The sequence below is a fragment of the Apteryx rowi genome, unplaced genomic scaffold (assembly GCF_003343035.1).
Source record: "Apteryx rowi isolate R43461 unplaced genomic scaffold, aptRow1 scaffold_1005, whole genome shotgun sequence".
NCBI lineage: Eukaryota > Metazoa > Chordata > Aves > Apterygiformes > Apterygidae > Apteryx > Apteryx rowi.
The window spans coordinates 141,469-209,558 of NW_020447204.1; the positions used below are offsets into that span (position 1 = coordinate 141,469).

A 68,090-nucleotide genomic window follows, 5' to 3' on the forward strand; every position below is an offset into this window, starting at 1 on the left:
TGTTCATAAAAATGTTTATTCTTATCTGGTACCTATGTTCTTTTCATATTTCATTTCATGTTGTTAAGATTAAAAATATCTTGAGATAAAATTTCATATGGTTTTTCTGATATGTAGTCTGTACATTCAAGAGTTTGTTCAGTTCAATAGACAGTAATTAATGCTGATTCCTCCGAGAAAAGCCACAACTCAGATGAGCTAGCTAAACCAAGAGGAGGAAAAATATTATAATCCTGTGTACTTCTTACTCTGGTATTCAGAGTAATCTTCAGGCAGTTCTATTTTCAGGAATTTAATGGGATTTTTACTTTTTATTATGTTTGTATTAGGCCTAAATGATCCAACACGTTTCAAAAGGCTTTACTCCTTCTAGGAACATTTTTTATCTAATATTTATTGTTTCAGGAAGAAGTGCTTACTTCTGTACAATAACAGAAAAAATTCCTTGCTGCTGAAAGCTTATAATTCAAAAATTGGACATGTAGAAGATAAAAGCTGATGAAAAGACTAGATGTGTTGATAATTTAATTGCATGAAGTTTTCTGTTTTCATTTTTTGTACATATGCAAGTTTTTAAGAGATCTGAATGAACAGAGAAGAGCATTCTATGTACAAGATAGAGATAGGGATGAAACCAGTTAGAAACAAAGACATTAAGTTGATACCAAAGGTAGAGAAATTGCTGGGGGAGAGATTGCATAAATGAAGGGATCAGTGAATGTTATTGTACCTTGTACTAACAATGTGCTTTAAAAACCCAGCTCCAGTGTCTTTCAAGCACAGACACTACTGCCTGTGTCCCTGCAGCTGCAAAAGAAATTCCAAAACAAAGTGCAGCAGGATAAAATAAACTTAGCCAAAATAGTGGTTATGTTGGTAGGAAAGGAATATATTACATAAAATTAGCCCAGATTAACTTTTGTCATGTCCATGTGTCTACTGTCAAAGTGGTCGCCACTCTTTCTCAGATAGCAACAAGAGCCAGAAACACCACCCTGGCTGTTCAACAGATTTCATCTCTTCCTATTGAAGACACAACTGTCCACAACAGTGCATGCATTTGCCGCTCCACAGAACCTTATTGCAATGTGTTATCCTGAGAATGAAAGAGGGCTTGAGTAAGCTCTGGCTAGTTCAACAGACGGTGATGAAAGCTTACTGTTCCAATGGTTCCTACATTGACTCTCCCACATCTAATTTTAATAGCACAGAAATGAAAGACATCATAAATACATTTTCACTTCCAAAACTGTCATGGACTAAGGCATACCAATCCAAAGAGCAGTGGCATAAATGAACCTGTTTCAATTCACATTGAAACAGGCTTAGCATACATGTGGTCAGTTACTAAGTCCCAAGAGAAGAAATGAGAGCAAAATACATAAGGTAATTTCTTAAACCACTGTGCCATTTCAGAACCAAACTACACTAACTGCAACTATACTATCAATAACAAAGGTCACCAGCATGTATAAAGGAACTAAGAATACTTCTTGCTTCTTACTTTGATATTTGAGGGKTTTTTTTTTAAGAATTTCTTTTCATACACACATGATGGCAAAYACGCATACCTAAATAAAATATTAATCCAACAGAAATAAAAGCAAACACTACAAAATCAAATTGATTTAGCAGTATAGGTGAAATGTTTAACCCATTTTATGACTACAATTGTTATTCATATTACTGCACTCTCTAGGGACCCTAGTGAACAATCAAGACCCCACTGTGACAAGTGTGGTAGAAACACACAAAAAAAGGAAACTCCTGGATCATATACTTTATAATTTAAACATGGAATGAAAAGAATGAGTAAAGACACTCAGGAGTACAAGAAAACAAGATAATATGAATCAGCATAGTAAAGAGTAGTCATAACACATCAGCAGCATAAGAGAAATATGTTTTCAGCAGGTAGAGACAACCTAGTTTGTTTGGTTTTTTTTACATTTAGAAAACATTCTTTCTGTCTTATATAAACAAAATAAAAATTCAAGCAAAAGAATTCATGACTCCTAAATCTATTATGTCAAGGTTCATTAGTGCTAGCCTCTGTATAATCTCTACTGACATACAGATTTTAAAAAAATGGTCAACACAGCATAACAAGATTTGTCTAGTTTTACATAATAATTGAAATTTAGTCATAAGCAAAAATCATTTTAAAAAAGGTTTGCACACAATGAAACCCATTCATGGCAAGAAGAGTCACTGCTTGTCAGTTTAATCCCAGAAATCTTAATTTATTCATTTCATATAAAAGCTTTATTCTCAAATGAAATCAAACAAAATTTTATAGATGCTATGAAGTGACCACAGAGGTTTAATATTAGGAAATCATCAGTTCATTCTCCAGCAATACGCTGAAGTAATGAGGCAAACTGTACTCCCATTAAGTAGTCAGCTTGTTTCCAGCATCTTGGTTGGACATAACGGATGCCAGGTTCCTTCTCATTCATGAGCAAGGAAGGAGATTGTCCTGCTTTTTGGTCTCCATCCATTCATTCCTCCAGCTTGGTTGCCACTGTTTGGAAAGATATCAGCAATCATACTCAGTTTCTTGAAGAGACAAATCTTTTGCAGACAGCTGAATAGGACAGCAATCTGTATATTCAGCTGATTCCAACAGCTAGATGTGTAATATTGTTGTGGCTCTACTTGTAGGAGAGTAAGTGAGAATTACACAGCTCTGTTATATCAAAAAACTTCCAAGGAAAGAGAGCAGGAAGTCTGAAGCCAAGTTTCGGCCAAGACAAATAACAGATTCTAAAAATGACAAGACTGAAGAAAAGAAAATGAGCTGTTGCTTACTCTCTTATAGTCCCTAAAAATGACTCTACACTGTGGCGGGCGGACTGTGTCTCTATCATCTGTATATTAAGCTGCTAATATTTAGCTAAGAATGGACAGGGAATGCTGTGAGAGTATATCTTTTATCTAGCCAGGAAACTTGTCACAGGGTGAATAGCGAGTCTTATTAAAAAAGGAACATCTATACCTTGTAAGCCTTCTAAACACTTACTAGGCACATTTGGTAATGGTGTTTTCTCCTTGAAACCTAGACTATACCAGTCAGGGAAAATAGGAAAAAGGAACTTGTAAAAAAAAATTGCAAGAAATACAAATTCATGTGTTGTTACAAAAAATCAAATATGGACACCTGTCCCTTGCTCTTCCCCTAGTCACAGAATCACAGAATCACTGAGGTTGGAAGGGACCTCTGGAGATCATCTAGTCCAACCCCCCTGCTCAAGCAGGGTCACCTAGAGCACATTGCACAGGATTGCATCCAGGCGCGTTTTGAATATCTCCAGAGAAGGAGACTCCACCACCTCTCTGGGCAACCTGTTCCAGTGCTCTGTCACCCTCACAGTGAAAAAGTTTTTCCTCATGTTCAGATGGAAGTGTCTGTGTTTCAGTTTGTGCCCGTTGCCTCACGTCCTGTCACTGGGCACCACTGAAGAGTCTGGCCCCATCCTCTCGACACCCTCCCTTCAGATACTTGTACAAGTTGATAAGATCTCCTCTCAGCCTTCTCTTCTCCAAGCTAAACAGGCCAAGCTCTCTCAGCCTTTCCTCATAAGAGAGATGCCCCAGTCCCCTAATCATCTTTGTAGCCCTTCGCTGGACTTGCTCCAGTAGTGCCACATCCCTCTTGTACTGGGGAGCCCAGAACTGGATGCAGTACTCCAGATGTGAAGTCAAGTAATGACTGTTAGCATTAGCAAGAGAATTGAAATCTACTAAGCAGAAAGATTTGAAGAAGGTTCGTATAACCATGGTAGATCAGGTTTACATGCCAGTAGGCAGCAGGGCTAATGGAAGAGCATAAAAATGTCATAATCTTCAGGAAATATCCATCTATTCCATTACAATGCTGCAACTAGTGAATGCCTTTAGGACAATTAGAGAGATGGGGTAGGGTCCTATATGCTTCTTGAAGAAAATGTAGGGTAGTTAGGACTTTTTTCTTGCCATGATCAAGAAAACCCCTCATAAAGATACTAAAATAAAAAAATAAAATCTCTTAGTCTGTAAAAACTGGAAAAAACACCATTACACCCAACTGAAAATAAAACCAGTACACATGTGTCAGCAATTATATAACACGGTCGGATGGTCCAGTGGAGACAGCTCCTTCCCTCAGCAGCATCTCTTAAGAGTCTGGAGTTAATACTGAGCAATGCTAAAGACACTTTGGTGCAAACAATTGGCATGTCTTTGTATTAATCCAGACTTAACTGAAGTAGTAATAGGAATCTGTTGACAAGTAAGTTGAGTCAAAGAAAGTAAACATACAAACTAAAAGAAGATTCCACTGAACAGCAACCACCACCACTTCTATATGGCACCAAAAGGGGTGAAGACCAGCACTTTTTATTGTAAACACATCTATGGAAGGGATTCTCAGATTCCTGTAGTAGTGCTGGAAGACATCTGCCTTAAATCCTTTGATTCTGAAATAATCTTGAATACACTGAATGCAACCAGGATGAGTAAGACTTTATCAAAACAGAGTAAACCTGATGCAGGCAAACAGACAAGCAAATTATTTGCAGGCTTGTAAATTTTATACTTCCCTCTTAGTTGTATCATGCCATGTGGTCACATTTCATGCCTTCTGGAAATAAGCAGGATACTATGAAGACTAACCCAATCTGTTTGTGGTTCATACACTTACATGTAACTTTCTTCTCTTTGGTCATACTCCCTATAAAGCTGCAGGTACATACAGGGGACCTCCACACAAGTCTGCATTCTGCAAAAAGCATTCTAGTGGTTTTGAGGGAAATAGAATTATTGTGAGTTTTTAAATGTAACTTTAATTCAACCCAATAGGCAAACTGAGCAAAGCTTATGCCCTTTGAGAGCCTGCCCCAAGCCTCCATGACCCAAACAGGGAATGAACCTGTAATAGAGTAACAGAGAATGGCTGATATGACCAGCATGACTTACAAATATGACTGGGACTGGTACTAGGCAAAAATCAAAAGAAGGGTTTCAAATTTTAAGTACTTCTGGCATGGAGTAGAAAGATTTTGATGGCAGAGGTCCTTAAGTCCTTTTTTTTTTTTTTKTTGTTTCAAACCCAGCACTGAGCATGAAAAATTTATTTGTATCCTTTGGCTTTATAAACTGATATAGTAACTTAAATTAAAAATATGTCTTTTCGTTACTCTCTCCTTCCCACCTCCCAAACTGAGCAAATGATTTTTTTCTAGACTCTTCAAACACTTGAGAGATCACATTGCAGAGAGTCTTATGACCTGGAGAAACAAGAGTTCAATTCATTGTTTTGAAAAATGGTTGAAGCTGGAGGAAACTGTGAAGATATTCATGGAAAATATAGAAAAAGTTTCAAGCAGTAGGTGTTATTCCACTTGCATGAAGGAAAATCTCCCTCTTTTTCTCAAGGAAAATTTGAAATGAAAATTTTCTATTTTGTCTTCTAGTATATTCCTAAGCTCATAAGCTGAGACCTACCTTTTATAATTGCAAACAAAAGAAACATGAAATGTATCCCTGGAACATAAAATATGTTTCAGTTTTGAAGAAAAATTTCAGGTTGTGAATATCTTTTCGTAAGAAAAATATCACCAGTTTTCTTTTCTGAAAAATTAGTAAAGGAGAGAGGTTTTTTCTGGTACTTGCAGGTTTCCTTGAAACTGGGTCACAGGACGGAGAGACAAACCCTTCTCTGAAGATAATATTTAAAAATGCTGAAATAAAACATCATCTTTTATGAACAAATCCATAATACTCTGCAGTTCATCAGGATATAAGTTAGGATGTTGGCAGGGGAGGCTTGGGAATCCCATGCAACTGACTGTCAGCTGGACTGAAAACGGAGAACAGAACTCAGGTTGGTGTAATTGCAGCAGCAGTAAACTGATGATGACCCCAGGCTCCAGGTGTGCCAGTGTCACAGAAGACTAGTTAACTTGGAATACATTTCTTAGCCCAGCTGGTGAGAAGTAAGTAGAATACTCAGTTCAGAGAGACTACATCTACCTGGAAAATAAGTTATTACAGCAAATGCAACAATAATATGTGAAAAAGCAGAAAAAGAAACAGTACCTTTTTTTTTTTTTTTTTTAAACACAACATGCACACATACACACACACACACACGCACAAACGCTTCTTAAAGAGGAAAAATTTAATTAAGCATTAGCTTATTTAAGAAAATATTAGGGTGGTCTTTTTGTTTTATGGACATGTCAGACTTGCTTTGATATTAGGAAAAATGATACTTGATTGTTGAAGAGCTACAAAGTAAATGGAACAAACAAGATGCATAATTGCTCTCTTGTAAGCATTTCAGCTAGTATCTTAATGAGTTAACAACTTTCAAACAATCAACTTTCAGATATCTGACAGACAGTATTTTTATTTCTTGTTATTTCTCATTTCTATAAGTTACAATAAAAACTCAGAGGTTTCATTTTCAATTACCCATGTATCCTTCCATACCACCAGGACTTCATGGTAATTGAGAATCAAGTCTCTAATATTCATTTTGTTTAATATAAAACAAATTTCTTTTTTATGTTCCAAGGTCCCAGGATTCCAAGACCTAACTAACTGGGGTACTCTAAAAGGAAACAGATCTCTAGAGAAAGATGCATCTAACAAGCCTATTGCTAAGTTTCTTCTGAGAAATACCACATTATGAGCAGTAGAGGATCATATGACCCAGGGGAACAAGGTCAGGGCATCTACAGTAATACATTTCTTAATTGTTAATAATTTTATTATTTCATACTATTTAAACATCATTTTCTCAAACATAATGAACCAATTATTCATTAGGTACTTACAATATGTAAGGAGAGGCACATTTACTGTGCCAAATACTTTGTCAGCTTTCTATTTTGTTGTGCAATTGCTAAATTACATGGCTATTTCTTCTATAGCATCAGTGTTTTCAGTTCTTTGGTGGCTACATAAGAAGATCTGCTCTTGCCATTGCACTTGTCTTAGATGTTCTGTTATTTACCGTGTTCAGTAATATTTTCAGTCAACTTACCTGACAATTGGAGGAATTTTCATATGTTAACTTATGAAAGTTATTTCTGCATCACTCTCAAAAGAAATGAGCTGGAAATGATGAGGTCTGAAGCTGTAAGTTAAGAGCTTTGAAAATGTATACATCTACCAAATCTAAAAATATCAATATATATTGTAATATTTGTGGGGAAATAATTTTTTCCTTTTCTTTACAGTAGTTTTCACCTTTAATTTTGTTATTCATTTTCAACATACAAAAGAGTTTTTCAGATGAGGAACATATAACTGGAAGGAATCTGCTGGATCAGTCCTGCAAATGATGTCGCAGAGAATTACTTAGTTAATTCCTCTTTATAGAGAACAAGTTCCATCTTACCACCACTATTTCAATTAGAAGACTGCTGTGGAACTTCACACGCCCAGGGATTTCCTCCTACTTTTCAGCCTAAAACTTACTCATGGTCTACTGCATCCATTTGTTCTTAAGTTAACATTGTCCTTTATCTATTTATAAGTATATTTAAAATATTATTTTAGATTTTGTTTTGTTAAGGTCAACAAGCCATGCTTTTTTAAATCTCTTCTCATGTGGCATTTTCTCTGTTGCCTGAACATCCTAGTAAACATTTTCTGCACTTTCACTATTCCAGATCAGAATGCTCTAGAAACTTTGCAATGCTATTAATACTTTTTTCTCTATTTGGAAATAATCTCATAATACTTTGTACATATATCTATAAAGCCCAAAATCTACAAATTTGTACCTAAAATTAGTTTAAATTATCCTAAAATTAGGTTTCCAAATTGCCGCCTTTCTTAATAGAGAGCAATAGAGATCTGTTAATAGTAACAGATTTCAAAACACAAAGAATTACTAACAATTTTATGTCATGCCTAAAAATTCACCCTTGTTCATATTTTATTGGAACATACTGTTTTCTGGGTAAATTGTTAGATTCTTTGAGTACTAAGGCAGTGAAAACAGCATCTACTCACTCTTCTGAAATCACATCTTGATTTGACAAGTTTTTAAATAGGATAACCTGGAATATCTTACTTCAAAGCAACTACATTCAATGCCAAAATGATAATGGCTATCTATAGTGCCCTAAAAAAATTAGGCTTTCAGAAAAGAAACAGAGACGGTAAAATAGTGCTAAAGAGTAAATGTAAAAAATTGAGCCACTGAAGTCACCCTGCTGAAACCCCTTGTCTGCAGAACTGAAGCACACTGTGCCACTCAAGGGCAGCTGTTGCACTGCACAATGAGTATTTAAAAATTCAATGAAACTCCAGCTACTTTTTTTTTCCTTTTAATCAAAGGCAATGTCCAGAAACATTCAGTACTAAAGAATTTGTTTATGGCATTGTTTTACAAAAGTTCCTAACAGACAGTGACTGTTTTATTGTTGGATGTATGCTTTATTTTATTAATGATGATGTGTAGTAATCAATGGAATGCTAAAAACAAACTTGTAAAGAAAGAAATCTAGTCTAAAACTTGAATTTGTTGTTTGAAGCAAGTTCAGTGGTCACGGTAACACCAGTTAAAGATCGACTCTTGCCCATTAGTGAAACAGGCATGGCTCTCCTAAAAAGGTCACAAATCTTTCAAATATAGGCACCATGTTTTAAATTTTGCACATACAAAATATGTTCGTGTCACTCATATTACACAATGTGGCAGTGTTATAAGTCTGAGTATTATTGTCAATTAATGGCAGAGAAAAGAGCCCAAAGCTCATGTAAGACTAATGATTGGGACAAATCTTGAAAAGAGACAAATAGTATAAAACAACAGTTTTCCTGTTGTATGTGGTTTTGTGTGTGCATGTGTGAGAGTGCATATAACAAAAAAAATGTTTAAGAGCAAGTTCAAATAATAGCCCATCCATTTGTTCTCAGGTTCTTATCCAGCTGCAGTACTAAACGCTTTCATTTTAACTACATGTTAAAATGCGAATTCAAATCCCATATAAACCGTTAGTATGTTGAGTGGCTTGAACCAATTGGAATTGAGAGTTACTGCTGAGTCTCTTCTTTTTGTTCTACTTGTCAGCCTCTGGGTATGTCGGGTACTTGACTGTCTCAATTTTCTCCTTAACTTTATAGGACGGGTACAGGCCTGTTCTTCCTAATTTCCTATTGATGCCTTTTGAATAACCATCCCAGTGGTTTCCAGCTACTCCAATTATATCTCCAGGTTCCATAGGAATTTCATCAGCAGTTCGTGGATGATGAGCATAAATAGCAATCTGGTTGTGGGCATTCTGTCCCCCAAAATAGTAGATATCATCCAAAGAATGGAAATATGCTGAAGCATCCGGATGCAATGTCTGCATAATTTCATAGGCAACTCGACAGACCTTGGAAATAAAAACAGAAGAGAAGTCATAAATATTGTGTGTGCCTGTAATATGTCACAATACTCAACAATCAATGTGCAACAACTAAATTGCACAAAAGAAGGATCGAGTTTTGGAATGCCCAGTTTCTTAAAAAAGGTAGTAATAAAAAAAGTAATTGAAAATAATTGAAAATACTGTATATTTGCTAATTAGAAGCACACAGTTTTTATTAGGACTCCTGCAATCAGATTTGGCAAATAAATAAATGCCTGCATTTCAAGAAAAATTGAAAATACCCATATGGACACTAACAGTCTTGCCTTTTTAAAAAGACTAATTTGTAGCCAATCAAATGTAAAAGTAAATTTGGTTTCCTTTTCTACTAATAATAAAAAGTTGATTTTACTTCTTGTTTGTGAAAGTTTTCTCTGCCATAATGGGGCTTTTTTTTTTTTCTTTCTTTAAAGGAAGCTCCAATTTTCACACTCTAACAACTTAGGAGTGCAGGCCTTTAGAAGGCTATTACTATTAGACCAGTGATAAAATTATGACTGTTGGCAATGTGGAAGACAACTGAATGAAACTGAATTCCAACAAGAGAGTAATGATGTTAGTGAACAGAAAAATCCATTTAAGTGGCCCTGTTCACTTCCAGATCACATTCTATGAAGGGACTTTTCTTCAGACTGAAAAAAAAAGGTCTTCACTATCAGAATCCTGTTGTATATCTCAGAGTTTCCAGAAACACAAAAGGTTGAAGCTACATTAAAGGAAGTTTCTTTCAACAACAGTTGGCTAGAAAGCTCTTCTGAGTCAGGTGTCTGATTTGGTCACTGTGATCTTTCTAACTTCCAATCTGGATTACTATACCTCTCTCTAATTCTGCATAAGCAAACATGTAAAGCTCTTGAAAGAGCGCTAGCAAATAACAATACCGCAGGGTTCTTCAACAGCAACATCAAACACTAAAGCACATTTCTCAAGGATATCTCACTATCAGTTCTGGATTGTGTGTCAAGTTCAGCATCTTGGACATAATATTCAGAGCTTTCCACAAAAATAATTCAAAATTCCAATTGAACAGAGAATCTAACCACCCTTTGCAGCTACGTTCTTCAGGATCTATATACTTAATCTTGACAGCTTCTAATCCACAGAAATTAACCATGATGTCCATGGAAGTGGGAGATAGGGTTTTCTTAGCAATAGACCAAGGCTTTGGCACTCATTCAGAAGAGGTAAAGATCATCTCAAATAACTCAGGCAGAAGGAGCTACAATTTTATCTAAATAAAGACTGAAGAGACAGAAAAATCTCCTGTTTTAATGTATAATCTTAAATCTGCTGCAGAGATAAGATCTGTGTGTGCAACCACCACGTGGCTTTTCTATACATCTCAATTACTGCAATACTGCTGAAACACAATGCCAAGGTAGGTTTTTCTCCTTGAGTCCACACCACTTGATGGGCCTACTTATTTTATTAACAGTATTTTGAAGAAACCCCTATTCTTCAGCTACTATCAGTATTGATTTAGTTTTGATACCATAACCAAGAATCAGTATAGGAGACTTCCTATTCATGTGCACTATAATTTTCTCTTAACACCCCTGTAATGAAGATTTTAACTCCTTTTCCCAAGGAAAGGAATCTGGAAGAAAGTTAGTATACAACTGATTAACGTGGAAGTCCTAAATCTCATTGGGTATAGATTAGACTACATTTTCATTGTTACTTTTTCTTCATACAGGTTGGGCAAAGGGTGGTCATTAATAGCCTGAATTTTGCTTACCTTCAAGCAAAAGTAACTATCAAACTGTTTATTTCATTAATGATAATATAGGCAAGCACAGTGACAGTAGTTCAAATGTTAGAAGACCAGAGGATCAAGTTTAAAGACATAAAAGAGAAATCTTTCTTAACAGTGGAAATAAGGCTTACAACAGTTCTCAGAAAAGCCTTGTAAAAGAAAATACTGTAGAGCTCTGCATTGGGGCACAACCAGCAAAATTCTTGCTAAATGATTTTTGAGGAAGTTTGAATTATTTAAGCACAAGAAATTGGCCAGAAGAAATGAAGTAGATGGCTGGATCAAATTCACAGTCCCAGCTACTGGGAGTTACAGTCAATTCAATACAGGTTTTTCTAGACTTTAGAAGAATTCTCTGCAGTTCTGGAAAGCCAAACATGTCATTCAGTGAACATCTCTATTGTCAAAGGCAGGGTGATGCAGAATGAGAAAAAAGCTCAAGGATACTATGCATTCCAAGGTGACAGAGTTAAAAATCGACTGGGGAGTGGGGGAGGGAATGGGGAAGAGTGGACCTGAGGACAAAACTGAGCCTGAAGTTCTGGTGCTGAAAGAGCAGACTGTAGCAAAGAGTGCTTCAGTTAACACCAATCATCTTCAGCCCAACTGCTCTTCCAGCTTTTTCTCTAGCAAAAACACATAATGACAAGAACCTAAGCTGATGCCACCTRAAGAAGGTGACTGTTACTGTAACATCCGTATCATGGACTCAGTGGTCACTGATAAAGTTGATTACTACAAGTTTGGTTTTTTTCAGTTTTCTGATTCACAAAGCCAACACCTGCATTGATGGGGCACCAAGAATCTTTTTCCTAAGGCGTGAGATTTTAAGATTTTGAAGCAATTACAAATAATCTTATTCACCAAAAAAAAAGTCATCCCTTTTGATTCTCTAGTTTTTCTTCTGCATTTCTTGAAGATCTGAAGTTTCCAGCTAGAGAAAGAGACCTGGAAAAAAGTTTGCATGCCCAAAATCTTATAAAATTTTCCAGCTCGTTGGTCCGGTAAAAGATATTACCTTTACCTTCAGATCTTGTTGCTTTTTAACAACATCATAGCTACAGCAAAGTAACATTTTATTCAAGAAATTCTTCAGAGTATTGTTTTATATGAAAGTCAATGAAATTACAAAGTTGACACTCAAAACATTCACAATAAGAAAAGGTGTTACTTAAATTAGGTACTTTTCAAAAACTGCATTGCATATTGTTTGTTAAAATCAAATATTTTCTAATTAAATCTCACTAATATTTCACATTCCCATTCTTAATGTCTAAACCTCTTAAATTCCCAGCCTCTTTTACTATAGCTGATGTATTTAAAAGAGGCAACCAAGGAAAAAATGGAATAAAATTAAAAGAATGAACATTAAACCATAATGATACAAAGAAAGGATTAAGTTCTTAAAGGCATGAATAGACAACTGTATTATTTTGTCACTGTTCTTGAGAAAGTTCTGTATTCATCATCTTACAAAAGGCCCACCTAACCACTTAAAACATCTGCTGCCAAAGAATAAACAGGACTCCTCATAGGATATGTTCTGACAATTATGCAGGCATACTAAGCTGTTATTCTTATGCCAGTAAGCTTCAAAACAGCAGAGTCAACATGGCCCAGGAGGCCGTTAGTTACAGGAAGGTAGCTATTCTGATTTTTAGTACCTCAGCTGATTTCTCACATCATTTGAAACTGGTCAGGATAAGTAGTTTGTTTATTAAACTTTTTTTTTAAATCTATGGACTACAGTATCAGTCTGCAATCTCAGGACAGTTGGGTTTTGCAGAGGATCATTTCATTATGTTTAGGCATAGCCTTCAGAAAGGAGCAGTGCAAATTATGTTGTTTAAAGAGTACTAGGGAGCCTAATAGCCAGTAATACTTCCTGGCTCATAGAGGAAATGTACCTACCGCTATTCTTGTGTACGGAATGCAGACTGTTCCTTGTGTCCCCAGTCCTATACAACCCTGAATTGAGTCAATTAGATTACACAGATTAAATGCCCCAAAAGCAGTAAAGCTCTTCTGGCTTAAATTAAGAAAGCCATTGGTTCTGTAGGAAGAATCTCAACATCCTACTTTTTTTTTCATTGCCCAAACTATTTAGGAGTAAATTAAGTTATAGTTAACTACATATTGAGATGACTGCATTGTTCTTCCTAAAACAATTATCTGAAAGTCTGTTTCTTTACAAATCAATTACATCTTATTTACAGCACTTTACTAAATGTAAAAGCACACTACAATGGAATACAAAACCATCAATATTGAAGAAAAGCTCTAACAATGTCTAGTCTTATCAAGCAGCAACTCAGGAAAGACCGAGATGTTTGACAGATTTGCACAGAACAAAATGGCAATGGTCCTGTCTCTTACCATTTTTTATTACAATACTTTAGCAGTACTATCATAGTCTTTCATAGCTGAAGATGCACTACTCAATACTAGATATATATTCCTTAGCAAATGAACATAAAGAACAACTTTCTCAAGGTGGCCCTACTTTGAGCATGGGATTGTACCAGAGGACCTCCAGATGCTCCCATCAACCCATATCACTTTATCTATGCCAATATATTTTAGCATATATTCTTCTTTTGAAATTAGTTCAACACTTACAAAAGAAGTCTTCAGTTCCACCGTACAATATTTTATACTCCATGCAAACAATTTGTACCTATATTTAAATACATAGGTTTCTTCTATGCTTGTTTATACCCATCGTTTCATTTAAAGGAAAAAATTACCACTTTTAAAAACAGAGATGTTTTAACACAGTATAGCATAGGATGCGATAGATTTCTTATTAAGAAAAGTTTTTACCCGAGAGTGCATAACTCTTCATTCAGGATATGAACTATATGAGTCTATACACTGATGTGCGTATGGCGTTTAAGACATAAGTGGCCCTAGGTCTTGGCTGACAATCACCTCTTTCACAGAGATATGCATTCAGTAGACATGCTTCAGCTGGATCAAACATATGAAAGTGGAACGCTCCTCACAGACTTTTCTTAGCGAGAACTCTTACTTTGGAGTTTATTCATATCATGGTCTGAAGTACCTTATATCAATAACCTGCTAAATATGCCATAAAAAGCCATTTTCTTCACAGGATTTGGTGGATGGTCAAAAATATGCCCACAAGCATAATTCAGAGGTAAGATTAAGAATTCTGCCCATCAACGTCAATATATTACTGTATCAGCCATATATTAGCATCATGTTTATTATCTAATTGTCATTAGAGTGCAGAAGACAATTTACATTTGAGACTGTAGAGAATATTTCTTTTTGAAGTGATTTTTAACTTACAGTTTTATGCACCTATTTTGACATAATAGTGCAATTATATATGACCACAAGGCCACCGTCTGTAATTGAAGTCTTTCCTAACCAGGATTGACACTTAAGAGCATATGTGACAACAATAGGGTAAAAAGCGTTCATTCTTCATTTGACTTCAGTCATCTGACATACCCAAATTAGGTGGATCATCATATCAGTCAGAAAATACTGCTTTTCTGATTTTTTTAAAGTCTTGCATTAAACAGCTTTTTGTGATATATGAAATCAAATACACAAGCATGATGTAACAGGGAAGAGAATGCCAACAATGACATTACATGATTCAGTTTTCCACTGGGCTCCAACTTACTTCAGCAGGTCACTCAAGAAAAGAAGCTTATAGCATATAATTATCTGCAACAAGAAGTCTCTGTGGATTACAGTGGTTAGAATTTACATTTACGGTGCTGCCACTGGATTGCTAGAAATGTAATTGAGGAGAAATTAAATGCCTCCTTTCTTCATTCTTTTCCATTACATTCCATGTAATCAACTGAGGCAACAGCAGACATGCTTAAGCTGTAGTAGAATGCAACGATGTATAGAAATGGATGGATACAAGTTATACATTATCTTTATGCAAATCAAGAAGTGTTAAACACGCTTAAAAATATTTTTACTTTTTAAAAGTGCCTTAACTAAGCTAATAACTTCAACTGAAGAGAAGTAACCAACCAGTGCTGAGAGTCATATAAGTGTTCACGTAATAAACAGAGTCTTTAATTCTTCCACAAAATTTTCATGACAGAGCTTCAAGAATAAGACAGTAGGAGCATGCTGACCACCAAGATTTAGAAGAATTGAAATGTATACTCTATATTGTATGTATGTCACAATTTACCTGTGAGGAAAATGTACAGACCAGGAAGTCTGCTTGAGACAAAAAGTGGATATCCAAAATAACACCTCTTAGGGAGTTTTCGGTGTATCGATTATGAAGTCCTGCTGACCAAGATATGGAGTTATCACTGATAAATTCATAATTTGGATACCTGTGAAAATACAATAGATGGTTAACAGCAAAGTCTTATTTTATTTCTTTATTTTTAAGAGGAAGTATCATCTTTGCTGCAAAGTAAGTTTGTTAGGTTGTTTTAAGTGATTCTCTCCTTTACAAGGTATACACTATAATTTTGCTGAACACTCTGTAATGCTCCTTCTGCCTCCATACATGCCCCATCTTTATCCAGAGAAACAAACAACAGCTTAAATCTTTCTGAGATCTTACACTGTAAGATACCATTGCCATGTTCTGCTAATGCTACTGATTTTAAATGACAGATACTCAGATCCTTTGGCTTCCTCTACTGCTAGATACAATACAGGACTGTGCCTTTACTAGGCTTCGTTTTTGTTTATTACCATACTTTCAATCAGATACCAATTACAACATAGTGCGAAGAAATTGGTAACCTGTAAAGGGACCTATTAAATAAATGAATTTAAACCAAAATAAATTGGTTGTCCTTTACAGTTATTAATGCTATGTGGAGAACAGATTTTTCAGTTTATTAGTCAAAAGGAAATAAAAAAAGTTAAAAAAAAAAAGTAAAACTTCATGTCAATACATTTTTGGCACATCATAAATTAGAAATATTTTAAGTCAAAACCCACAACTTTGGGGTTTATATTAAAGTAAAATTGAAAGTTTCTAAAATACAACAATGGTTTTGAAGCAAAAACTTTTTTTTTAAATGTTAAAAAACACTGTTCTTTCTCAGAACATTTTTTTTCCCCTCTTTACTGGGGAACTGACTGAAATCATCTGCAAAAAGTAGCGCAAATTTAATACAAAAGTTTCATTCAGTCCCCCAGCAAAAATAAGCTTTACATGAAAAATTTCAAATATTATAATTACATTGCTATTACACAGTTATTACAGTTTATACATGAAGTGTAATAAGTATGACTAAACTGCCAACTACAAAATTTTAACTACAGGGCTAATTATCAAATAATTTAAATAAGATGTATTTGTCAAGTTTATAACTTTGTAGCAATTATAAAGCAATATATACATAGTATAGTAATGGAGCTAATATTACATTCGTATGAATGAATCATGCTTAGGGTCTAAAGAAAAAAAACAACAACAACAAAAAAAAACAGAAGACAGGGCAGGCCCTAATGCTAGAGTAACAACTGCCACTGTAGAGCTAGCTCAATTTTTCAAAGCCCAGTAGTTCTGTGCTAGACATCTTTCAAACTAAGGAAGCTTGCATTCAGAGTTCTTGGAAAGATACCAGAGTTCGCACATACTTGTATACAACGAGCGAGCATGTGCATATTCTGTACATGGGACAGACCCATCATTCTGGCAACCTCTTGAAGGAATATGCCGAATTTATTCCATGTTAAAATAACTGGAAAAATTGTCTTCAGAAGTGAAACAGGCAAACAGATTAGGCTTTTCCATCTAACATTAACCAGTCATGACTACCACATCAGGAAAAATCATTTCAAAAGCAAATCAAAAAGCTTTATGCAAAACTTCACATCTAGGATTAAACTACATGAGGAAGAATTAGAATTTATCTTCAGAGTGATTTTATTAGAATTTCAGGTTCCTGAGAGAAATACCTGCTCTAACACAAAAATTAATACATCTGTGCTAAATTTCCCAGAGGTAACAAGACAGCTTTAAAGGGCACATCTGATCATGAATGTCAGGGGAAACTCAAGTTGCCAGAGGGGAAGAGAGAGAAGGCAACAATATTATTCATTAAGAATAACTGATAGCACCTTTTCTGAGACGCAATAGTGGCATATGTTTCAAGAAGTTTTTTTCCCCAGTATGAAATGTATCACAATGATCTTTTTTTCCTCATCTTCTCTTTGTGGCTAACATTTTCTGTCAATATTTAATCAGCTCTCAAAATACACAGATGACAATACAATATTTTCCATATCTTCTATTTCTTTTTCCATTGTGTGAACCATATTAGTATGCTTTTTAAAAAAAAAACAAAAAAAACAGTAGCACAGACCAAAATAGAAGTATGTCATACTCCACTGTAAAAACTAATTGAGGAACAGTGGATGGGCACTGGTCTTGTTTTAGGGGCCCTGCTCTGAGGTAAGTGACAAATATGTAGTAGAAGATACCATTGCTAGGGACAGTGAATACAGCACATGCCTTAGAAAGTTCTTGGCATCAGGAATACTGTCAGAATTAATCACTTCCTTCAGATTTCTGAAGCAGAATCCGCATGCCGAGAAGAGACAAATTAAAACCCTTCTTGAGGAATTTGATTTCCTACTAGCAAAAGGTCACGCCAATACCTTCAGAAATGAAGTACAAAAAAGTCTAATATTGGATCTAGTACAAAATCTAATCCAGTATCATGTTTCTGACAACTGCATAAGAAACCAGATGCACAAAGCTATCCTTCTCATAATATAGTCTCCCTGCAATTGGCAATCTGAAGGTAGAAGGTTTTACAGTACCTACTCCTATCAAAAAAAAAACAAAACCCAAAACCAAAAAAACCCTTAATACTTAAAGTAGGTAGGTTTAGCATCAAAGAATTCAAAATATATTCATTTTCTTAGGAAAACTTGAAAATTATGAGTAATGTTTCCACAAATCCCAGAGTACTCCCTATACTAGTGAAAATAATTTCAAAAATACCATGCGTTTCTTTTAAGTTCTTTCAAATCTGAGGTTCACCACACCCCAGAATTACCTATACATCTTCTTATAAGTGCATTTAGAAACTTGTCCTTCCTCCACTTATTCAGGAAATGGTCTTCAAGATGCTTTTAAATCCAGTCTTAACTTCCATTTCACATAAAGTTGATTTTAAACTAGCTGACTTTTAGAAACTATCAGTTCTTCAACTCAATGATCCCAGCTTAGCACTTACCTACCCACTTGATTAGGTTTTTAAACACGCACTTTAATTCCCCTCTTCCCCACTCCCCCCCCCCAATGTTACATTCATGCTTGGGAAAGGGGGTTTCCATTAAACACCCATAAAACACAAGTATAACAGCAGCCATATTCAGTGAGAACAAAGAGTCTTCCAGTCCAGTATCCTGTCTCCAACACTGGCTACAAATAGATGCATAGAGAAAAATATAACAACAGGCCAAGCCTATATTTCTCCCAAGCTCTACTATACATGGCCCACTGACTTCCTGCATCAGGTGATTCCCCTTTTCACTCAGTACAGTGCTTTAGATTCTATTTAAAACTATTTTTTATCATGGTGACTACAAAAAACATGAGAAATTAAACTCCTAAAGCTCCATGGTTAGCTATTGCTTCCTTTTATTCCCTTTTCTGTCTGCATTTATATGATGATTAATGTAATACTCACACTGTAAGGTTTTTGTTTTTTTTTTTGTTTTTTTTTTTTTAAAGAAAACAGACCTTGGGCACAGTGGGTTCTATTACTAGGATACCCAAATGCTGCGATAAATGAATAATAAACAAGAGTTCATATTCTTACTGATAGAACCATCTAAATATAATATTCCGTAGGCTCGCTTCTATCTTTCTCAAGAAATTGCCTACACATTCTCTTCTCTAACAACAGGAAAGGACCGGACTGCGAAGATAAAACTGAAGAATGGAAACTGGCATAATAATGTTTTTCCTCCACTTATCTAAAAATGATATCTAATTCTTGTTAAGCTACCTAATAGATTCTTGAAAGCTATGTTGAAAGCCAGGCAAGATACTTTTCTAGGGGGGGGGGGGGAGAGAAAGGAAACCAGAGAAGGGTGGGGAAGAAATTTGTTCTTTAGTCATCTTTCCTTCCGCAACCACCAGTCTCAGATAAAGATAGAAATCAAAACATAGTTACAAGACTATTTCAAGTTTCAGTTGGTTTCAGAGGCCAATCAGCTGGCTATTTAACAGGTTATAGCTAAACTGGGCAGCAGTGCAAACCAAGGCAAGACCCAGGTTCTCCGTTCTCAGTTCTAGAGGATTGGGGACCTGTCCAGAACAAGCAATGCAAGTCTTGTTCCCTTAGAAATCAGAGTGTGAGCATGCATGTATGCAAATGAGCATACAGATGGAGCACGAAATAACATGTTTGTCCAGGCCTTGCTCCAACAACATATAAGCTGCTTATCAGACCCAAGAACTTTGAAGCACTCCTGGATCTTACAGATTACTATCACTTTGGGGTTTGGAGGTTTTTTTGTTTGTTTGCTTGTTTGTTAATGATTGTTGATGGTTGTTAGATGTCTAACTTGCTATTGTGAAAGTAAAGGAACAGTGAACACAGTGAAAAAAAACCTTCAGTGTTGGGAAAAAAAATGAAACTCATGAGGTAGGGAAATAACTGCATAAACTGAAAAAGCAAAGTACAGATGGCATTATAGGTAAACAGCCTGAAGGGAAGATTTTAATTTATTGAATTTTAGTACTGGTATAGTAGAGAAAGAGACCTAAAAAGATTCTTATTTAAAACAGAAAGGTATTAAATATGCTTCCTTAAGAATTTATGTGCATGTCCAGCTGTATTATTTTGAATGCTTCTATCTTGAGAGAGAAGATGCTGTTAATAACATTATAGACCAGAAATATGTATACTAGAAAGTTCAAAACACTGAATGATTTAATGACTGTTTCAAGTAAAAAGAAAAAGCAACTTATAGTATTCCTAACATATACAGTGTCCTCTGGCTTACCAAAAGTTGTCAAGTGCTTTATCCCATAACCATTACAGCTGTTGAGCTCCCAACCATGCTCCTTTCTAATCACGCTGTTCTATGTCACCCTAATTCTGAAAACATATCACAGTTGTTTTTCATTTTTGGGGGGTGGAAGGTGGGTGGGAGGGAATCACTCACACTCCTGCAAACTGATACTATGGACTCCACTGTCTTTCCTACCAAACTTGCAGTTGCAGTTGGTAGGCCTCTACGACAGCAAAGGAAGTTTCTGAAACCTAAATCAAAATATTATCATTTCCATGACTATAAGTAGTTTGATACACTTCTCTTAATTGACATGATACATCCACTCATCTTTATGTTAATTTACTTCTAGAACTTCATGATCATTATGTAAATGCCAGCATTGTTTCACAGCCAAGCATATTTGTATAGAGAGAGATTAACACCTAGTAGTTACTAATATTACTGCAGCCATTAATGAATGCAACAAAAGCTATTGCAGTACAGTGTGACAATTGTTTCTATTAAAGCTTGAGAGTGCAGCGTAACTAGAAGTTTAAAGTTTTCTGGCAAAGCATCAAATAATTTGTAGTTCTTCCTGCAAAAAGGGGAAGAAAAGATGCCTTGTTCCCAAAGTCTGACCTCGGATGTCCTTAGATGCCGAAACATCATATAGTCTCTTGCCTTTTATGAGATCACAGGAAGTCTCAAATGTCTTTTACTCTACTGCAAGCAACAGTTGCATGCAAGCAACTTAGAAAATTATGTTTCAGTGTAAACTATGACACACTAAAAACTTAGGAACAACATATCAAAAAAACCTTCATGACTAACAGATTCTAGACCTTTATTAAAGTTTAGAAAGGAAATGCTATATTAATGGGCTATATATTTTCATAAATAAATAATAAAATACAATAAATAAAAATAAAATAAAAATGGGATTTGGAATACACCTTGAACTGCCTTAGAAACTGTAATGCTTAATAACATTCAATAGCAGTTCTGTTGCTACAGAGGACTTGGGTCCCTGGGTTTATACACAGAGTGTATGTTATTATTGACAAAGCTAAAAAATACAGTACTAAGGTTTCAAAATTTGAACACAAAAAAATGCATACCTGAGATTGTTACAACAATATCAAATTCTATTATGCTAAAGCAGTAATTAAAATTATTTAGGACAATGTCAATGAATTAAAAATATTACAACCTCAGTTTTGTATTACCTGTCTTTTCATTGTTCAGATTTGCACTTTAAATGTTATGTTATCATAATTTTTTCTGCTACTGTTCTTGTCTCTACACATACAAAAAAGGAAGGATTAGATTGCCATCATCTGGAGTTGTATATGTTGGTTTAGTTTTTTCAAAACTCCATAATTTTAAACAGCAGGCCTTTACAGATATGAAAGAAAAATAGAAATAGCACAATTGAAATACACAGATTCACAAAGCTGTAAGAAAATTCCTCTGCTACAAAATAAGATTTTTTGCTTACCTTGCATATGCCAAAGAAAAATTGTAATCCAGTATGTTATCTTAGGTGCTTTTCCAAGCATGTCTACTAAGAATAAAACAGTTTGAAATTTGCCATTTTTGAGTTACCTTGATTTTTAAAAGTTTTAATTTCCTTGCCTAAAGGAAAAAATACTCTTTTGTTCAATGGAAATAAAATTTTGGAAATAGAAAGAGGTGCTTTTCAGTAGACAGATAAATAAATGCTACTCAAAAGGAAAACAGGCTAGCTTGTACTCAGTAACACTTATGTTTGAATTCAAGGCATCTGAAGTACTTTGGCTAGTTTCCACAGTCAAGGCAAGAAGCATTTGAGAAATTTGTCATGTCGGTGACACCACAATCTAAGAAAGATACGGCTAAATAAGGAACATTATTCTTCCACATGCATCTGCTTTTTTCTACAAGAAAGAAGGTTTTGCTATATCAGTGACACCTTGCAAAACACGTGACTTAACAAGATTTTGTACAAGAAAATACAGGCCATGTTTGGAATAAATGGATGCATACTGTGCATTTGCAGGCTTGAACAGTTACATTATCTTTTAGTTTAGCTAGAGCTAGGATAGGTTCTCACTGCCATATTCTGGAGTGCTAGAAGAGGACAAAAGATCAAAAGAGGGATAGAGACAATATTACAGACTGTTAACCCCAGATACATTTAAGGACAAACTCAACATTTATCCTACTGGTAGGGTGAAAAAATAGCCTAAGTAGTCAATATAGAAGTTTTTCCCAAAAGAGCCAGAATTTTTTCAAACCATTTGTAATAATTTCTCTGGCAACTATTCACAAAGAGGTATGATTTGGACAGGTGAAACTTCTTAATACATTAATCAGTTTTTAAAATATTCCTGAACAGTTACTTTTTAATTTGTATGTTCTATAACAAGTTAGTTGTATTTGTTATATATATTTTTACTTCCTTTTTAAAGCATTAGTTTATTTTTAAATAGTCAGAGATACCTTACTCAACTCTTGTAAAAATCTTAGCTTTAAGTTTAGGAAAGCACACCGGGGCGGGGGGAGGGTGGAAATCAGCCAAGAAAAGGAATTCTAAGAGAAAATCATAATCACTGGAAGCTGAAATGCAATCTTATCTATATGAATGATAACAGAAGTAACTACACGAAGATTCACACCCACAACAGTCAGAGATTGCAAATCTAACCAGAAAGAACAAACCACTATGTAAATGTAATCCACTTACTTGGATTTTGCCTCTTGTAACAGTGAGGGGTCATCTGTAGCCAAATATACTCTTTTTTTGTCAATGTGCATTCTGCGGGCAAGAAGTTCAAATCGTTCTTCAACATGTACCATATATTCTTCAATGGGATGAAATGCTGCCTCAGTTCCTACTTTGTCTGTCCTTCGGACGTGAACACTGAAAAATGGCAGAAACTAAGAAATCAATTTATAAATAAAATAGATACATTCACAACTGAAATTTGAAATTGAAACTTCACACCCGCACTTCTGGAATGCATATTAAATTGAACCCCTACGTAAAAAAGGTGGATTAGAAGTTGGTGATGTCATCAGGACACACTGTCTTAAGGAATTATTAACTGGAAAATCTGAAACTCATTTGAAACTGTTTTTAACAATATGAAATTAGCTGTCAGTCTGTTCCTGAAACATTGCCTTGCAAGGAAAGCAAAGGGTAACAAAGAAAAGAATGAAGGAGACTTAATTACAGCATATAGGGTATTCCTTCTATGCAGGAGGCTATGTAATTGGGCATGGCTAGATAAGGCTTTCTCAATACAGTTCAAAAGCAAAACAAGAGTATTTTCATCATGGATATATTGGGGCACCACTTACAAGGCATGATTTGAATGAAGGTGGTAAAGACACATCTTCCCCAGATGCCTGAAATCTAGAAAGTCTTCAAATCTGCCAGTGGTGAGGAGGCCTACAGGGTCTATGGTCAGAAGCCAGTAAAAGAACTAACATTTACGTGCAACTACTGTGTACTCCTTGAACAAGGAATATTAAGGATTGAAGGAAAATTGTGATAAAAGGAAGCAATATGTGCAGGCAGCAGCAAACATTTTTCATGTTACACCTTTCTTCCACAAGTTGCTCTTCACTGCCCATAGGTGCTTTCCTTCTCCCCATAACTCCAAATACAGTCCTTTCCAATCCTTGGCTACTGCTATTATACACTAAGAAACACCAATAGCAAAACCATCAGCAGAGGAGGGCAAGGCACATACCATGTTCAGGTGTGGCCAACAATAAAAATAGATATGGATGCTGGCATGTAAAATGTAGGCTTAGCATTTTTTCCTCAAATATAAAGGCTATGGACACTTGAAAAGAATATATAGACACACAAGTTCCTAGAATATAAATTGTAATTTTAGGATATGAAATGAAATTTAAACAAACCTTCTATTGAGCCTCCATTTATATATCCCTGCATACCTTATGTCCATACATATGCTTTAAATAAGTACTTGCAATCAACTTACATTACGCACAGTTAAAAAATAAAGACTTCATTTAGAAAGCACCCTCCATCCCTGCAAAATGCTTGAGGCTTTGGACTACTATCATAAAACAGTTTCTCACAAACAGGAAACACCATATACACACATTAAAGCACCGGCATTTAAACATAAAATTAAATACTTACCCAATCACCGGATGTTTGAAACCAAGTTTCCTTGTGGCTTCCTCTATTTCTTTTTCTAACCAAGGTTGCGGACGAATCAAGTATTTGACAAACTGCGAGACCCACCACACTGCAGGATCCCCATGGACACGAATTAACCTATCAGCCAGGTCTTCAGGGATAGCCAACGGTAAGTAAGGTGGCCGGGGATGTAAACTGTCAACGATGGGAAGTTCCACCACCTGGACATCCTTATCATTAGCCTCACCTGTGGTAAAATAAAAGCTAGGATGAGTCCAGTGGTTCATTTTAATAATAAACTTGACAATTTCTATGTTACATTCCAAACATATCAGCTAAACAGTATCTTCAACTTCAAAAAGACTACTTAATCCCCACTACACTTTTTTAAATCATCATTTAAAATTATAGTTTTAGACTAGACTTCTGTATGAACTGTATCTAACAATCTACCCTACTAGAACAAAGTTGAAGGTCCTTGAATTCTCAGCAGCTGGTAATTAATAAAATGTGTTCCTTTTAATATATCAAAATCCTTTTTATACTTCACTCTAGCCAATTAGTGTGTGCTAAGGTTTACCTGGACATAATTTGTTATAAAAAATGCGTAAAATTCAGTAGTTTTTTTTTAAATAGAGAAATATTTTAAGGCATAAGAAACTTAAAAATAACTATATAGTCCTGCTGTTTTTTTTTTCTTTGATATGGGAGTAGTTTTCATTTATCTTCAGTTTTTTAACTATGATATCACATTAAAGTACACCTTAGCTTTTCAGACATTAATAGAACCATTGAATTAGCTACTGTGCTGACAAAAGGACAGAGAGAGAAAATTCCTGTCTTGAAGAACTTAAACTATGAAGGTAAGCAGCAAACCAGTAGATCAAGGAAAACAGCCAAGCACTACACAGCTATGTGATTTACTTACTTTATCTGTTCAGTACTAACTAACTGAAGTAGAATATACAGATGTTTTAGATAGAACTTTCTTTCAAAGCTCAATAGCCACTAATCATTCTTTTAAATTAGAGTTTTTACAAATTACACAAATGTAAGTGTCTGCATAATTGATGATTCAAGGTTATTTTCATATACTGAAACAAACAACGATCATAAAAGAGAACATAAGACAATACATTACATTTTACCAAAATCCAACATTCCAGATAAGACTTCTAATTTGCTCATTTGCTCTAAAAGGACATTCTCCAGTGAAGATGTTTAGTTCTCTGGTTAGTGCTCACCAGCGAGGAAAGAAAACAATTGTCGATAACCAAGGAAACCTACTGGCTGACAAAACCAACTCAGTGTAAGGATAACGAGTCTTAAGGGAAATTACAAAACCCCAAGTTTTAAACTCTTTCGTGTGCACGAAAAATCTCTTCAGTATATTTGTCACAAAGTCCTAAAAATACAACAATCGTACAACTAAGATATACATTGCCAGAATGTTTCACTAACACTGGAGAGTTTGCCAAAACTAGTAGTCAAAATTCAGCAGTACCTCTTCAAGATACAGGCATTTAATGATCTTTTTGTTATGGTCTGGTATATTTTCAACTAATTTTTAAAAGATCTGGAAAATTTGTCTTGAAACATGTATCTGTATCTTAATATTTCAGCACTGTGTTGTATTAACACTATTATAAAGGGATCCTTTAGAAGAATTTCCCATAAAATGTGTACTAGAGGTATGGATGATATTATTCAATTCAAGAAAGCTATTCATAATTTCACCATCTGTAATATCATGCTTACAGGAAAAGAATAACCATGAATCTAGTGAAAATACTCAATCTGGTAAATATACTGAGTATTTAAGTTTTCTTATAATAAGATGAATAATGTTTATCAGTATGTCTTCAGAAAGCTGAAATAAAGAACTGAGTTGGAATCAAAGAAACCAAAATCACTGATAGATTTTCTCAAAATTAAGCCTGTGCCTTTGCCAACAGTTTCCTTGCTTTTTGGTAAGACAAATGGCTCAAAAACATTTGTTTGTAGCACACCCAAAATTCTCTAGAAGCAGGATATAGAACAGCAGACAAGGATGCCTGAAGCTTGCTTAATAAAATGAAGATATCTCCATAAAATTAATGATGTGTATTCTGAAGAGGGTTTCTCCTCAAATACCTGTCTGAGACCAAATTTTGAGTGACAGAGATACATCTAGTTTCTGGAGTCAAAAGTTGAAATTTTACAAATATTATCCTAAATCTTATTTTGTTATTGTTTTTTGTTTTCATTAAATTTAAGAAATGGAAAGTACTTTAGCCAAAATCAACATATCAGCTCTCATGTAGCATGAATGTCTATTTGTGATTATGCTCTCTTTGTCTTGCACCCCAAAATACCATAATACTGATGGATTTGAAGCAGAAAAATAAAGCACATGCTGTTTGCCCTGTACCCAGACATACAAGACTGCTGAAAGTGAAACACTTCAAGATGTCTGCTTGCTTGGCTAGTTGCACAGAAATAACTACAACTGAGATAATGTAACCCAGTCTGCAACTATTACAAGGAATCAAAGAACTGGCACACCATTATTCTGTTAACACTACCTTTTTTTCTTGCCTCTGCATTATAATGCAAAAGAAAAGAGGGGATGTGTGTATCTTCATGTGGTGGGAAGACATTAGGACTTTTTTTTTTTTTTTTTTTTTATCTCCACTTGTTGTAGATACCTGCACTTAATCTGTAAATGATGTATGTATTCTCTACTATTACCCTTTTTTCTTCCATCTCTCCAGCTATTTGTACTATGTTGACTAATGCTGGACTAATCCTTTAAAGTTACACTGTTCATTAGCTATGACATTCACAGCTAAGTTTTTATACGGCAAGCAAAACATAAGTTCTGTCAAAAATTTCACACCTGATTCAATGGTGCAAGTGTTTTGTTTTGTTTTTTAAATGTTAGAACTATGAAAATCCTTTGGAGAAAATTTCCCTTCTTGAAGTAAACATGACATTGTATTTAGTAGCCAACTTGCTGACTAAGGAACGAGTATTGGAGGTACCAGTGCTATTAATCTTCTAGAAACAGTTCTGTCAAAACCATTGCTTTTACCTAGAGAACATGAGACTGAAAACTGATCTGGGTCTCTTGCAGCATTCTAGAGAAAACTATCAGTGTTTCTTGAAAGATTCCTAGCAGGCAAGTTTTGTTTTTTTTTTTTTTAATATAAATCTAGAGCTGATCTCCAATTTTCAACAGGCATGGTTTAAAAAGCTTTCATGGAAATTTTAAACAACATACGATATTGTTTTAGTTTACTGAAAAGAGAGATGCAGATCAAAGAAAAAAATCAATGATACAATGAATAACCAAACCTTACCCAGACTGACAGGCAAACACATATAAGTCACGTTCTTGATTGATACAAATTGCAGCTGTTCTACTGAAGACAGTGAAGTTGGATTAAATGTGCAGAATGATCTGTTTATCCATACATTTCCAGAGGGTTTTTTTGCTATGTATTCTCCAAATTTTTAAATAATTCAGTTCTTCTTATTTTGTCAAATAATAAAATACTGCCCCCCTCCCCCTCCAAAAATCCATACTATTGTTTATATCTTTTTTCCAAGTTGTTAGTTAGAATCACAGAACAATTAGGTAAATCACAGGTCAGTCAGGTCCAAACCCCTGCTTAATGCAGGGCCAGCTCTGAAGTTTGATCACAGAATCATGGAATTATTTAGGTTGGAAGATACTACTAGAGTTGTTATAGGTCACTTACATTTCAGCAACCCTTCAAGCTACTTTTTCTAATGTGATGTATTTTGCTTTTATAGATGCCAAATTTTGCATCTATAGTTCTATTTATAGCTCATTTAATTTTCTTATGATTCTAGGCGCTATTTCTCAGTTATGACTTACCTAAATAATTGTCCTCTGAAGTTCTGTGACTTAATCCATTTTTCCTTTCATGGGTAACTAAAAGACCAAGTGTTTCTGTAACAGTCTAAGTACTGCAATATTTCTCTCTCTCACTCTTTTATCGTAACAAAACACATTGGCAGAAAACGAAAAAATTGAAAAGAAATAAGCTTTGCTTTCAATAACCCACATCAGTTGCACCAACCAGTTCTCCTCCTTGACCATGTTTTTGATATGTTGATCACTAACAGATGAGTAAGTTTCAATTTGCACAAGTCCCACTGATCACTCTTTAAATACTGAAATCAGCTCTGTGTGTTATACAAAGCATAAATTGCTCCCCTACAATGTCCCCATCTGCCTTAATTGCATCCTTTATAGGTCACAGGACTTGCCTAGCTTTTTGTCATTTGGCATAATCTCGCCAACCATTTACTTTTCAAATTTAACCTTAATTAAAATCCCATGTAGACTCTTTTGCTATTTGCATCTTTCATTATCAACTCCTTTGAAGCCTGAAAAATGTTGGTTTTGCTTTAAACTCCCATTAGAGTTTTGTCATTTTAACATATCATCTCACTTCCTGCCATCTGAACATTGGCTTAGAGCTATATTCAGACAGGCATTTCCATCGAGTGTTCACAAAGAGCAATCAATACCTTTAGTTAATGTTAACTGAAAAGCCTGTTTGAGCACTTTATTCACTCTCCTACTATTTTAAAATTCATCATCTAATTTCAAAGTATTCTTTCAAAAAGTTGTCTTTAAAAGTATGCTATGGTACATGCTAAGCTTCATTACTTTTCTGTTTTTATAATATAGACTTCTTTGAGCTGATATCAACTTGCATATGACTAATCACAGCTCTACGTAAATAGCAACCTGAAAGCCTTGCTGCCAGTTTGACGCCTAACCCCAACTGAGTGAACAATTCTAAATCTAATCACACAGAACGTGGCACAGTTAAGACTGTTGTTCAGATCAGCATAAGATATGCTGAGAGGGGTCGTGCTGAATTCTCACAAGGCTCTTCACTGTCTTGCTAGCTACTGCAAATGGGTTGCAAACACAACAGGTTCATGCTTCATCAATTTCAATACTTAATGCTTTCCTTTGCAAAGCAGATAGAAAAATAACTAACGGAAACTAGGCAATATTCTTCTGTATTATGCTATTTATGAATTGGTAACTAGTTCAGAAGAAACAAAAAGTACGCCTTTATCTGTTCTGTACTACAGACTACATCTCCTACAACTGTTTTTAGGGCATTTTCGAATATCATTATGGTAGTCACCCAGTTAAGACTTCATGCCATAGTTGAATTATAAAATGGAATTAAAATGAAATTAAGAATCCTATTTTTCTTTTAAAGTAGTCAGCCAATATAAAATAAAACTTAAATGAGTTCATCCCCTTATATTTTTATCTGTGATTTTTTGCTAAGATTGTGCTTTGTACATTTTTAATATGTCTGAAAATGTATCTGGATTACTTTACTCACAGCAGATAGACAGGTACAGCATTGTCGACAAAACCTTTGCTTTCTTAGGAAACTTGGCTAAAGAAATTCTCTGCTGCGGACATCAATTTATGAGCCCCTCCACCCTGCCACCAAAAGAAAAAAAATAAGATAGCATTCTTATTTCTGTTCCAGCACAACACTGACTTCCAGAGTTTTTAAACTACCAACATGTCTTATAAGCACAAGTGCCACCGATTTTCAACAAGATTTATTTTCCCACATCATTATGGCACCTACCCGTAACCAAAAATGCAAAGATAAACAGTGATCTTCCCTGTGCTAGTAAGTAATGGGATTTCAGTGCATGTTTTCTTTCTTCGGCCTACTGAAAATATGAATTGAGGGTGTGGATTTTTGCCTTTGAAATAGTTATGTCTCAAACAAAACTAAAGCAGCAGCACCTACTGACTGCTTTGAGGACCTCCATTCCCTTTTTAATAAGCTCAGATAAGCTGCATTATACTTAACTAGCTTTTGTTTCACTCTTGAAAATCTCTCATCGCTTAAACACTAGAAGTTTTTTATGGCCATTGATATGTCATTCTGAGAGAACATTAAAATATAAAGATTCTCCCCTCCTCAATCATTTAGACACCCTGCATGCGAACTTAAAGTTTACAGATGAAGTGTTTGATTCCACAAATGGATTGCATACAATAGCCAGTGAAGGCATTTTCAGTGGAATGTCAAACAAAGCAGAATTCAAGAAGCTTACTATTAATTTATTTTTCTTTTTATGTTTATATAGCGAAACTGCTCGAGCAACATCCCTTTTCATCCAAACAGCCTGTATAAAGGGCTGCAAAGGCAAATATATATTTATAAAAACAAAATTCTGTCTGCTGTGTTACCCAGGCTTAGTCATTCCTCCAAACAGCAATCTGAGTTGACCATTTAAAAGTAAGATCTTACGTATGCATATCTAGAAATGACTTCGGAAAATATATAAGAGATCTTTACAGCAATATTTAAGAAAAAATAATTTAAGATTTAGCTTGAAACAACTACACTGAAAACAATTCTCTATTTCAGTCTAATGTTAATTACTATATTCCTGAAAATACTTCTTTTGAATTGCCTTTTTCTGGAATAGAAGATAAACAGCTTATTTTTATACTAGTCCTTCAGCAGCTGCAGGAGCTTACCTGCAACTGATCTCCAGCATGCAAATGCTGACTGGACATATGCACAAGTCAGTAACAGGTATGTCTAAGCATGCAAAGAACGAGACTGCCTCAAGACAACTGACATTTTAAGAGACGTAATTTTTCAGCAGGTCAAGAGAATGGACCTTAATATTTAGACTTGGCTGGTCCAGGCTGCTAGTCACTGAGCGCTACCTGTTTAGACAAGACATTTATTGTCTCTTTGAGCAAGTGGTTTATAACTTTGGCTCCCAATCTTGTCTTGTTCTACATTTAAACATTTGAAACACTGGCCAAGAGCATATCCTCATAAATTAGTAAAAATGCTTTCATGTGCAAGTCCACATGGAACACAACCTTCAAGGTGCACAAACAAAAAGAGGCTTTAGTTAGTCATAAATAAAACAGCAGAGAATAAAAGTTCTATGCAACTTGCAATTCATAGCAGTGAGGCATACATCATCTGAACAGGGCAGCTGAAAAAAAACAGAGAAATAGGGGTACATTGTGTGTGTGTATATATATATATATATATATACACACACACACACATAAAAAAAACTTTAAAGTTATATACTTCCTTACTTCTGCCTCTGGAAAATTTATTTAACAATAGCTGTACTTAAAGTATTCTCTATTTATCTCCCATCCTGCCAAAAAAATGCTGCTGGCTTGAAAAACAATCCTTAAGAAAACACCATTCTTATTAAGAATAACTTTAATGTAATTCCTCACACAACTTAGCCTATACAAATGGTTTAATCGGAATCAACATCCAATATTGTGGGCTTGATTGCATTATAGTCTGGCAGAGTATACAGATGCATTTTGTGAGGAACTTGTTAAAATACAAATGGATTTAGTTTAGTAAGGCAGATTTTAGATTGTATAAGTAAACTTTGTGCCATAGGTTATAAGATTATATTAAAAGTATTGCTAAAAAAGTACCAAAAGACTAAAGGCTAACATTCTTTTATGTAAAAACAAAAGAAATAAAGCTATTTAGAAGAAATGACTGCATCCCCAGTAGTCCTGATTTCAGATCATTAGATCCTTCAGGAATAAACAGAAAAAAGTTGTATAGCTGCTTAATTTTATAACATTCTTTCTGAAAAAGTTACAGCTATTTATGTACCTTATCTTCATAGTTCTTCTGAAATAAAATGATATGCTTGTGAAAAGTGCTGTGCAGACAACTCTGAAATACATAGTTTCCTCATTACACACAAAATGCAAAATATTGGCAAAAACACATCATCAGTAGGGCTTGACTCAATACTTGGGTGATAGGGGACAATATAATTCAATTTGCTTGGTTCATTTAAGTCTTTGTTTCTTAAAAAGTTGCCAAAATGGGACTAAACAGCAACTGCAGCTCAAGGGAACCTGAAAGGAAACATGATATGTTTATTTCAGAGAAGTCACTGAACATCCCCTCAGACTGGTACTGAACCATGTTATACACAAACTAGTGGTCTAGAAATGAAAAAACTTATTCTCACTGTTAAAGGAACTGAGCCACCCTGCTCCTTTAGTATTACTATTTTAACATGCATTCACAAATACTGAAGATGAAATATTAAAATGCAAATATTAAACATGTACTAAGTTTAAGCACATGTTTTTAGGCAGACTTGTGACTAAAGTACACAGACTACTGGATGTAGTTTGTAACAGAATACTGATGGAAACAGTAAATATTCATTCAGTTTGTTTGATTTAGGCTGCTCCGTTATTTTTTGCCTCCTTTTTATAGCACAGTCAACTGTATATTAAATTAGTCAGCCAACAATGAATTGAAATATGGATCTAAACAAATGAGTGATAAATCTACTGACTCAGAGTGATCTTGCAAGTTGCAGACAATCTCTTAGAATGTAAGATTATCTAGTGTATTTTTGTGTTCAATGGGCCTTGAAGTACTTGTTTCCAAAGAATTTGTCCAGGTACTTTTTGCTACCAGAAGGTTTTGCAATTAATTCTGCTATTTCAATATATGTTCCATTCTTTTGCAGAACAGCAATTATAAATAAGTGGGTACACACAAAAAGTTATTTCAGACCTGAGCTCCTTATAATTATGAAAGAATACAATCTGGTAATAGTGTTTAATAACTATTCATCATAATAATTTACTCTAAAAGTGATTTTAATGGCATTTGTTTGAGAAAGAACCTCCAAAGTGTCCCCTAAGAAGAAAGGTTCCAGCATGGGAACCTCCCTAAGCTCTTCTATAATGAATATGGATGTGAAAAATTCTTTTAGTTTATATTACAGTCTCGTCTTTTTTTCAGAGCTCCTTTCATCCCTTGATCATCATTTGGCCCTCCAGATTTTCTGGCAGGCTTCCTTCTTCTTCCTCAAATAAATAATAAAAATCCTAAAAAGGGATTTATTGTTAGAGTTTTTTGCTTTTAGCAAACTATTCCTCAAAATCTTTTTGTCTTTCCTTACCAGGTTTTCATATGTAATTTTCTAGAATTTATATACTTTCCTATTTTTTCCCCATTTGCACAGAACTTCTACTTTTTGAAAAAATCCCTTCTAACAGCATCTTTTACCAAGCTACATAATCATATTTGCCTAAAAAAAAGAGAAAAAAAAAGACTTTTTTTAATAGGTGATATGAATATGGTCCGTGTCTTAAGCAATCTCCATGCTGTCTGCAAGCATTTAGTCCCTTTTTCTTTGTATAAGCAGTCTTGCTAATTGTTACGTAGCTCCCTTTTTAAAATGAAACATCGTAGTGGATTGTTTGGATTCTTTGTTATTTACTGATATAGTTAACATCTTCATCAGATCTGATTGTAAGGTTTTATTTATTTATTTATTTACTTAAGCAGACATGGCTATACTTCTGTTCCCCGACACCCTCTGCCCTTCTCACATAAATTATAGTGAGCACTGAAACAATTTCTGAAACATCCTACCAGTAAGTTTCAGGTATACTCCTCTAGTTACACACTCATGTTAAATCAGGAATTATCTGCAGACTACTGCTCCTTCTGCCAGCTTGTTACCCCTCTGACAGAGGATCCTCTTCCTCCAGGGTGATACCAGCGCTGCGAGCTCCTCCACAGCAGGACTATTGTAGGATGCAAACAAAAGTCTCAGTTCCGCTCCCCCCGCCTCGTTCCTCCAGCCTCGCAGGGGGGCTGAGAGACGCCCGCTGGGCGTATAATCTTACCTATGCTACTTGGTGCCCTAAACCGCGAAACTCCTACCCTCAAACGAGCTGAATTTGGTTTATGTTCCCAAATTCTGCTTTGACCATAAGATTTGTTAGGCACAAAGATACCTTTAAATTTTATTTTTGAGAAGTGATCAGTGGTCAGATTCTTCCCTGCCCTCATCAAATAAACTTGTTCAGCTTCTCTTATTTGGGCCTCCCACCTACAGCTAAATTTCCACTGCAGCTACAAAATGTTGAAGAGTAGTATATCAAACAAGAAAGCTAAATGTCATAACACATATCCACGAGAACATGACAGCTATTGACAAGCTAAAAGCTTTTCTTAAAAAAGAAAATAAAACATGAAATAGGTTAAAAAAAATCTTTACATTCATAATCTCTTTAGAGCATACACTTGATTCTTTTTTTTTTTTTTTTTTTAAGTAACTAGCTGTTTTTTCTGTCCAGCACCGGGAAAAAGCAAAATTAAAATGTGTTAATTTGAATGTAGATTATTAAATTCCAATTTTAAGGCACGTTGTAAGAGATGCCATGAGAGATACTATCAATACTGTCTTTCAGTGTAAACTAATCTCATTCTCCTGCATGGTTATGCTTTTCTTTTTTTTCTTTTTTTTTTTAAATAAAATAATGAAAAGTAACAGTATTATAAAACTGAACTACACAGAAGAACTTAAAATTTGGTATCTTCCCTTGCATAAAGAGTTGCAATTTACATGTTAGATGGCATTCACAGACATTTAATGCCAGAACTATGAGATTCTGCAATAAAGCTTTTCTTAGAACATTAAGTGATTATTGTTTCAAGCAATATTTTAACAAAACAAATGTGTGTACACAAATACGTGTACGTTTTGCATTGTACACAAGGCTTTTAGAAAACATTCCAAAAAGTTAATGATGTAAATGATAAAGAATATATAAACACATTCTTCAACAAAATGCAGTTTCCAATAGTACATGTGAATTCACAAGCAGTTATGTTTTGGATATGTAGCTAAAGCCAAACTCTTTCTACAGCTACTAACCAACCTTTCTATCCATCAATAATTGGCCGACTACAACTGATGATATTTATTACATATCAAACCTACTCTAATATACAAGTGCTGCATAATATTACTTTTCTGTTCATTCTGTTAATTTAGAATTTTCTTCTAGACAGAGTGCTATCATGGAGTACAGAATGTTTCAGTTTTACTCTTCTTTTCTCCCTCACACTTCTAATGCTTCATCCAATAACTAGGAGAAAATGGAACAGGAGTTTTAAGGCCAAAATAACCGTAAGTGCAATGCTGGCCATAAAATTTGCTGAAAATTGATCCTCAATCTTAAAAGTTTTCCTAAACTGACAAAATATGAAGCAGAGAAGTGCATAAAGTGAATTTTAGCATGAAAAAATAATGCTGGACAATGACTAAAGGCTGCAGGAATGAAGACGACTGAGGCTTAAAAAAAAATCCCCCAAAGCAAAGCACTGTACTGTAGTACAGACTGCAACACTGGAAAGAGTATCTATAATAATAAAATATCTTCCTATCTTTTCTCCTTTAAAATGTGTATTATAATCTTGAAATTCTTACTATGTTCATATCTACAAAACTGACATTCAGAAGACTTGATTGAGACAACATTATCTTCCCAGATGTGGTACAAAATTCACACCCTAGAAACATCTTGATATCTATTTTTCAGTTTTTGCAGTTGTGTTCATTTCTGAAGTGGCATGACATTTTTAACAGAGGGGAAAACATATATAAAGCTGACACAGCAAATACATAGCAGGATAAGATTTAAGGGAAAGTAGAGTAACACTGAGTTAACTATGAATTGTTAATGAGATGACTAATACCTGTATGCTGATATTCAAAACATTTAAATAACATTGTGACATCTTCCAGGTATTTTCTGAGCGTGACACTTCTACTCCTTTCCCTGGCATCCCAATAGTTTCCTCAAGTTCTCTGAAACATTTCCCCAAGTTACCCCTAACTCTATTGGGAGTTTCCCTAATAGTTCTCTGAAGCTAATCAACCAAATAAAGATTTCTTTTTTATTCTCATTCTCCCTTCTGCACCAGGTATAGCACTCACTTTCGCAAGTATCTTCTTTTCTCTGAAACATCTGCAGTGAATGGCAGGCTACTAAAGAGCAAGATGGGATGACGACTGTCAATAATTTTGCTGTCTACTATATTTAAAAATTAAGCCAAGAGTTAAATGTCTTCATTCTGATTTCACTAAGCACATAGTTACTCAGCCTACTAATATCTTCAGCTGTGTCCATCTTATTTTTCTTAATTTTGATTGCAAGACTTTACAGGCTTATTTTACTATCTGCCTGGAAAATATCTGGCCCAATAAGGCTTTTAAGAGTTTCTGTAACACAAACAGTAATAAAGACACTAATTTCCAATTTTCAGATAATCACCTGCATTATATAAATTGGGCTTCTTCACTTTACACTTCTTTACACATTTTTTTCCCAACCATCCTGTTGTTACATCTATTGGCACAGGTATGACAATAGGACAATAGTTTCTTCTTCTTCTTTTTTTTTTTTTTTTTTGACTGCCATAAAAATGTAACAAGAACTTAAAAATAATTCACAAATTGTGATTTTGGCTAATATTTAACTTATCTGGGGGGCAAAAGGAAGCCTTGCATCTTTGTATTTGCTCCAACAGGCAGGTGATCTATATAAGTAAAGTCTTACTTAACAGTTTTCAATTTCTCACAGTTGAGTTCCATTATATTACCAGATATTTTCAATACACAATTTCAATATATCTTCAGTGTTCCAAGGAACATTTTTTTTGTTATTATTATCAAGAACTCACCTTTCTAGAAACTGTTTTCTATGAAAATAAAAGTAAATGTGAATTGGTTCATAGCAGCAAAGAGCTGCAAACTTCTCTACCCCTGTTTTCACAACTGGATCAAAACAGTCTTTTAAATTTCTTGGAAAGCAACAGAAAAGCATGGTGTTCAGTTTCTCTGAGACCCTGAAAGCATCAAATAGTGTTTTGTAAAGGATCTACATATCATAAAAAGCAGTACTAAATACTGAATTGCAGTGATAAAAATGTTGGATGCCTGATTCTGTAACTTAAGAAGTGATAAAATGGAAAAAGGCACACAGTACTTTTATCTGGACTGCTGGTGATAATATTAGTGTAAACATATTTTGACTTTAAGAAAAGGCAATTTCTTTTACCATAACTTATCTCTCACAACATATGATTTCTATCAGGAAGGAATGTAATTGCTTTGGGAATATACTTAATTCTTTGCCTCATTACCCCTGCTTGGGATGCTACCTTAAACATTTGTTGATCATCACACTGAAATGTGTGGTTTCGAATACGGCTCTATCAGTTTCATTTTTACCTCTGACTATTATATCCTTAGAATATTTTGACTCAAAATGGGGTCCTAAAATGTCCCAAAGCACCTCAACTTTAAATAACCATTATGAAAGATTTTTTTTAAATTTATAACCTAACCTAATTCTTGCTAGAAGATTTGCAGCCACCTTAATGACTTTAAGTCTACTCAACAACACAAATCTCTGACTCTTCCCCCACAACCCATCTGCCTCTCTATATAAAGTGTTTTCCTTCACTGTAAGATTTGACTTCCAATCTTGTCTTAGAATTTGTTTCTTTTTTTTAATTCTTTTTATTCTATTTTTATTCTTTTATTTGACTAACACTTTTGTGTTTTCACTGGGCAGTGAAAAAGATTTGCCAGGTGCTCAAAGACAACACCTGATATCTCCCTGCTAGCATGAACAATGAAAGAATAAAGAGATATTTTGCATGTTTCATGACTGCATCTAAAATTAACAGTAATAATAAGTTATACATGTTAGTAAATATCTTATTAATTTATACTAAAACTACTTTAACAGATACCCTGAATGGGAAAGGGCCAGAAAAGAGATATTGATAAGTGTGAACTTCTCTGTCAGAAAGAAACTTATGATCTGAAAGAAAGCTTACAGGACTTCAGTGAATTAACCTGAAAACAGCTAATTCTGTGTGAACGAGTATGGCAACCTGAGCATACATAAGATAGAGGGTGTGCTATTTTACAGAAAGATAGCACTGAATTTCAAAAAAATCTCCAAAAACTTGCAATTATTGGAAGTTTACTGGGAACATGAAGAAACATGTATGGCCAGATCTACAGCAAAAAGTCATCTTGCACTTTGTGACTGTGCAATTCATAGATTTTGTGGCCAGCAGGGATCACTGTGATCTCAGGATATCTTGTTTTCCTGTATATCAACAATAGATTCACTATTATTACCAGCAACCAGTCCCAGACTTTTGGTTGCATTAACATGCAGTGTCCTCTATCCTGCTCACCCTTTGTATTACTGTGACGCTGCATACAGACTGGAGGTGAGAGAGAACAAGTGTTGCTGTCTGCCAGGTTATGAAGTCCCAAAGCTGTTGAACACCTATCGTGCCTACTTACGCCCAGGCGTTAGGTTCCAAAACCAGTACCGACTCTCCAGAGACTTCCCAATACGTAAAACCCTTCCCTTCCCCACTTTGCCTCCAAGAAGCGTATCTACATTAAAGTATCTGTTTAGAGTGAACCACTAAAGACATGCAGCCAGCCAGTTTGATGCAGTTGCATATCCACTTCAGCCGATCTACTTTTGCACTGCCATCAAAAGGGGGCAATACTGCTCTTCCCATGCTCCATATATTCTCATCCTCCCTTGTGCTGGATCGGTGGTTATGCCGCACAGTTAGCTGGATCCGGGAGCTCATTTTGGCTCCCTCCCAACCCCCCACATAATTTTTTAAACAGTATCAGTTCTCTCTGATGCCACTTGAGCCTTTAGCACAGATACCAGAGGGTGATAACAATATGTGGCTTTATCTTCTCAACCCCTCTGAGTGTTTAATATTGGTCAATGTAATTCAGGGAAGCATCTCCTTGCTCACTTTAATTATACCTTCTTATTAATCAACTCCCCTTGCTCTAAAAATGTAAATAAATAAATATATATATATATWTWTTTTTTTTAATGTGACACCTAATTTTCCCTTCTGGTGTTCTACTGTTCCAATCTCTTGACACAAAGAGATCAGCAAAGGACTGTTTAAAATAAATGATTCCACTTGCAGCAGACCTTGTGTTCGTCCAGGGCAGAGCTACTCAATTGCTGACGGCTCTATTCAGCCTTGTTCATCTTAGCCTGTCTACTGTGTTTAGTTACCTAGCTTCAACTGGTAACTGAAATCACAATAACCCTATATATCACATATGCAAATTTTTAATAGATTAAAAAGAACATAATCCACAATTTTTAAGAACACATATGATCTTGATGAAAAAAAGACTTACTGATGGAGAATCTACCATATTGCTGAATAAATTATTCCAGTGGTCAGCCAATCTTTCTGCAAAAGTGTATCTTATTTCCAATCTGAATTGTCTGGCCACATGCCTTTGTCTAAAAGCAGAAATTTTTTCCATAAAGAAATGCCTATAAAATGTGATGGGACCAGCTTTTTAACTTGCTTCTATGCTAAATTGAATGAGGTTCTTTAATCTTGTACTATAAAGCAGATTCCTGGCCTTGAGTCAGTGTAGTTCTTTCTGAAAATCCTTTCTTATTTACCAATATCTTTTCTGAATGCTGAATAATAAAACGAGACACTGAGCTGCAGCCTGGCCATTGGTGTGCAAAGTTAAGAGTAACTACTTCTTTTTACTCAATATCCCTCCACTTACACACCAAAGATCACACTTGCTTTCTTCAGCTACTACATCATTAGGCTTCCCTACCTCATTGTAAATCCCAGACCCTTTTTGCTTTCTAAAATATTTTTCCCATGTTCACTTACACAGAATGTCTTCATACAGAGCATTTTACAAAGAAAAAAAAAAAAAAAAAAAACCACCTCCAGAGCAAAAAACCTACACTAAAGGGAAAAGGTAAAGGGAAATTAATTACAGTATGCAAGTTAAAGAGGTTTTTTTAGGTTAATACTAAATATTCAACTGAATTATGTAAAAGAAGAGCTACTGTCAAGGAAGATGTGTTACATAGAATGAAACTTTTTTATTTATTGCAATTAATTCTGCCACACTGTTTTTTATGGTTTGAGATTGTAATTTTCATTTAGTCCTTTTGATTACTTCTGCCTGATTGGCTTTAATAAATTAAAAATTAAACTTTGTGTACCCACAGAATCATCTGTCTTGGATTATATATATAAACACATTAGTTAATTTATATTTTAAGATCATAGTTCAATGAATACTTAAAAGCTGGTACTACCACCAAAAGAAAGAGCTCTGCCATTTTCTTCTCCTCCAGGCAGTGCTGCCTTAAAGCACTCATTCATCAAACCATAGCTAGAGGTAGGAAAGTCAACTTCAAAATGTAGCTGCAGGAAACGGTTTCAGATTTCCTTTTTCAAGTTATGTTTTATCTTAATGGTCCACAAACCTTCTGGAAAGAAGCACATACTATTATTTAAAACATGTAAGTGTATTCTTTAGCTCTACATTCCCCACTATGTAATGCAGAAATTCTAATTGCATACTAGTCTGTTCTGTCTTTTAATCTATTTTCTTTTTCCATTTAGTCTGTGGTTTCAGCTTTTTAATTTAGTTATTTTATAGCCTTCCTTCAACATATCATTGGAGAGGTTAAAAAATTTGCCTACTAAAAGACAGACACACCAGGACAACATAAATCAGCAAGTAAAATGAGAAAAAGAAGCCAAGCCTTTTTTAGCACGCTGCAATGATAACAGAACATTACGATCTGACAATTAAAAATATTCATGCCCAATATAACTACTGATTTTTCAAAAGAATTAATTAAAAAGTTTAATAATAAATACATCTTCATAAGATCTCTGTATGTATTGGCTCTTATTACTAGAAGATCATATAAATATTTCTTATAACAATCTCTACCTAAATCATTCATAAATATTTTGGCTACAGATATCAATAAAAAAAGAGCTGCAAGTAAGTCACAACGACAGGTAATGTATAATTTTAAAATGAAAAAGAACATACATACAACCATTTCTTATTAAGACAATTTTTTCCCTTCTAGATTGACAATATAAAAGTGTTTGAGAGAAATGAAGGAATTGGAATCTATTTGGAAAAACCTGCAATACAGTTCCTAATCTTTTGACATACCTGAGCTGGAAAAACTAAACTTGACTTGTAGGAAAAGCATGTCAAATGCATAAGAATAACTCCTGTCAGAGGTGACAAGTGCTGAGATGACCCCCAAGTATGGATGTATGGAACAACAAGTATTAGTTAACATTTTACTATCAGAGTAACATTAACTTGCTTACTAAAATTCACCCTATGCTAATTTTTCTGAAATACACAGGCAAGCTCTTTTGAATAACTAGGAGGGGATTGCACCAATATTTTTAAAGGAAAATGTTCTCAATTCACATAAGCCCTTCAAATCTTTGGAGAACAGATTACTATCTGAATTGTTCTGCTCAAGACAGATTTCAGAACCATCAAAACTTCAAGTTGCTAGTACAACTTTAATAAAAGGGTCAAGTAGAGGCAATTTAATTAATAGGAAAGATAAAAGTAGGTATTTAAACTGTTTTTTTGCCATGACAGGAAGAGGCACAAGTTACTAAATTATTATTCTACGCAGTGTCTGCAGATCGCTTGAAAATAACTCCGTAAAACAATATAATTTTCAGACCTTTTGGCATATTTCTGTAATTTATAACGATATCCTGAGACAAATATTCACTTGTATGAATATTTTTGATATATAATTAAAAACCTACTTTTGTAAAATACTCATACATACACTTTAGTGTGTATAGTATGTAGGAGATGCATTTTGTTTATAATAAATGGAAATTCACAAATTTCAATGCATTTTTATACATTTATTTTTAAAAAAAAGAGAAGTTCCAACACTGATTTCAGAATTTCTTTGAAAAAATATTAAAGGTGTGGTTTTGCCAACAAGCTTTTTTCTAAGTTAAGAATTTCAGACTTATTTGTATAGTAAAGGACAGGCAACAAAAGAAAAATAAAAGCAAAATCTACATAAATTTGTAGAGACATAAAACACATTCAGAAATCCTCAGCAAGACAGCTTGTCTTTCAAATTTACTGGCAATTATGGATCCAGTGAAGATTCATACTGAAGCTAAACTGGAGATAGTAAAACAGATCAATTGCCAGCAGTGATCATGCCATTTTACAAAGTTAGCATATAACAGTCGATAAGTGTGAGTGGTTAGCCAGTAGGCATCCTACAAAGACTGTCTTTCATAGCTGAATATTTTATATCCTAGAACCTCAAAATTCAAAGTGGTGGCATTCATTAATTAGAACAGATCTGATCGTGTCAGGATATTTTATGCATTCAGCCTTCAAACGATTTTTCCTGATGTAGAGACTAATTAAAAAAAATCTGTAGGGAACTAAAAGGAATCATTATTTGTACTTTTGCCAGCAAGAGCCCATATTGCAGGAAACGAAAATCTGTGMAAATAGATCATTAGAAATAAGATTCAAACTTGGGAATGAAAATATATGGGCTTTTTTAAGCCATGTGTGCATAAGTGCTCCAAAACTATGGTTTACAGCTTATTATAGCAAATGTAAGGCTCATAAAACTGGCTATAACTAAATTGCCCAGCACTTCTCAGTTGAAAGCACTATTTCAGTTGTTAACTTTGCCAAGTGCAAGTAAAACTTCAGCTGAAGTTTTCAGTGTCAGGTTTCTGTTTCAGCCTAGTTATTTTTAGAAAACATTCAACCATTTCTGAGAGCAAATTTTTGGAAAAATCTCATATTCACAAAAAAAGCTAGAATTTTCAAAGGAAAGTTTTCTAGCATCTTGAAGCTTTGAAGAACTGACCTAAAATATAAATGTTGTTTTAGTGTGTAAACACACAGGTATTTGGCTAAGTTAGATTATGTCCAAGCACCAGTTTGTAAATTGGTGCTTACATTTTAATAGTTAAATTCCCTAAGATTCCACATGCACTGGGTATGCAGAGTGTCATGTGGAGGAGACTATTCTCTGCAACTGAAGCTTTTGATATGTGCTGATTACCAAACATTTTGAGAGAGAGATAAGATTCACCTGCATAAATGAAGATGCATATGAATGATCAAAATCCGAGTTAACTACTGAGCCTCAGTAGGAATTTCTCTTCGACACAGCTTACCCCTTACCTGCTTACTTTTCTGGTATTTTCACTGTCTTCTAAAGCAACTGGTTCTGGACATTGCCAGCTTATTAGGATAAAACACCAGGTTATTATTAGTCATAATCAATACAACACTTCCCACAGTTGAATTCATTTATTAAGTTTGCCCAGATCATATATTCATAGGAGGTCATCTACTCCAACCTCCTGCTCAAAGCAAGGTTGGCTATGGGATCAAAACTGGTTGCTTAGGGCTTCTTCCACCGGCATCTTGAAAACCTCCAAGAATGGAGAGTGCACAACCTTTCTGGGCAACCTGTATGGCTGTCATCATGGTGAAAATTTTTTGTTTTGAATCAGTATTGTTCTTGGTGAGGTTTCTAAAACAAGGACTCAGAAACTTTCTTTAAGTCCACAGAAGACAAAAGACTGGCTTACTGAACTATACATGTATGATTGCTTTTGCAAGGCAAGTACTGTGTATGCATTTTATTGTAAATCACAACTCCCAATAACATTTTACTTTTCCCCACCTTCCTCAGAATCTGGTAGGGCTGTTAGATGTTACACTTGAACCATTTCAGAAGCCACGAAGAGCTCATTGCAAGAATATTTTGAAGCAGAAAATTACTTGTAAAACCTTTTCCACAGATACAGTAGTGGAAATTACGAGATCTGGTGGACACTCATACATGCCAGATCAAGGAAATCTCTGCAGTGCTTAATCCTGGTTATGCCTGGACTGAAATAGGGCTTGGGCTGAATTACCCACTGCACAAGCAATTCTCTTCCCACTACATATTCTCCATGGCACAACCTTTCTTGCTACCAACTTGCAAATCAGAGAGATAAAGATCTTCAAGTGCTGTTGCATTCAACATGAATATGCAATGATGTTACTGCTTCTCTGAGAGAAAAAAAAAAAAACCCCACCCTCCATAAAAACATCAAGCATAGAATACACCTTATGAAATTTCAGTAGAAAATAAAATAAGCATAAAGCACTCATTCCAAATACTACTATTGCTGAAGATACAGACATTTCCACATTTTCACAGTGTAACTAAAAAAATTCTGAAATGTGTGGGTTCTGCTTAGAACAGCCTTGAGGACTTAAAAGAACAATTTAAGAAAGTATGAGGGGCAAAATCCATATGGAATGACATCTGAATCCTCAGACACTTGTTAAAACAGACAGTTTATTTTTCCCTGTCGGGAAAGAGCTATGAGACTGGCCATAGCTATCCAAACTCATCGAAGCAGTTTGTTATTAAAAACTGGTGCCCAAGGGTTCCCATATAACCTAGGAATTACATTGTTAATTAAACAAATTCCTTTCAATGTTTATTACCCTAAAGTATCGCTAACATATTTACAAAATAAGGAAATATGTTTGGCCATGTTCCACCATTTCAAAGACAGAAAGACAGAGTAGTGAAGGAATGAGCATCTGGATTTTTTTTCTTTTTTTTCATTCAGCATAGATGTTAACTTCCAAGCTCAGTGACTGGCTCAGAGGTCTCCTGAAACACAGAGCAACTGTGTTCCTGTCAGAAATGAAGGATAGGGAGTACTTCTAACTGTAGGTTAAAGGCATTAGCCGTGGAGATTTGGCCATTCGTGCCTGCATCTAACTGTACACTCCACCCAAAATCTGTGGATCAGCGGTCCACAAACAGTGGAAGAAGGAGGAAGAAGGGAAAAATTAGTTTCTATCAAGCCAAGATCTAAAATTTCTATTTACTAATCCAAACAAACTGTACATTGCCTCAATGATACTTGGATAGTAGTGGTCTGAGAGTGTCATGCTGTAGCTCCTGTAATTACGGAGAGAAAAATTGTACACTACAAAAACACCTCATCAATAAGTATCTCTTATTCATGGGTGTAGTCTACATAACCATCTATTGAAAACCTCCAAACATTTTTTTAGAATCCAAGTCACTACTGCTGCTAAGTGAGTCCTTCAGGTACTTATTATTTCACATACAAACGAGACTTATCAGGTCCTGCACCACTCAAATTTCTGACCTCCTCAACAAGCAGAATATCTTGAGAATACTACTCCTTCAATATCTCAATGAGTTCAACTATTAACAAGAAGTTTCAGAAATAAAACTGAAACTACCTGGGAAATTTTTCATCTAATCATTAGTGTGCACATATAAGCTTAAAATGTAAAAAAAACAAAAAAAAACAAAAAAAAACAAAACCTTGTTCTCTTAGCTGAGATAATGGCTTTCAGATTTAAATTACACACTGGAAAAAGTGAGAAAAATGGCCTGACATTCTTTTCTAGGCTCTTTATGCACAAATAATATAAATATTAATAAAAAAGTATCAAGTCCTTCTTTTCCATCCTTAAGCAGTGAGTTACTAAACCAAACTTCCTTTCTAGGATAAGATTATTGTACCACACGCTAACAACCAAAATATGTATTAGTGCTAATAAATAAATAGGCAATAACCTAAAATGCAGCACAGTATCTCCCTTACTCTTTCTCAACTCTAAATTGTTTTTGCCATCATCTAGTTTAGCCCATTCTGCCCATTATTAGCTTGTATGGACTACAATTGTCAATATTTTTTTGTCTGAGAATCTACATTTATCGATGAAGGCTGAGATCTTACTAAATTTACCTAGTGTTGGGTAAGAACAGTCAATTGTATTCTTTTTGATCAAATAAAGGCTCAATAGATTACACTCTCAAATGTGTCTTCCATGCATTTATTCTAACATTTATGAACTCCCACTTCAATACTCAAATTACAGACTTAGAAAAAATAATAGGTATGCCTAACAAAAGAGCATTAGTCAATAACATCTATTAAAGATTCTAAAAAGCTGACAATTGTTCACATAAAAATATCTGTGCAAAAATTTAATTCAAAAATTCCTACTAGTATTTATCATAAATTTAGAGGAAAATGTTAGCATATTGTCAGTTATCTCCAGTTCTGCTGTATACCTACTCAACTTTGACAAATATCTGGAAAAGTCTCAAATATATAAGAAAAAACTATAAAACCATGCTAAATTTACAATTGTGTTAATAACTCTTGAAAATATTGATTGTAAGATTTCCATTAAAATGAATACTCTGTTTACTTTGAAACAACAAAGCTAGCTGATCTGATCCTTCTGAACATGGATGCCCTTCTAGTTTTTCTAGCAAAATTGTTCAGTATAGTGCAAGAATGGATCAATTTACTGATCTACAAATAAAAAGGTATTTGCCATTGCCACTGTTTTTACTTGAAAATTCAACTTGAACTTGGAATTCAAATCACTTCAGTTTGTATTAAAAATTATTTCAATATTGCATGATTTTGTTGGTGCCTGAAGGCCTATTGGATACTATTTTCTTTGTATTTCTTTTGCTTTTTATTTCAAACATACTTTGGTATGTCGATGTTTATCAATCATAGCCTCTATTTACTACTCTCTTTATCCTCCCACAAAATTTGGATTCATATCTGGCACAAAACAGAGACTGACAGACTACTGAAGGATCATACTTGAAAACTGAAAGAGTTTTTGTATTAAGAAAAAAATCTCTTCCAAAGCAGCAGAGTTTTCTTAGTAAGGATATTAGTACTCCCATACAGTGAATAAATAAAATTTAAAGGATTTTTATGTATACAATTCTAGTCATAGCTGTTATGCTCCACATAAAATTAAACAAAGAGGCACCAAAATAGTTCTACAAAAGAGAAACTGCAGAAAACAAAGAAAAATTATTTGAGTTATTAAGTCTTACCTGACCAGTGCCCAGTGGTGGTACCTGATCTGTCAGTGCATGTCTCGCTTACAGGCCTAAAAACAGTTTCCCAGCCCCCAGTAGCATAGCGCCAATTCTGAGACTCCAAAATTAGTGTTCGCTGAGTGCCATAAGCAATCATGAAGCAGTAGACTACATGATGGAGTTGACAGCCGTAGCCACAGCCTTTGTTGATATTACACACAAGTTTCTTAGCTTTGCTGCAATCCTTGGGGTTCTGTAAGTATGGACGAAAAAGCAAAGTTGAGAAGATATACACAAAGGCATACTTTTTTGTGAAAATACTGACAAAATGTCATAAATCACACAAGTCATTCTGCTATAATGCATGTCATATTAAAATGAATGAGCAAGCTCAGCTCAATGAAAATTTTACGTGAATTCTTCACAGTGAACATGAACAACTATTGAACATACTTCACTAACCTAATGTAAAATAAAATACCTTCAAGATTTAAAATTACTTTCACATTTGTAAATCTGTCAGAATAAGCTAACATTTGGACTCAGGGCTCACATTTAATTAACATGATTCTCAGTGCTGGAATGCTCTTTCTTGATTTTTCCTTTGGCGTTTTTCCAAGTTTGTTAGTTCTCTTTCAATGAACATGACTTATCCAAAAAAAGAAAAATTTTGCCTGTTTGCATAATAAAACTTCCCAAACTTACTACATACCAAATACAGAATATAATACACATAGCTGAATAGACTGATAAAAAACAGTATTTTAATTTGAACGCACGCTCAATGCAATAATATTCTGTAATTCTACAATCCAACACATTATTCAACAAAGGAGGAAAATATGTTTAGGATGAGAATGCTAAGTATGCCAAAAGTTATAAAACATTAAAATATTTTTACGTATGTGAACAACACAACAACACAATCTACACAAGGTTTTGTTTCCATAAAATACAGTACTTTGCTGTACACATTCATACTTGCATGTCTCCAGACATCACTTGTGCATTGTCAAAAAGCTTTTTTATAAAATATCTCATATGAGTAGTTAGTTTCAGGTTAGGCTGAAACTTCCAAAGTCAAATGACGACCTTCTGGAAAACTGAGATCTCGCCTTTGGATGATCTTAAAGATAAACCAAATATTTTGAGTTCTAAAAATAGTTAGTAAAAATTTAAATTTGTGCATCATTTGTGTAGAAGAGGGTAGAATAGTTCAGATCTGAAAGAAAATAAACTGTGAAAGTTCAATATTTGAATGCCTCTTTTTTTTCATTTTAAGGAAAAAACATCTGGTTCAGAGTCTAACTAGYTTTGAAAAACAGTAAACCAAATAAAATTTCCAGTCCTAATTTTAGTTCCTTAGATCAGTACTCTTGCTGTCACAAATCTAATGGCTAACTTAGAGGCTAAATCTAATGGATAACTTTGAGACTATCATAAATCTACTTTCTACAGTCTTTCAGTAAGAGGAAGGGTTTTTTCAGTATTGCATGCAAGTTCCTAGAGAAAGAATTTCATGGCAAAACATCTCCTCCCTATCTAAATCTACAGACACATTTGCATCATGCAACAAAGTGCAATCATGACACGTGCAAGTAAAACCATTTTCCGCTGATAACTCTCATGGTGTAGAAAAGCCCTAAATTCTGCCATCATTTCTGTACAACAAAACTACCTACGAAATAAGAATCAGAGAACAGAGGTGCCACAAATCTCTAAAAGCACTTTCCCATAAGATTTATAAAGGACATTAGCATTACCTTAATTGTCTAGTGAAGTGAAAATGCAAGCTAATAGGCAATCACAGAATCACTGAGGTTGGAAGGGACCTCTGGAGATCAACTAGTCCAACCCCCCTGCTCAAGCAGGGTCACCTAGAGCACATTGCACAGGATTGCATCCAGGCGTGTTTTGAATATCTCCAGAGAAGGAGACTCCACAACCTCTCTGGGCAACCTGTTCCAGTGCTCTGTCACCCCAATGTTTCAGTAAGCCAAAAAGGTGAAAGACTTCATTGTATTTCAACTCATAAATTGAATATATTCATATAATCTGCTCAGATCTGCTAAACCCCATGCTTGATCTAACAAGCTTCAGTAACCACATGTACACATTATCTTGCTGGTGGTCCTGATGGTCTCGCATAGCAGAACACCAAAAAGTTCTATTATCTTCTATATACTAACTTTCTAACAGAGCAATGAGATTAATTTATTTTAATTTAGTCATTACAAGTACCAGATCAGTATATAAAATAGTAATATATTAAATAAAAATACTAAAGATTGATTTAATAAATAAAGAGAGTTATTCTATTCCCTGTGATTCTAAAGACAAGAAGAAATACATTTTCAGAAGGCTTTTGTCACCTCTATTGCAAATATACAGACAGAGCTGAAGAGGATAAGCCTCAACATTTATTCAAAGATTATTTTATTTAAAATATCATTGTAAAACATTCTTTTGTTATCCGGTCATTACTTGTACTTTTACTGAGAATGCACTTTTTTGTACGTAATGCCTAGAGTAGATAACAATATACATTGCTGTATTGTTATGTTGCTACTTTTTAACTGAAATATCTGGGCTAAGAAAAATTATAGGCAACCTCTTTCTGTCATTTAGAAAGTTGTCACAAATGGCAAGAGGGAACAGAGAAAGTCACATGCAAAGAGAGATGAAAATATTTATCATGCATTACTTTTTATCTGTTTTATTTTTGAAAGATACATCTAGGTGTTTTAAGGACTCCTTATAAAAATTCATACTTTATACAGAGTATCTCAGAAGACTTGTAATACCGTTGTGTGACATACTATAACTAGACCATAAACCTAAGATCTATTTTGGCCAGAAGTAAACCATTAGCAAAATGTATTTGTCAAAATATAGGACACACAAGTCTGTCACTAGGAATCAATTGGCTTAGGCTGGGTTTTATTTCATTTTTTAAAAGGGATATAATGACTTTGCAAGGTACTTTTGTTCAGACGTAAAAAATCTCGACTTCACAAATTTTTTTTGCAAAAATGGGTGCAAAAAGGAACATTAGAGATATTAGCAGGACCATAAAGCATGTTATTAAGACTGGTTTCCTCTCTTTTTCACACAGCAAAAATTCTTGCTGAAAGTAACTTTTTCATAACTATTTAGAAAGGGATAATCTCTGAAAGTTTTTAGAAAATATTGATAGTTAATGTTTTCTACAGTCCTTCTGTTACTTTCGAATGCCTGTTTCCTCTTGAAAATGAAAACATTTTAAAGACATACCAAACAGGAATGACTGGCCTTTAAATAAAATTATTTACAAGTTATTGCTAGTTACCTATGGTTCACCAAAGGAATGCTGACAATATAAATCTTCACAAACAACTAATAAGACTGAAGCAGATTCTATGCTATTGTGACTGACTGCTCCAACTATTTATGCCTTGTTAAATTTAACGTTAAACTTAATTCTGCAAGAGCAGCATAGTAATAGAGTCTTGTCTTCAAGTATCTCTTCTTTAGAAGAGAACAGACTGTCGTTTCTTACTCACTTCCCCAGGGTACTCAAGATTTTATAGACCTTTATGCATCATATCCCCTTCTCAGTTCTCTTATTCAGAGTGAAGTCTTGATCTACTTCGACTTTGTTCTCACAGATACCAGGTTCATATATTTCATCATCCACATCACTTTCCCCTTCAAGTTTTCTTGTTTTGTGATATCCTTCCTGACACTTAGGGACTAGAACTGTACACCATACGCTTGATGCAGTTGCACCAGGAATTTGTACAGCAGCCCACTGTTGTAACTTCCAATTTAATTGTTTGAATATTATTGAGTAATGAAATGGTGTTTTCATAGAATTATCTGTGGTAACTACAAGATCTTGTTACTCAATAGTATTAGTCAACTGCAGGTGTGTAGGTGCATTAAGGACTATCTTCCCCCATGTACATCTCTTGAAATTCAGTGCACATGACTGTAATCTACCATTTTATTATCCAGTCAGAGATAACATGACTGGAGTATGACCTAATATTTTGAAATTCTTCTGCAATTGTCTCACAACTGTTTAGCAGAAAGCTTGAAGAATTTAATATTGCTGGTATTAAAGCCAGATATGTTGAAATAAACAGCTTGGAACACAATAATTTTTATCTTATTTTTCTAGCTCTAATTTAAACCGAAAAGGAGAGAGACTAAAATTCTGGGGAGATTACTATAAACTGGTATTGTCTTGTAAAATGACTGAAAACCTGGAAAAAGTTTTGAGGGAAATTATAAAGTTATCAGTAGTAGATATTTTTCCCCTATACAAGCAGCAATATTTTAAATGGTATAGTCAGCAAGAACGTTGATAATGGACCATATTGCTAGTCACAGAATTCTTTATATTAAACAAGTGACTAAATAGGTCTAATGCTCTCTAACAAATCATTTCTACCATGAATTAATTTTCATTTCTTATTCCTACTGGCTGACCGAGTACTCTTGAGTAAAAGGAAAACGTACTCCACTAAGAAGTCAGTAAGCTGCTGAAGGATAATGAAACACCACAATATTTTCTCAATGTAATATCTGGCTCCAAAACTATAGTTCCTGGTATTTTAAATTCAGATTACTAGCATACAGCAATAGCAAGTGATAACTCAACACAAATCAAATAAAATCCAAATTGCTAGAAACATGATAATCTGAAATATATAAACATAGGCTACATCTATACTAGTAAATAAAATGTGCTCAAAATTTACTCTAACTGGCACAGAATAGCCTGCATCTATGCTATTAAAATCTCTTAACCTCTTAAAACAGGGTGGCCACATACAGTGCATTTATGAAAAGGTCCTTGCGCTAAGTCTCAAACAGTGCCAAAGAATTGTCTGGAAGAAAACCACCTGGCTTGAGTCAAAAGCACACCACGAACAGTTCTCACAGTTTAAGAGTATATTACATTTCAGTGACTGGGGACATATCCTGTCATTGTTTGGCTAGAATAAAAGCGGCATTAGGACAATTTCCAGGTCCCCATCTTCCACTTCTATGGTAGAGGTAGTGGTCTCTCAGTGCTCAAAGGACCCTTCTTCTTCAGGGGTGTTGGTTAGTATATTCACAGAGTCAGCAGGCTCAGAGTGGAGAGTTGTCAGAAGTGCTGCTTCGATGCTGCATAACCTTCCATTGCTTCCAAATGTGCGTGAATTGTCAAAACACACGACAAACTAGCAAAATTAAACACTGCTGCTTAACATACATTTTACTACAAGAGAAATGACTGTGTTGTTTTTTTAATAACAAAAAGTTTAGAGCAATGTCTTCTCATCCTATGAATGAGGAGAAATTAATCAGAGCCGAGTGGGCAGGCAGTCTGCTACAAATTACAAGGTAACCTGACACACCCGATATAATGTTCATTAACAAAAGGGCTCATTTTTATATTTTCAGTAAATATTTTATTGCTTAATACTACACAGACTGCTGGAGAACAGAGTTCTGCCCAAATTTTGTGGAAAATCCCAGTTTTTGATGTGAATGATGCCCAGGAAAGGTGCTTGTCACCCTAGTCATCACTAGTGTAATTCACACAGTCCTCTACTGCCCTTTCTTTGTTCTGTCACTTTTAATGGGTCCTTTTCCTACTAGCTCCACCTCCATCTGTGGGGAATAAAGCAGAYGACAGAAGAAATTTCTTCCAGCTGCTGGAAGAAAATTTTGTTCCTTCCCTGGTCAGAAATAGTACATATTTGATCTTTTACGCTATTACTAGCACGTGTGTGCAGTATGGAGAGAAAGGGAGCCTTTCTGCCTCTAACGTTAACTCCTCTAGCTCTCACCTACCCTGCTCCAGGAAACAAGCTTCCCTTTGAGTACATCCCAGCACACTGATGGACTAACTGCTCTGCGCTACTCAAGCAACTATTGACAACTTCTAGACAAAATTTTATATAGATATCAGCAGTGATCATACTTAGTAAAGCAGTTATTACCCTAATATCATACTTTTAGATACTGAATTACTAAGTAGTTACAGAAGATGACCCAATACATGTCTCAAGACATACTCAAAAGTTAAATCTTAATTACATTTTCTCATAATAATGTAACTGTAGAAAGTATTCAGTCCCTTTCTAAACCTTCTCACAATGTCAGAAAAATGGGCCTGTCGCCTGCTAACTATTTGCTCATTTATTCTTTTGTTTTATTTTAGGCCCTTTTTATTTTGCCAAAAGATCGACTTTAAATGCTTAGCCTCATCCATATGCCTAATTTTTTGTTTTGTTTTTGTTTTTAATCTTACAAGGAAGAAATCAAATCACTCATCCAGTGCTGTGTAATTAATTCAGCAATCTGCCAAAAATGGGAAAAGAACTGGAAAATATAGATGAGTTTATAATATCAAACAGTAAAGATTGTTCAATACACAGTGAAAGAAATTGTTTACAGAAAACCAAGAGACAAGTGCCAAGGAGATGTGCAACCAAAAAATAAATAAAAAATAATAATCCACAGACCACTCACAGAACAAAATGCTGAGTTATAGATATAATCACATTTAAATTTAAATCTACCAAAGAATTCCAGGTGGCAATTTAAAACTATTAAAATATATAGTCATGAAATAAAATGAAAGATACACATATGAAATTACAAACATTCTTGAGAATCCATTGCAAGTACGACAATCTCCCACTGAGTGTTTTTGGGGGGGACGGTGAGGAGGATTGGGCATGATACTCCAACTACAGTACCTGCCCCTCGGGCAAGAACAAGAGTTCTGGGGCTTTGTAACAAATTTTCAGTTCAGCTCAGACTTCTGAACCTGAAGTAGGCCAAATATAGAAGCCTTTCTTTGAAAAAAAAAAAAAAGTGTTTTTAAGAGAGCTTCATTATTTGTTAACTATTTAAAGGATATAATTTTCTAGCTACAAGCTTCATCTCAAGACAATTCAAGTAATTCTGGAAGTACCAGAACTAAAGAAAACAAGTTTCCTATAAGTTTTTAACTCATGGGTCCTTTCTGTGGGTATTCTTTGGTACCTAAAAAAGTGCAAATTTCAGTCTTCTCCAGCTGATGCACTGTTTCTTGCCTCTAACCTCCCCACTTACTTCCCTAGAAAAATCAGCATTAAAAAAGGTTAAACTGAAGATGTTTCATAACCTAAAATCTGCAGTGCAGCTGCAGTCCTATCTAGATAATCAAATAGCATTTGTGGTCAGGAACGCATGTCAGTTAAGCTTAAGGATATAGCCTTCTTCAACAATCTGTCTTGCTAGCATAAATCATGCCTTTACCATTTCAAGACAAGATTATTAAAATGTGCTATGCTTAGGTCTACATCTTAACTCTATTCAGAAACTAGAACAGGCACAGATGACATTTTACTTGTTGAGTAAGTGAATTATATATATTTGCAGGATTATATATATTTGCAGTAAATGCCAGAAAGCTTTCAAATAAAATTTGAGAATGCTGACTCTACCACAGAAGACTGCAGTGCTATAGGGTCCACCCATTAGATAAATTGTCTCTTCTCCCAGAACAGTGTCCTCAACCACACAGTGCTCAAGTCCTTCAGCCAGAGTCCCTCTCTTTGAATAAAACAGTATAAAGTGCTGATGGAGAATTTTCTAAGAGAATTTTTCCACTTTGGAATTTACTTTTGCCTTTGTTTCAAATTAGTTTGAATTTATCAATTCCTAGAGCAAACTACAACTGCTATTTGTTTCTTGACAGAAGTAGAACAACTGGGAAAAGGTATAATGCTTAGATTTGAATTACTGAAGGGTACAAGCTTATATTTTTCAAGATTGCCAGTTGTAAAGGGCACATCTCTTTGCATGTATGATGGCAAAGTGCCCAGAGCCTTTTTTTAGAATGAATGCTTTTATTAAAAATACACAGTTAACTTCAAAGGGAGAGAAAGAGAGAGAGGACTTAATATCTTTTTAAGGCAGAAAAATTTAAGTTAGGCATTAAATCATCACAAATACTAGAAAATCTGGAAACTTCATAATAACATATTTAAGCAACTTACTCTTTTTTTTTTTTTTTTTTTTTTTTTTGCATATCTAACACCATACACATCCTCATACAAACAGTATGACTGTGGCAAACCCAACTATTATAATTGATGATGATGATGCATACTGAGTAACCTTTTCCACCTGTTCTTTTTCTGAAAATCTGAGACAAAAATATTTTTCAGCTTCTGAAACACAGCACACTGAATCACAAACTTCCTTAAATAAACAAATAAAAGAAACTGCTGTCATTTACTCACTCTATCTCACTTTTAGAATATACAGTACCATAGGACCCTTGTACAACAATTTAAATACTGAATTTTTCCTGCACACTCTCTTCAATGGTTTGATGATGAACATTTCTGAAAATAAGGTCTTCTGCTTAAATATAAGCTCCTAGCTTTTTAAGCATTGCCTCTTACTAGAGGGAGCTAGCTAAACGTTGCCTCATTAAATCACATTTATGGTAATGCCATCCAAATGAAGCAGCAGTCATCACTATTCACAATCATTCAACTAAATGATTTCCCTAGATGTCCCAAAATAATGCAGCTGTCACTATTCAACATGTCCCAGTAAAACTATACTGCACTATTATTCTTCACCAAAAATAATTTTATTAATATGTTCCACATAGTTCTTGCTGGAATTGAATGTGTGTGGGAGGAAGGAGGTTGTTGCTTTGCCTTTGTATATGGTTTTATTAGCAACAGAGGTGCATATCTGTAGTTTCAGACCATGTATTGCTTTATGTTACATACTCCCAGTTAGCACTATACTTTTCAAAATCCTGAAATCCTCACACATGTATTTTTAAACATAATTACTGGAAAACAGGTCAACTTGTCTTCAAGATGTGTAGTCACAGACATATTCCAATTTGGGAGGATTACTTGCAACAGTCATTCAGGACAGGAGACATTTCAGTCTCTACAATAATCATAGAGGGGCTCCAAAAGCCTATGTGCAGCTCAGTGCACAGACACGTAGGCAAGAATTTGCACCCTTCTGTTTCTTTCAGACAGAGGAACAAGAAAACAAGGGAAAGAGATGACAGTAATTGTACATGTGAACGTCCCATCTCAAAGACTCATTAGAAACAACATTTCCTAGCTTTGAAGAGTAGGCTACGTTTCCACTCCAACTTTGGGTGATTCTAAGATGTGTTGCACTCATTCAGTTACCATGCCTCAGAGTCTGAGTTAGTTATATGAACAATGACAGCAGTATAGACCTGGAGGTAAATCATCATTCATAAACATATTTTGACACTAAACCATCCTCTCCTATTAAAATGATATTTTAAGTTTTTGCTACAGTGTAATTTCTCTGATTTTCATATAAAATTACTTCTGTCTTTTAATAAATAACCTTCAAAGAAACAAAGTAGGCATGGAGTAAGAGCCAAAGTATGATCAAAGATCAAATCCAGACTATAAAAGTAGTAAGAAACGGCAAGTACACACAGAAGTGGCCTCTAGTTGGCTCAGTAGGACTACTACTATCATACATCAAACATGGAAAAAATAGTAAAAGGTAAAGCAGTTGCATTAAATATCTAACAAATTACTTAAATTAGTCAAGTGTGGAGAAGATCATCATGAATTGCAGAAGAAACTAACCAAAGTAAACATGAACCAACTGACAAGTGGAATATTGTATTGATAACTAAATTTAAAATACATACAGTGGAAGAAAAAAGGTTCAAGATTCAAAATTTAGCTGAATTAAAAATCTTGGGCATCATTTTCAATAGCTCCATAATGACATGCATTCAAGGAAGACCTATTATTAGCTAAGCAAAACTTCAGGCAGGCTGCATTAAAAATAAGATAGAAAAAAACATATACGGGTGCTCTTCTAAAAATCAGTAGTTCATTGTCACCTGTCCACTAGTGGATGCCCATTTCTAATAGCCTAGTGAAGAATTAGTGCTCATGGAAAACACCAGGAATAATAAAATAAAGGTATTAGAAAAACTTGCACATGAAGAATGATTGAGAAGATTAGGTATGTTTACCCTGAAAAAAGAGAAGAATAAAAAGAAACACAGCAAGTATATGAAAGAAAGAACAGTTTAGTGAGAGAAGGCTCACTGCACATTTCTATTTCGCATTTTAGTATAACTTTAACTGAGCATCTACAGCTGAAATGCTTCAAATTCTAAACTGACAGACAGATATAGAACAAACAGGATAATAATATTTATTCATAAAATATCCAATTAACTTTTGAAATGTATTGCTGCTGTTAAAGCCAAGAATTTAGTGATATTTTTGAGGAACTGAACAGTTACATTGCTAAAAAAAAGTCAATATTTACCAAAGCTAGAGCTAGTTTTTGGAAAACATGTATCATCATTCCTTGATTTAAGCCTCAAAGACAAGGAAGCACATGCCCCTTCTGTATAGTTTCTAGATCCTTCCATATGAAACAACTGGATAATGTATTCAATGAAAATTGGATGTGATGCACAGTGGCAATACAACTTTCCTAATATCCATCACCTAGCAGTCACTCTCAGTTACTTCACTGTTGGTATACTGGTTTCTTTTTTAATATTGTTTTTACATTTTTATTAAATGAGAATAAATGACCTCTAGAGATTGGAAAGGCCTTTGTCATATACAATACGTATCTAAATAAATTTTGGGAGAAGCTAACTGGGTTCCCAGCTCCTTTCTCAATAAGTAAATTTATTTCACTTTCACTAGAAACAATGTAAGTGTTTGTTTAAAGCTTCAGGTTGGGGCTTTCATTCTCTAAGGCTTCCATTACTTTTGTTATTCATTTTATGTACACAGAAATCTCAATCTTGAATTAAGGCCCCAAACACTGTAAAACACAAAACAGAAAGATGAACACTGTCCTGATGTTTAGATAAGAAAGACAACAAATGGATACTGTAGAGAAAGAGAAATACAAGGTACAGAAAGATCATATTTATCAGCATGAAAAGTAGTTAGTAGTTACAGTGTACCATTGCTAAACAGTCACATCAAAAATGGAGGAATGAGGAACAGTTTGGAAGAAGGAGTTGAAGGAAGACAACAAAGTGATACCTCCTGTGTTATTTACACAGTTTTTTCCACAAGGATTTTTTTTTTTTTATTTTACAAACAGAGAAGGAGGTTCCAAAGTTTGAACATTAAATGTGAAATGATGAAAATCTGGCCAAAAGATTTAGCTGTTTAAATAGAGAGAAAAAGTGAGACAGTAGGGATGCTATACAGAAAGGAGCAGTGAGGTGCACACATGTGAGAAAGAACAAGCTGGATACAAATACAACAGATTGCATCAAATATCTTTTTGATCACTATATAAATAGCAGCATGCATTCATGTATGAATGCAAGTCCCAAAATGTTCAGATCAAGTTTTGTTTTAAATTTTACACACACATGCACACAGCTTTATAAATATAAAGGATTTATGCACTCACACATATGCACACATGTGAAATCTCACACACTGGTTGAAACACTCCAGGACTGGATAACTTACTATACAAACGTCAATCTTGCATACTCATATTTTTCAAAAGGACTTTCATATATTCAGCATCATATGTATGAATGTATGCATTTTGAGAGTCTAAAGAATCAAAAATACAAAACAGAGATTTGTCTATCTTCTAAAAATACAGGACCCAAACTGCAAAGTACAGTCTAACAGAAACCATGAATCCAGAAAAAAAGTAAAATAAAATAATAATATAAAAAAGAGATATTTTTACCTGGTTACAATTAAAACTGAATAGTTATTTTTTATTATCCTCTCTTCCTTGAAATATTATTGTTCCATATACACATAAAATCATATTTGAAATGAACTTCCTTATTTCTTTTGCATGCAATTCATTTATCTATAAATATTCACTTAAAACTGTCATTTAATTATTCTATTACAAGGGCATAGTTTAGCGCTATAGCAATTTTTTTTAATGCTTCTTTTTATTTAAAAGCTCTTCTAAACCCTTCTTACCTGAAGGTAAGTTATTCTCCTCTGTACCAGATCAGTTAGATCTTTGGACTCTTTTTCTCGCCAATCTCCTGCTCCATCTGTTTGACTGAGGTAGTACAAGTCAGTCATTATTGACCTACAAACAACAATGGGAAACAGTCTTAATACTACTAAATTGGGGGGTTAGAAGAAAGAAAAATGAAACAGACATTTCCATTACACTGATCCACTTAAAAAATTCTGTTTAATTTATGTCAGTAGTGGATAGACATAAATTAAACAGAAGTCACAGGGACATCCTCACTGCACTAACCTGAATGTTAATACATCTCAGCATCAGTACAGCGTAACAGTTTCTTCATGTCATCTCCTACCCCACAATCCATACAACAGCCAAGAAAGACTCTGTCCTCCATTTACCGTATGTTCCCTACTCATAAGTAATTATAGTGTTAAACAAGAGATGGGTTAGGAAAACTAAAAAAAGAGAACTATTTGCATGCTAAACCTGTGATCCAATGGCCCAAGGAGAGAGGAAGTCTAACAGTGATTCCCACAGTAGCTTCTATTATAATGCAATATTACTTGGCCTCCTATGATCATCTTACTATACCTGTATAGAATATAATATTACACTGTTCCTTATATTTTTATTAGTGAAAGTTAACTATATTTTAATATAACTATAACTATATTTAACTATATATTAATATAAAATATTAAACTGTATCTTCTACAGCATATGGCTCCTTTTGACTCCAGGCAAAGGTAAGCGTTCTGCCTGCTCAGGAAGACTGCATATTACTAAYACACAAATACTAAATAAATTTAAAAAAAAAAACATACTGAGAAAGACCCTTGGCCATATTACAAGTCTAGACTACAGACTGGATTTTGAGGACCTATCAGCTGTTAAACTGAGGTTATCTAATACACTAGGGATCCTCTCCTTAGGATGATCACAGCTCAGTGGCCAAATCAGAGAATAAAGGAATCTTCATCATGAGAAAAAAAACTGGTATATGATATTTATGCCCTGGGACTAGCCAGGAATTTTGTGAAAATCATTAGCATAGCCCCAAAAGCATCCCTCAAAAAAAAAAAAAAAAAAAAAAAAAGATTTTTGATATCTGTGGCTTTTGGCAGGAAATAGAAAACCAGAGGCAAAACATTGTCTTTACTACAAGTAATAGGTAGCCCAATTTGGAACTAATAATTCCAGAGTTGATTTTATAAGCCTGAGAATACTTAAGGTTGATAAAAGTTTCTCCATGATGCTAAAGTTAGTATAAGTGTTTCAAACTTATAAACACTTCTTTCACCTGAATTTCAGATGTGATTTACTGCCTGAAACTCTTGATGAGCCACCAATTTGAACACTAGGAAGAGAGATGCAACAGAATGAAGGCAGAGAAATTTGGGAGGTGACAAAAACAGAACGTGAAGAAAGGCAAGTCTATTTCCCAGCAACCCTTGAAACGGGCTTGACAGTGGAGCAGTACAAGACCTCTTTGCTGGCAGTGTACTGGAAGCACAAAGCTAGTTAGCTAAGGCTGTCCCTTGTAAATTAGCTTACCAACCGACATAGCTCTATTGGGTAACTACTTCCAATGACAGAACATGTAACTAATGAATATTGAGCTAAGTCAAATGGGGATAGAGCTGTCTTTATCAGCAGAGCTATCAGATAACTCTCCTTTTCTCACTAATAACTGGATTTATGGATCTGTGTCCTTCCATTCTCCTACAATTTTTCTGTTTTCCAGATGCATACTTCTACACAGGATGAACAGTGACACTGACTAATTATATCATCTACTGTTGTTTTATTAAACGTTAAACCCAAATCTTTCAGCAGCAGCAATGTTCATCTGATATCAATCAGTAGTGTCATATTTACATTCTGTTCTCATACTACATGAACTGGATTTTCTTTTATCACGTTTAGCTTTTAGGTTGAAATACCCTGCTCTGGCTTCATATGATAAAATAAACAATTAGAAGTATCATCAGGTAACTAGCTCTGAATCACTATTAAGGATGTGTAGTACTCAGAGTAACATATAAACACAGTTTAGGGACAATTAGAACAGAATTAATTATGCAGTAGTTCTAATACAATGGGTTGCATACAAATAACTGAACAGATTTTACTTTTCTTAAAGCAGTGTGTTCCAATTTATGGAAAGCATTACAGGCTCATAGGCAAATAAAAAAGAAAATCAATGCATGAAACATTCAGCTGCTACTGTGCTCTGTACTGAATGAAGTCTTGGACCTCAAAACATGTTGATCTAGTCTTTAAATGCTTCAGAATGAAATGTTTTCCACTATTAACTAGAATGTAGAAACTGGCATCATAGATCAGAATCACTTTGTAGTCGCACTACGTAGTGTTGATGCTGAGCTACATTTCATTAGCACCTTTAACCAATTAACCAGTGCATGAAGGTTTATAGGCAGTCTAAAACTGGTAATTTTTTTACACTGATTCAGCAGTTCATTTAAGGACATACTCAGATTAATCCATGTAAGTAAACCCACTGAAATTGAGCTTCTCATAAAGAATTTTAGGTATGTAGTTAAACTTTTTTTTTTTTTAACCTTGGATAAGGATTCTCTTTTGTCATGCACCAAAAGCAAAGCAATGACATGAACGTTGTCTTGAAAGATAACACATCCATGCATGAAACTTACAGTCAGTAACAGAAAACAGTATGGAARGGAATTATTGAGCCCATATAGTTTAACTATCCTTCATCCATGGTGGGCAAAAATCTGTTTTAGCTAAATGTAATTTTTTTTTAAACTATTTTAGTTATGGTTAACTATAACTATTTTAAAACAGATTGAAGGCAATGACATAATATAGTACGCAACTTATGTCATACAAGTCAACTACAACATACAAAACTGCACATTAATGAAAGACACATTCAATTATTCTCTTTGATACCTAAGTTCAAAACCAGAGTCAAATAACTTAACAATAAATCAGGAAAATAACAAATAATCTTATTTAAATTTGAGGTGTAATGGAATCCTATTTAGCTGCTTTAAAAATACCATAACACATCTCAGAATACATTTGGAGATCATATATGTTTGGAGAGGACAAAAATCTCAGTATTGATAACGTAACAAACTCTTTCAGGCAAAGTATCATTGAAACAGCTACAAAATAATCAGAGAAGTGTAATTATTATAGTATCAAGTAGGAGAAGAAGTTTGGCTTTCAAACAATACTATTCACCCTCAGTCAAAAGGACTAATCTGAATTATGGGGAAAAGTAAATTGGCACATGAAGCATGTAGGAGATCAAATTGGAAACCTGCCAAACATAAATGCTATATCTACTAAACCAAAGCCTTCCTTTATAATTATCCACAAGATGCAAAAACAGAGGATAACTGAAAAGAAACCAAGACAGGCATCTGTTCTGTTTCAAGAGAACATCTGAGTTCAATAGAACAACAATAGTGTTCATATCCTTGTAAAAAAAATGCACTGATAAAGATAACATATTGCAAATACACTGAGGTTACAATTCTACAACAGATTATTAAGCCAATCTAAATCAGTGCTGTTGCATTCTTATTCCCCCATTCCCAATAAACCTCTCTGCAGTGCTAGTATTGGCATTCACGTGACACTACAGTGAGACGGTTCAATGAGCCAAACTGACAGAAAATTAACTCTCTCCACATTCCTAAAAAAATWATTTTCTTCTAATTCAGCTTCCTGAATGAGACCACTACGGGATCAAATGAATTCCTGAAAGAACAGAACATAAGGATGACAATGAAGTCCTGGGATTTGCTTAGACTATCATGGAACCGTGTCCTAATCTGCTGCCATGGAAGCTACAGTCCACTGCAATTTTCTGCAGAACCTGAACTTCTATTACCTCAAAACTTTATCTATCAGTACAGAAAACTGAATTTTACAAGATAGTTTACTCTTATGTGTATTTTACCATAATTGCAAGGTCTAGAGAAGGATGGGATTATGTATTGCCCTTGTGGCTCAAGTGAGAAGGCCTAAGCCAAGAGGTAAGCGTACATGTGAACTAACAGATCAAGAAACTAATGAAATCAGAATACAGACACAACAACCTAGTATGCAATGCATCCATTACTATAGTTTTCAGTAACACTGAAGTCGAGTATTGCGCAATGACAAGTATTGCGTCTGGGTGTTTTCTATCCCATCAAGAGAAAAATATAAGTATTCAAAGGCTTTGAATTTACTTTTTTTAAGCCTTATTTGCTAGGCATGTAAACCACCCTGAATCATACTGGTGGACACTAAAGATGAAGCTTATTGAATGTACAGTCATGATACGGTGACCAAAAGACAGTGAATATTGTCTTGAGATCATGAAAGTTTATGTACACTTTTGCTAGCATACCTCAAAAATACAAATTGCATTCCTGATAAGTCCTTTAGTCTGGATTGACATTAGAGACGACTGTTCTTCATTTAGCACGAGTCCCAGAATTCTGAAGAAATGAAGGAGGTTATTCAAAAATTGCTGAAATTTAATGAAAGTTCTCTTTTTCCCTAATCAATCATCCAGGATATTGGTAATATTAGATTCTGGAGTTCCCAAGGTCTGTTATAATACTCCTGCACTGGAAGGAGTATAATGCATTGTACTGACTGTTGTTGGTGCTACCATGAACCTGGAAAGCCACCTTAACTTCAAAAGCAGGCATTGTTCACATGAAGAGCTGCAAAGCAATCTCCCATAGGTAGTGAATGTACCAGTTATAAATGGATGCAAGCAAAGGTGTTAAATTTTAAATATAGGCTTCACCTGTTTTAGTCCTTGGGAGGAATATTAAAAACAAAAACAAAAAAAAAAACAGGCAAAACATAACATTCTTCCTTTGAATACACAGGCATATGTTCTGCAGTGCCCAGCAGGAAAAGAATATTAAGATACATCAAGCTGGAAATTATCTAAGACAAGGAGCCTTCCGTTCTACCCCTTGCCATCTCAGACATTTTAATGTTGCCGCATCACGGCACTGATGCATGAGAACAGAGGTCGGGGAAGGGAGTGGTTCATTAATATATGTTCATTAACATATGTGAGGTCTGTTACATTTTTCCTTTATTGAAAACAAATAGGTATCTACAGCCCAAAGCATGGTCCTAAAGGTTTGCTAATACACAGAAGTAAGGGTAGGGACGACACAGAAGAGCCTGTACCCCAGTAAACAAACTGCAGAAGCAAATATCTCACTAGCAATAGCTGGCAACTAAGAAAAAAACCACCTTTCCCATTGCAGCAGGCAAAGACCACAGCCCTATTTAAATTTTTTTTTTTTCCAAATACTCACTTTCACTGGCCTCAGAAAGGTATTTTCTGTACTCATGAAGTAAGTAATCAGCACACACTTCCACTTTAGAGAAACATATTTCTATCAAGTATTGGCATACAATAACTAAAAATACAAAGCCTACCTATAAAAAGTTTTCCCTCTCAGCAGTTAAGCCATTTTTCCTATTTGTAAGGGGAAGAAAAAAATATTGTTTAAAATTCATTTGATATTTTTGGCCATGGTAACCATGACTAAAGTAAGGCAGTAGGTAAGTTAAATAATCAGCTCTTACAGATTAACTATACATCTTTTCCATCTTTTTTGAGGTAGAAGCAATAATGAGTGAATCCTTACACAGTCTCAGTGACTCAGTGTTTTAAGGAAGGCAACTTTGCTCAATACAGAAACATAAAGCATATCTAATAATTTGAATGAATTCATAAAATTTCTCACAAGAGAATTCAGAAAGTATCCACAATCTTTTAAAAAAAATTTACCCTTGTAAAACTTTGAACTAAATCAGGAACTGAAAAATCAGCAGGTGTTATCACACAGAAATGATGATAGGCTAGTAGTAGATTTAACACGCATTCATTATGGAGACCTCTTTCTTTGACTGTGCTGGCTAGGAAAAGTGCATTCTTTAAGTTTACAGCTATGAGGTTCTTTTCAGTGTGACAGATCATCATGATGCCCTTATTAATACAGATTTCGAAGACATTAATACCAAAGACCAAAGGCAGACTCCATGTGGAGAGCTAAAGTAGATGGCCTAAGACAGCTGACTGCAGACAAGAAATGAGCCTGAGCAGGGTTATTAGGAGGTTACTGTGTGTGGTAAAATACTACAAGGGCAGATGAAGCAACTGGTTTGAAAAGAGCAGAAAGACAATTTCAGACACAGGTTTTGCAGATACTTAGTCAAATTTGGTCTTTCACTGTGTTGCTGATCAACAACATTAATTTATTGTTGCTATTTTTGTTTTACATCATAAATCAAGTCTTGAAGTTGCTCTTGGAAACATTTTGTTCTTGGAAAGTGGAATGGAGGAGAGAACCTTGTTCTGTATTTTATCTGCATTTGCTTTTCACAAAAAGGGGGCATTTTTAGGACCATTTTTGAAGATTAGTCTAGACATTTATTCCAGCCCTGTGATAAAAATGACATTTAAATTGCCCAGAAACTTAATATCAACAAATAAAACTCAAAGAAAAAAAAATTTATATGCGCCACTAAATTGAAAGGAAATAATGTGAAAACACGTGCAAACACTATGCATCAAACCTTGGCCAGCTACCACAAAAACCCTGATGACAGCTGTTCAGCAGAAGGAGGAGAAGGAACAAAACTAACACACTAACAACCACTTCACAAACAACAGAATGCCAACAAAGGAAACAGCTATGACAGAGGGTTAATCTGTTCCTTTTTGTTCAGTCTATCTCAGATAGGTTTTCCACAATTAAGATGAAGCTACTCTCACTGACCACTTTCCCTACGGCAACGACAAGAAGAACACAGTTAGATATTCCATAATGCAGGAAACTGTATCAGGCCACATTGCTTCTGAAAAAGAATCAGTAGTGAAATACTCAACAAAAACATATATATATAAAAATAAATATCACCTTCACATACAATGTTCTGCTTATTTTAGACATCACGATCAACAAAAAGGTATTCAGCAACTTGTTAAATCCCCTATTTCCAAAAAGAACAGCAAAAACTAAGGAAAACAAAAAACTGATTCTCAGAGTGAATGACCGCATTTGATTTGCTCATTCTAAATTTTTGTTATGTTCTTTTCAGAAGAGGGAGAAAGATGGATCATGTGGAGGGAGAAAGAGACTGCTCCTTCCCTTGGGAACTACTGTGCATCCTAAGGGAAAAGAACATCCCAGAGAGAGCAAGGCATCACAGGTGGCAGCACACGCACACAAGGAGCTGGGAACTTGCAGCTCATGCAGGAAGACTGAGAGATTACACTGAAAGGAGCAGACAGCCAGGCCTCAAAGGTGAAAGAAAGAACTTCCTAGGGACTGGAGGCAACGAAGAAGAGCGTTCTGCAACACAAAATCATTCAAAATGTATTCCCTATGCCAACATTTCAAGTACACCAAGAACACAGCAGAATATTGTAGAAACATTTTTGTATATGTTTTCTCTTGCACAGTTGCTTTGAATTTCCATATTTAAAAAAATTAGTCTACATTTTACTTCAATAAAACCTAGTTTTCAGTTGTTTGGTTTTAGTTAAAAGACTTCCGGTCTTCTTTGGGGACCTCAACAGAGGAAGGTCCACTTCAAAGATTTAGCAGATGCAAAGTCATTCTGCTTTTGATACCCACCTTACCAATCCAAAGAATACTTTTGTTCAACAAGAAAATTAAAAAAAAAATTGCCAGCTTGAACACATCTATCACATTGTGGAAGAATGGTTAAGTGAAAAGGGGCATGATCTCTTAGAAGTGAGCAATCCTGTCTTCACAATAGAGGGAGGATCCCTGCGGCTATGTGAACTGTCCTTGAGCATTCCTAGACCATTACAGAAGGGGAAGATAAGTAGTGGTAAACAAGTAAAGGAGGGGGCTGATAAGCCCCTCCACGCTAGACCATTACAGAAGGGGAAGGCAAGTAGTGGTAAACAAGTAAAGGAGGGGGCTGATAAGCCCCTCCACGTGAACAGCAACTTTGCACCAATCGTGTATTCGCTTTAGGCGCGTGAACAGAGACTGTAAACCAATCATACAGCTACTGCTAGTGCATGCTTATTGCTTGTCTATATATACTCTGTGTAAGCTCTAATAAAGGGAGAATGACCATACTCATATTGAGACTCATCGTTACTCCGGGTCCGTCTCCCACTCCAACATCTGGTAGCAGAGGATGGTTGATTTCCGAGACTACCGATAAGAGGATGGTTGCGCTCAACTAAGATCTCCGAGACTGCGGTAAGCAGCTAGAGGAGGGAAGTGGGAAACGACGGCTGAGAGAGGCGCTGCTTGGGGCAGAAGCAAAGCAGACGCTGGTGCGTGGGGTCGCGCCCCACCTCTCAGGCGCAGCTATGGAAACTGAGGCTGCAGCCACGTTGCTCGTCGGAATCCTCTCTAAGAGAGGGATAGATGCCCCGGCGAAGCAGGTACACAATCTGATCAAGTTGGGACGGCGTTGGGGTCACTTTTCTGACACCCACCTGTTGTTTTTGGTGTCTGAGTGGCGAGACTTTGGGGGAACAATGTGGCAGAAGACGATTGAGGGAGGCGAGAAGGGGGAAAAGGAAATAAAAGCTGTTTGTGCATTTTGGAACACCGTACTAGAGACTTTAACAGCAGCGTACCAAACTGTCGAGGAGGCACTGCAAAGGGTGCGGGAGAACTCCGAGGGGGGGGCATCGTCAGCGTCGTCACCTGCCGCATTCCAGAAAGCGGAAGTTTCCTCGGAGCCGGCTGGTCCGAGCTCCGAGGCAAACGCGGAAGTGCRCCCGGAGGAGGCTCAAAGAGGGGCGGTGGCCGCGCCCCTTGCTGACCTCATAGACTCGGGCGGAAAGGAGTGCCGACCCCCTCCTAGTGCTCCCCCCCCGCCGCTGCCTAGCGCGAATGCCCTGCATCCACCGTTGCCGCTGTCTACGCCACCTTGTGATAGGTAATAATTTGTTACATCAACTCGTGAAGTGATTTTACCATGAAACTAGGTGCTAAGTACCGGCTATCACCACAGTGATTGTACTGAGTCAGCAGAGCGATATTGTATTGTGAAATGTATGCGCGTGACCTGAAAGGCACCACG

The 68,090-nt window shown here is 35.1% G+C and overlaps 1 protein-coding gene across 1 annotated transcript; it reads right to left on the bottom strand.

Moving 5' to 3' along the window:
* Positions 1-8,417: 8,417 nt before the first annotated feature.
* FUT8 (fucosyltransferase 8) lies at positions 8,418-59,104 on the bottom strand. The gene is made up of 6 exons (XM_026063687.1): positions 58,994-59,104; positions 47,013-47,250; positions 24,314-24,560; positions 22,880-23,056; positions 15,359-15,509; positions 8,418-9,377 (listed from the first exon to the last, which is right to left on the bottom strand). The coding sequence occupies exons 1-6, from the start codon at positions 59,099-59,101 to the stop codon at positions 9,060-9,062; spliced, it is 1,239 nt and encodes a 412-aa protein (XP_025919472.1). The 5' UTR covers positions 59,102-59,104; the 3' UTR covers positions 8,418-9,059.
* Between the last annotated feature and the right edge of the window lie 8,986 nt (positions 59,105-68,090).

Coding starts and splice junctions, on each gene's coding strand:
- FUT8 (XM_026063687.1), bottom strand. CDS start 59,101: ATGACTGACTTGTACTACCTCAGTCAAACAGATGGAGCAGGAGATTGG. Junction 24,561..47,012: donor CACCACTGGGCACTGGTCAG/GTAAGACTTAAT, acceptor ATTTTACCACAG/GTGAGGCTAATGATAAGGAT. Junction 15,510..22,879: donor TTACAAGAGGCAAAATCCAA/GTAAGTGGATTA, acceptor GTATTTTCACAG/GTATCCAAATTATGAATTTA.